This window comes from Delphinapterus leucas, chromosome 1, assembly GCF_059928025.1.
Source record: "Delphinapterus leucas isolate spDelLeu-1000000601 "Yukka" chromosome 1, BTC_Dleu_Yukka2, whole genome shotgun sequence".
Classification (NCBI taxonomy): Eukaryota; Metazoa; Chordata; class Mammalia; order Artiodactyla; family Monodontidae; genus Delphinapterus; species Delphinapterus leucas.
Window position 1 is genome coordinate 162745471 of NC_143129.1, and position 54419 is coordinate 162799889.

General features: G+C 47.0%; 2 protein-coding genes across 7 annotated transcripts; both read right to left on the reverse strand.

Moving 5' to 3' along the window:
- Positions 1-20593: 20593 nt before the first annotated feature.
- Positions 20594-23297, reverse strand: GJA4 (gap junction protein alpha 4). Of its 2 annotated transcripts, none has more exons than XM_022575172.3 (2): positions 23209-23297; positions 20594-22098 (listed from the first exon to the last, which is right to left on the reverse strand). In XM_022575172.3, exon 2 carries the CDS (start codon positions 22079-22081, stop codon positions 21080-21082), a length of 1002 nt encoding a protein of 333 aa, XP_022430880.1. In that variant the 5' UTR covers positions 22082-22098; positions 23209-23297; the 3' UTR covers positions 20594-21079. The 2 variants fall into 2 exon arrangements, with proteins under 2 accessions (XP_022430880.1, XP_089752616.1); XM_089896490.1 differs by lacking the exon at positions 23209-23297 and adding an exon at positions 22236-23089.
- A 6728-nt stretch (positions 23298-30025) lies between these two features.
- On the reverse strand, positions 30026-35251 carry GJB3 (gap junction protein beta 3). 5 transcript variants are annotated; one of them, XM_022575174.3, is made up of 2 exons: positions 34502-35251; positions 30026-31662 (listed from the first exon to the last, which is right to left on the reverse strand). In XM_022575174.3, the coding sequence occupies exon 2, from the start codon at positions 31626-31628 to the stop codon at positions 30816-30818; it is 813 nt and encodes a 270-aa protein (XP_022430882.1). In that variant the 5' UTR covers positions 31629-31662; positions 34502-35251; the 3' UTR covers positions 30026-30815. The 5 variants fall into 5 exon arrangements, with proteins under 5 accessions (XP_022430882.1, XP_089752582.1, XP_089752595.1 ...); XM_089896456.1 differs by having other exon boundaries at positions 30026-31684; XM_089896469.1 differs by lacking the exon at positions 34502-35251 and adding an exon at positions 34004-34155 and having other exon boundaries at positions 30026-31684.
- Between the last annotated feature and the right edge of the window lie 19168 nt (positions 35252-54419).

A 54419-nucleotide genomic window follows, 5' to 3' on the forward strand; every position in this document is an offset into this window, starting at 1 on the left:
AACATATGAATAGGTCAATTTCTAGCTTTGCTACCTGGTGGCTATGTGGCTTTCAGTAGGTTACTTATCCTCTTTGAACCTTACTTTCTTCATCCGTAGAATAAGTACCTCATAGGCTTGTTGTGAAAGTGAAGTGTGCTTCTAGCATCTTATTTTCTTCTGGGGACTGTGCAACACAATAAACCCAATAGGTTGTAACTAGCATTAGTACATGATTGGTGCTGTTGGTGTTATTGTCAATGTGTGATTTAAAGGAGGTTGCCACAATATTTACAGTAAGAGGTCTATGGTTTTGTCTCTATGGGTACAGGAAGGGGGCTGAGCAGATGCTATCCCTCCTGGGGCCAGGAGTACCTCCCCATGCATTCACAGCCCTCTGAAATGTAGAGTGGCTTCTGGGAGCCTGGCCAGCCTTGGTAGCCCTTGGGGATGAGGCAAGTAGTTTTGGGTCCACTGCAGGACTTACAGATATCAGGCTGTGTAAGCCCTGCCATCTATTACCTAGTTTAACCTTCACAACAATCATTTGAAGAAGATGTTGCTATCCCCATCTTACAGATGGGGACACTGAATCTCAGAGAGAGTCACACAGCCAAGGTCACATGCTGGTAATTTAATGGAGAGATTTGGATCTAGGTCTTAGAAATGCCAAGTTATGTTCGTTCTATTGTGCCTCACTGCCTAGAGATCAAGATGTGCTACTTAGAACCTTGAATTGTTGGTGGGATTCGGTCTATCAATGACTTTGGACTAAGGACTGTAAGAGGAAGTAAAGATGGAGGTTGAGCATAGAGCCAGGGACGGAAACTGAAGAGTGGGAAGCGGAGCCTAGCACTAACTAAGGCTTTGGGGAGTTGTGTTCAGAGTACAACGGATAAGGATGGGTACACATATATATGATTAGTCAGGCGGGCTAATGCTGTAACAATAACACCAACAATAAAAACTCACCTAACTCTCCATGGCTCAATACAGGAAAAGTTTATTTTTTGCTTATTTCACAGTCCAGTGCGGGAAGGAGGGAGCTCTGTTTCATGCAGTTATTCAGGGACCCAGGCTTCTTGCATATTGTGGCTTCATCATCTTCTAGCGTCTGAGTCCTCCACTGGATCCTCTCCATCCTCCAGCAAACAGAGAGATCTTGGAGAAAGCACCCCACTCCTAACTGCCTTGCCCAGAAGTAACTCATATCGCTTTCATCCACATTTTATGGGTGAGAACTAGTTGTGTGGTCCTACCTAAATGCAGGGAGGCTAGAAATGGGGTCATGCAGCATTTCCAGGAAGAAGAGGACAACATGATATGGGTGAATCCTAGCAGGCTCTGCCGCAAAAATATAAATGATTTAAAAAATACAGCTAACAATCTCTGAATTCTTTCCATGGGCAAGGTCTGTGCTAAGTTCCCTATAGAGGTTACCTCATTTAACTCTCACTTAATCCTTGCAACAACCCTATGAGGTAGGTACAAATAGGGAGGGCTCCCCACTTACAGCCCAGGAAACTGGCAACCATCAATCTGCTTTCTCGCATTGAAGTTTTGTCTTTTCTAGAATTTCATAAATGGAATTATATAACACATTGTCTTTTATGTTTGGATTTTTTACTTAGCATGTTTTTGAAATTCATCCATGTTGTTGGTATGCTTAGTCTTTTATCCTTTCTAGTGGGTTTTGTTGTGGTATTTCATTGTGGTTTTAATTTGTGTTTCCTTAATTACTTATATTATTGAGCATCTTTTCATGTATTTCAGTTTACTTTTGATGAAGTCCCGTTTATTAATTTTTTCTTGCTTGGTTTGTGCTTTTTGTGTTCTATCTAAGAAATCTGTACCTAATCCAAGTTCACAAATCTTTATCCAACCCAAGAATTTGTCTTCTTTTTACTTCTAGAAGTTTTTTTATTATTAGCTCTCATGTTTAGGTTTTTGACCTACTTAGGGTTAATTTTTATGTATGGTGTTAGGAAAGGGCTCATGTTCCTTTTTCCCCTCCATATCCAATTGTCCCAGGACCATTTAATGAAAAAAAACCATCCTTTACCCATTTATTTACCCTACGTCTTTGTCAAAAATCAACTGACACCATATGTGTGGGTCTATTTCTGGATTTTCTATCCTGTTCTGTTGATCTATTGTCTATTCCTATACCAATACCACATCTTTTTGATTATAGTAGTTTATAGTAAGTCCTTAAAACAGGTAGTGTATGTCCTCCAAACTACTTCTTTTTCGAGGAATATTGCATTTTTAACTAAGTTTCAGTCAGCTGGATAATTTCTACCCAAAAAGCCTGCTGGGATTTTAAAATTGTGATTGTATTTAAATCTATATATATTTAACTTATGTTGTATTTAATCTATAGAATCAACATCTTAAAAACAATGAGTCTTAATATCCATGAATCTGGTATATCTTTTATTTGTTTAGATCTTCTTTAATTTCTCTCCACAATGTGTTGTACTTTTCAGGGTACAGATCTTACACATGTTGTTCAATTGATCCCTAGTTTTTCATAGTTTTGATGCTATTACAAATGGTACTTTAGAAATTCCAATACCAATTATCCTTTGTGGTATATAAAAATAAAGTTGATTTTATACATTGACTTTGTAAGTTGAGATCTCATGAAATTCACTTATTAGTTCTAGTATCTCTTTATTTTGTAGATTCCTTAGAATTTTCTAAACGATCATGGAATCTGAGAATAAAGACCATTTGACTTCTTTCTTTACAAAGATGTATACCTTTTTTTTTCTTGCCTCATTGCATTGTCCAGTAAAATGCTGAATAGAAGACATCCTTGCCTAATTCACCTTAAGTATAATGTTAGCGGTAGGATTTTTGTAGACATGCTTTATCAGATTGAAGAAGTTCTCATCTATTCTTAGATTACTGAGAATTTTTAGTCATGACTACATGTTGAATTTTATTAAATGCTTTTCTTGTATCTATTGAAATAATCATGTGGTTTTGATTTTCTAGTTACACCAAACTTGCACTTCTGGAATTATGCCCACTTAGTCATAATGTTCACTTCTGATAGAGGGGTATTGAAGTTTCCTACTGTAATAGTGGATACATCTTTCTCTCCTTGCAGTTTTATCAGTTTTTGCCTTACATATTTTGATGTTTTGTTAGATGCTTACACATTGATGATTGTTACATCTTCTTGGAGAATTGTTCCTTTAATTGTTATGTAATGCCCCTCTTTATCACCTGTAACTTTTCTTGCCCTGAAGTCTGCCCTGTCTGAAATTAATACAGCTGGTCCTACTTTCTTTTGATTAGTGTTAGCATGATACCTTTTTCTCCATCAACTTACTCTTAATCTATACTTAAAGTGGATTTCTTATAGACAACATATAGTTGGGTCTTATTTTGTGATCCATTCAGACAATAACTGTCTGTCTTTTTTCTTTTTGGCTGTGCCACATGGCTTGCAGGATATTAGTTCCCTGACTAGGGATTGAACCCGGGCCCTGGCAGTGAAGAAACTGGGTCCTAATCACTGGATCACCAGGGAATTCCCAATAACTGTCTTCTAATTGCTGTACTTACACCATTGATGTTTAAAGAGATTATTGTTATAGTTAGGTTATTATCTTCCATATTTGTTACTCTTTTCTATTTGTTGCCCTTGTTCTTTGTTATTTTTGTCTTCCACTCTTTTTCTGACTTTTGTGGTTTTAACTGAACAGTTTTTTTTGATTTTAATTACATTTTATTTAACCCCAAATATCACCATTCCAATATGTAAAGATTATGAAAAAAGTAGCAAGATATTTTACATTCCTTTTTTATACTGTCTTTGAAATCCTAACTGAACATTTTTTTTTTTTTTTTTTTTGGCAGTATGCGGGCCTCTCACTATTGTGGCCTCTCCCAGCACAGGCTCTGGAGCACAGGCTCCGGACGTGCAGGCTCAGCGGCCATGGCTCATGGACCCAGCCGCTCTGTGGCATGTGGGATCTTCCCAGACCGGGGCACGCACCTGTGTCCCCTGCATTGGCAGGCGGACTCTCAACCACTGCGCCACCAGGGAAACCCCTAACTGAACATTTTTATATGATTCCATCTTCTTTGTTTTCTTAGCATATCAGTTATATTTCTTTTAACTTTTTTTAGTAGTTGCTCTAGAGCTTGCAATATATATTTACAACTAATCCAAATCTACTTTTGGATAATACTATACAACTTCATGGGTAGTATGAATACCTTATAATAACAAAATAATCCTAATTCCTCCCTACTGTTCATTGTATCGTCACTTTCATTTATTTTTCTTATGCATAAATGCACATACACTCAAATACATATTTGCTATTATTTTTGAACAAACTGTTATCTGCTAGAGCAACAAGTGTAAAAGTAAGTTTTTATTTTAGCTTCACTTATTCTTTCTCTGATGCTGTTCCTTTCTTTATGTAGGTCTGAGTTTCTGGTCTATATAATTTTCCTTCTCTCTAAAGAACTTCTTTTAACATTTCTTGAAAGGCAGATCTACAGGCAACAAGTTTCCTCAATTTTTGTTTGTCTGGGAAGTCTTTATTTCTCCTTCATTTTGAAGAATAGTTTTGCTAGGTACAGAATTCTAGGTTGGTGACTTTTTTCTCTCAATACTTTATTTCACTTTACTTTCTTCTTGCTTGCATATTTTCTGAGGAGAGGTAGATGTAATTCTTATCTTTACTCCTCTACAGGTAAGGTGTTTTTTCCCTCTGAATTCTTTCAGGATTTTTTCTTTGTTTTTGATTTTCTGCAATTTGAATATGATATGCCTGGGTTTAGTATTTCTGGCATTTATCCTGCTTGTTGTTTCCTGAGCTTCTTAGGTCTGTGATTTGGTATCAGACATTAATTTTGGGGAAATTCTGAGTCATTATTGCTTCAAATATTTCTTCTGTTCCTTTCTCTTTTTCTTCTTCTTGTATTCCCATTTTGTGTATATTATACTTTTTGTAGTTATCCCATAGCTCTTGGATATTCTGTTCCACTTTCTTCTGTTTTTTCTTTGTTTTGTTTTTTTAGTTTAGGTTTTTTGTCCTTTTTTTCATTTTTGGAATTTTCTATTGAGACATCTTCAAGCTCAGAGATTCTTTCCTCAGCTGTGTCCACTCTACTTATAAGCCCCTCAAAGGCATTCTTCAATTCTACACTTTTTTTTTTAATCTCTAGTATTTCTTTTTGATTCTTTCTTAGAATTTCTGTCTCTCTGCTTACATTGACCATCTGTTCTTGCATCTTGTTTCTTTTATCCATTACAGCCCTTATCATATTAATCATAGTTGTTTTAAATTCCCTGGCTGATAAATCCAACATCCCTTTCATATCTGTGTCTAGTTCTGATGTTTGCTCTGTCTCCTCAAACTGTATTTTTGCCTTTTAGTATGCCTTGTAATTTTTTTTTTGCTAGCTGGTCATAATGTACTGGGTGAAAGGTACTGCTGTAAATAGGACCTTAGTAATGTGGTGGTAAGGTGTGGGGATGGGGAAGTGTTCTCTACTCCTATGATTAGTCTCAGTCTTTTAATGAGCCTGTGTTTCTGGACTGTGAGCTTCATAAGTTCTTCTTAGATATTTCCTCCCTCCCTCCCTTTGGTGAGACAAGTTGGCAGTAGGGGGCCAGAGTTGAGTATTTCCCTTCCTCCCAGGTCACTTAGGCTCTGATAAAACTCCAGCAGGTTAGGCTCTGGTTAAATCGTTTCTCCTGAGGACAGTCCTTGATAAGAAGAATAGAATGCTGTGATGTATTTCGAAATGGCTACTTTCCCCCTCCCTCTGCCAGAAGCGGGACTTTTTCTTCTGATATTCATTGTGAGAACCTAGGTGAGATCCTGAATGTAAAACTCACAGAAGTGTGAGGACCCTCCTTCCCCATGATGGGTTCCCCTGGTTTTTGACTCTCAGATCTGTCTACATGGAGACTCCAGGATTCATCAATTGCAGTTTAGGTTTCCTACCCCAGCACTGGTTCCCTCAGAGGTTTCAGCTCATGGGTCTGGAATGTTGTGAGTTTTCTATACTTGCCTGTTGGTCTCTCCTTTTGTGGGGACAGTGGTTTACTTCTCTTACAGATCCAGGAAGAGTTGTTGATTTTTCAGTTTGTTCAGCTTTTTACTTGTTGTTAGGAAGGAGTGGAGCTCTAAGCTCCTTACATACTGAGTAAGAAACCCGATGAGTGGAATCCAGAAGTCTCACTTATTTAATTAATTAATTTATTTATTTTGTGGTATGTGGGCCTCTCACTGTTGTGGCCTCTCCCATTGCGGAGCATAGGCTCCGGACGTGCAGGCTCAGCGGCCATGGCTCATGGGCCCAGCCGCTCCGCGGCATGTGGGATCTTCCCAGATCGGGGCACAAACCCGTGTCCCCTGCATCGGCAGGCGGACTCTCAACCACTGCGCCACCAGGGAAGCCCTCACTTATTTTTGAAATATATTTTCCCTGGGATTAGAGTTCTAGATTGATCTTTTTAAAAATACTTAAAAAAACTATTGCTCCATCTTGTTTTGGCTTGCTCAGTTTTTTTTTTTAACTTATTGATTTTATTTTTTATTTATTTTTGGCTGCATTGGGTCTTTGTTGCTGGTGCGAGCTTTTCTCTAGTTGCGGCGAGTGGGGGCTACTCTTTGTTGCAGTGCGTGGGCTTCTCATTGCAGTAGCTTCTCTTGTTGTGGAGCACAGGCTCTAGGCGCACGGGCTTCAGTAGTTGTGGCACGCAGGCTCAGTAGTTGTGGCTCACGGGCTCTAGAGCACAGGCTCAGTATTTGTGGCGCATAGGCTTAGTTGCTCCAGGGCACGTGGGATCTTCCCAGACCAGGGGTCGAACACGTGTCCTCTGCATTGGCAGGTAGATGCTTAACCACTGTGCCGCCAGGGAAGTCCAAATGTCTTCCATTGTTGTCTTCAGTATGTTCATGTTGTTCTTTTCTTTATATGCTTGAGCATAATTTATATATATATACATAGTAACTCTTTTAACTTGCTTTTTGCTAATTTCATCACCTCTGTCATTCTTGGGTCTGTTTCCTTTGGTTAAATTTCCTCCTGGTTCTGAGTTACATTCTCCTGCTTCTTTGCATTTCTGGTAATGTTTATTGAGTGTTGGACATTGTGAGTTGTACATTTTGGATGCTGGATCTTATTGTATTTATTTTTAAAATGTTAAAATGCCCTAGCATGCAACTAACTTACTTGGGATTAGTTAGAACCTCTTGAGGCTTGTTTTTAAGTTTTGTTAGGGGAAGTCCAGAGGATCCTTTAGTTTGTGGCTAATTTAGCCCCACTACTACATGATACTCATGTCAGGACTGTTCAACACCCCATATATTATGTGGTCTCTCACTCTGGCAGGTGGGAACACAAACTATTCCCAGACCTTTGGAGCTCCAGGATTTGTTCAGCTCATAGTTTTCCAGTGATTCTTGCTCTGTCTTCATGGAGTTTCACCATGGACTCAAGGGGAATTTTCTAAACATCTCTGGAGCTCTCTGTGAAGTTCCATCTTCTGTGGCACTCTACCCCAGAAAGTCTAATTGTCTTGGCTTTCTTGAACTCTGATCTCTTTCTCTTCAATTCAGCAAGACTGTTGGTCTCTGTTTGGGTTCCCCTTCCCTGCTTTGCAGCCAGGAAACTGTTCCCACGTAGTAAACTGGGGTAATTGCAGTGCTCACCTTGTTTATTTCCCTTCAGAGACCATAGCCCTTCACTGCCTATTGCCCAATGTCCAAAGGAGTTATTTCATATATTTTGTCTGTATTTTCTAGTTGTTTATGATGGGAGGAAAATTTTCATAGCAGTTAATCCTTTGTGAGTAGAAGCACAATTCTCCATTAGTTTTAAACTTCAATAACTTCTAAAAATTTTCTGTAAGTTTGATTTAGTTCTTTTTCTAAAATGCATGGACCTTTATTTCTTAAAAATGTCTTTCCTTCTCACTTTTTTATTCCTTCTTTTTTCTTAGTCATTTAAAACATACTTGTTTGTATAACTTAGCTATTTCCATAATAATATTGGATAACACATCATCCAAAAAAACTCAGTGGCCTACAACAAAAATCACTTATTCTTATGCATCTGTTTATTGGCGTGGGCAGCTCTGCAGAACTAGGCTAGGTTCAGTTGGGAGCCTCTGGCAGCTGGCATGGCCCTACTTCTCACTGCAGGTCTGTGGTCAGCTCTGCTTTTAGAGTGTTAGTTCAGGGGCAACCGCCCCTCAGGGGAAAATCTTCTCGTAATGATCGCAGAGGCACAAAAGAACAAACAGAAACACTTGAGGCTTCTTAAGGCTTAGTCTGGGGACTGATCTATGGTCACTTCCTCCCCATGCCTCTGGTCAAAACAAGGCATCTAGGCAAGCTCTAAGTTAAGGGGTGTATAAACACACTGCCTACAATGAAACCATAGCAAGGGTATGGATGTAAGGAAGGATAAGTACTGGGTCAGTAATTCAATCTATCACAATTCGATCTACTGAATCTATCCCATGGTTCAATGATTCGAAGTTTTTGGAGGTCAAATTCTTCTGTATGTTGTTTTGCTCACCCTTATTCATAGTGCATTACTTTCTTGTGTGTTTTGTAATTTTGTGTTGTGTGTTCGTATATGGTGGTGCTATTTTTATGGGACTTCCATGTGGCTTTGCTTGAGGAAACATTCCTCAAGCATGACTTTCTTTCAATTTCTACCAGGTGCCCTAAGTTTCATTAGCTAAGGACTACTTATTATGTTAATTTCTGAGCTTAGGGGTACCTGGATATTGCAAGGAGAAGAGATTCGAACTCCATACTCATGAGAACAGGTTTGTGGTTACTAAATCTCAAGGGAGGCATTTTTTTTTCTACTAGCACTAGGGCTGAGAGAAAGAAAGTACTGGCTTTATGCAGGAGTCTCAATTCCAGCTCTGCCACAGGTGGGCCCAAAGCCTTGTCTCCAATTCCCACATTGTTGTTAAGAGCCAATCCCCTGTTACCAAAAGCAGGACAACAAAAGCATTGGTACCCACATACTCACTTTGATTTTAAGTTTTCCTCCTTAGTTTTGATGTCTCTTTTCAGCTCAGCTCTCCACTTGAAAAGTTGTTTGTAAAATTTTATCCAGCATTTCTGTTTTATATTGTATCGCATCAGCTATATTGTCATTTTGTACAAGCTTTTCTCTTCCCCTGGATTTCTTCTTTCCTGTTCCCCAATCCTTTGGCTGATACCCTCTTATCCTTCAGGCCTCATTTCCTCTGAAACCTCCAGTAAATAAGATATCCCTGTTATTCCCCCTTATAGGGAAGTTATTTTCCTTTATAGCATTTATTCACAATTTGTAATCTTATATTTATATGCTTTACTTAACTTCTGTCTCCCCCATTAGACTATTAAGTTCCTTGTAGACAGAGACTAGATCTATTTCATTTTCTACTGATCCCCAGAGCTTAGTTCAATGTTTGGAATATGGCAGGCTATTTATTGAGGATAAATATTTGTTGAATGAACAGTCATGATATTTGCAAATACCATATTAAAGTCGTGTATGTGATATTATGTTAGTCAAAATAACTTCCAAAGTGTTCATCAAGTGTGGTTTCCCAAAGCTGGGGAAATATGAATGAGGGAGGGGCTCTAGTGGCCTGCTGTAGAGCTGTATCCTAGACTCTGTTCTGGTCAACATTTTAACCAATGATGGGATGATGACGTCTATGGAGTATGTCAGAGCATTATATAGGCTCTGTCAAGCTCTTGGTTGAAATCAGTATTTGATTAATTATTAATTATTAAATCATTTATGATTAATCTAAACAGAAAAGGAATTTAATTGGGAAGGTATTAAGTAGCTCATAGAATTGACCCAGAAGGCTGAGAACTGCGCTTGAACAAGCTCTAGCGAAGACAAAGCCCAGCTAAGATCCAAGCATGGAAATGGTTTGCTTAGGACTCCTCAGCTAGGGCTGATGTGTCACTGGACACATCCTACTGTTGTTCTTGGATTCAGTAGTCCCTGGGCACTTACCATCTGCTATGGACTGAAAGTTTGTGTCCCCCCCCCCCAAATTTATATGTTGAAACCTTACTCCCAAAGATGATAGCATTTGGAGATTGGGCCTTTCAGAGGTGATTAGGTCATGAGTGTGGAACCCTTGTGCTGGGGTTAGTGAACTTATAAGAAGAGACAGGAGGAGCTTGCTCCACACCCACTCCCTGCTCCCTGCTCCCCTCTCTCTGCCATGTGAAGAAACCAGGAAGAGGATTCCCACCAGAAACCGACTGTGCTGGCACTCTGACCTCTGACTTCCAGTCTCTTGAACTGTGAGAAACAAATTGTTGTTTAAGCTACCCAGTTTTTTAGTACTTTCATTATAATATAGCAGCGTGAACTAAGACATCATCACACCAGTGGGCTCATCTGTAAGTGCCCTGTGTCTTGGCAGCCCTTCCTGAAGAGTCTTGGGTAGAAACATCTGATTGGCTGAACTTAAGTCACGGGCTCAAGCTCTGCTTGCTAGGTTCCAGGAGCGAGGTCCTATCTCCTCACTTCAGCTTCCATGTTGGGAGGTAGACCCTGCCCTCAATTTATCTTAGGACTCCTTCCCCATTGGGAAGAGGTTCAGATGCTTGTTCAGACCCAGCTGCTGACCCCCAGAGAAGATACTTCCCTTATCTGCCTAGGTCTCTGTTTGCCACATTACCTCAACCCCTGCTCCAGGCTCCAGGGATATAGCTTCCTTTCCTTTTGTGACACTTACCTGCCTTCCAGGTAGCATTTTGGAGCTTTCTTCTCCTAAATTGTCTGTGGATTGGGTAGGTCTCCCCTGCTCTCTACTTCTTCATATCCTATAAATAAGCTCATGGACTTTACTCTTTTGAAAGTGTCCTCTGCTGAGCCCTACCAGAATCTCTGAGTTCGGTTCAATTAAATTCTATAAACCTGAATGAACCCATTCTCCTGGTTCAAAACGTGGTTACTCTGTGTGAGAGTTTCCTGATTCTGGGTATTGAGGATGCACACTCCAGGCCCTTAGGGAACTCATGGGCCAGTGGAGGAGGCCTAGAAAACCAGACTATCAAAATATTTAGTCCAGGTTTCTCTTTTCAAAGCCTTTCAGGTGTTGAAATGCTTGGGCCACTTTCATTTTTTGAGGCTCTCACTATATTAAATAGCTAAGAATTGTATAGAGAGAGTTAGAAAAATTGTGGTATGTTTCAAATATGTCAATATTGAATGCTTTTTAACATACACACTGAAACGCAATTGTGTGTGTAACCTCATTTGGAAGTAATGTCAAAACTCCCATTGATGTCGCTGCTGGGTCGGTAGAGTTCTCCGTCTTGGTTGTCCCTCGTTATCTCTACTCCAGGCATGTCTGGCTCTGACACAGCTTGCTGTCATCGCCTCAGTCCTGGAGGCCTCTCTAGAGCCAATCTTGGGAAGCCATCCTGGGCTCCCTACCTTACTGAGTTCTGTTCTCTGCAGGGACCAACTACCGTAAGGCTGAGAATGGGTCTTCCAGTGGCTAAAACTTGGCTTGTGCACCTGTGGTCCTAACCTAACACCTGCACGTCTCGTCTTGGGAAGCTTTGGGGCCCTGTGCTGGACTTGGCTTCCTGTGTCTGCCCCTCATTCCCCCTTGTAGAATCCACCCTCTGTCCACCCTCGAGTTTCTGTTTCTGGTTTTAGAGCTCCTCTGGGTCACAGCCAAGCTGGACTGACTGCCGTTCTTTGAGCTCAGGGCATGACCTGGGTAATCAGGTCCCCCCCCACACACTCAGGTTCTCTGTGATACTTTGCTCTGCTGCCTCCCCACCTGTGGAGTGGGGTGGAGCAAGGAATATGCGTTTTAGAAATAGCATTTTGCACTTAACAAAGACCCCAGACATACAGATGCAGGAATAAACATAGTCTTCACCAGGAAGGGCCACTTAATTGCATTAAACTCTCAGATTTGCCAGATGAAAAATAAATCCAATTTATGGAAGCTAGAAGTGGCTAATATTCCGGATGACAAGAGTCCAGATTTAAGAGGATGGTTCTTGTCAGTTGGAGCAATGGGCTGAAGTGGACATGATGGAATTTCGCTGGTACAGATATAAGTCAGGCGTGTTATTTTTAATTCCCGAATTCCCAGTTACATAAGCTCATGCTTAGTAATAGTTTACTGGCAGGCCACATGTAAATGGCTTGGGGGTTTTATCTGGAAAGCTTTCCAGTTATATTTTACCAAACTAGCATGACCCTGATTATGAAACGTCTCCACATGGCACACAAAGAAGCCAAGGAACAATTTTACTAAGGCTTTTAGTTGAAGTGTAAGCAAAGTGAGAATATATGGTCTGATGACAAAAGTCTGCTCAAACAATCAAATAGGCAAAAAAATTTTTTGTGGGAAAGTATAAATTACTAAGATTCATGGAGAAGAAAATCTGAGTAGACAAATAGTCACTGAGTGACAGGGAAAAAATTTTTAAAGAATGACATAGAGAAGGCATTCAGTCCAACTGGCTTTACAGGCAAGTTTGCTCAAACCTTCAGGGAATCATGCTGTTAAAACAACTGCAGAGCATATGGTCTGCTTTAGTTGATCATTGTCCTGGGTATAGAATTTCTGTTGCAAATCACTTTACTCAGAGTTTTGAAGGCTTTGATCCATTTCCTTGTAGCCTCCAGTATTGCTGCAAAGCGTGATGCCATTCTGATTCTGGAGACTGTGTTCTCTCTCTCTGGAAACTTGTAGGCTCATCTCTTTGTCTCAAGTATTTTGAAAAATTTCAGCGGTGTGGACCTATATTGTCCATTGAGCTGGGCACTTAGTAGCCCTCTCAATCTAAGATTTTCTATGATTACTTCCACTCCTTTTTTTTTTTCCTGTTCCCCTTTCTAGAACTCCTGTTAATTGGACCTCCTGTACTGGTCCTCTAACTTAAAAAAAATTTTTTTGTAATGTCTATATCTTTGTCTTTTACTCTATTTTCTGGGGTGATTGCCTAGCTATCTTCCAAAATGTTTATTGAAGTTTTCAATTCTGCTATCATGTTTTTCATTTTCCAAGAACTTGATTTTGTTGTTATTCTCTGCCTATTTCTTCTTCTTCTTTTTTTTAAAGACTCATTTTTAAAACAATTTATTTATTTTTTGGGTGCGTTGGGTCTTTGTTGCTGCACGCGGACTTTCTCTAGTTGCGGGGAGCGGGGGCTACTCTTCGTTGCGGTGCGCCGGCTTCTCATTGCAGTGGCTTCTCTTGTTGTGGAGCACGGGCTCTAGGGTGCGCAGGCTTCAGTAGTTGTGGCACACAGGCCCAGTAGTTTTGGCTCGCGGGCTCTGGAGCGCAGGCTCAGTAGTTGTGGCGCACGGGCTTAGTTGCTCCACGGCATGTGGGATCCTCCCGGACCAGGGCTCGAACCTGTGTCCCCCTCATTGGCAGGTGGATTCTTAACCACTGTGCCCAGGGAAGTCCCATATTTCTTCTTTAGATCATCATCTTCTTTTTTCATGGATGCAATATACTCTTTTATCTTTCTGAAGAAAGCAGTGATAGTTAAAGTTTTATTCTCCATACATAATCTCTATTTCCTCTAGAAAACTTTATTCTGTTTGTTTCAGACTCTTTCACATAAGGCGCTTCCCTTGAATACCTGACATCCTTGGCTGCGCACTCATATCTGAGAGTGGGTCACTAAAAAGCTGCTCTGAGTGAATGGGTGGGGCTTGGCCATCTAGCTGTCTGTTTTCTTGGGGAACATCTAGTGCCATATCTTTAGCTCTTTTCTTTTGGGTCTGTCAGATTCCACTTAGAAGATTCTTTCAAACACCTGCCTCGAGAATATATACCTGGCTTCCAAGATTCTCAAGAAAAGTAAAAACAATAAAGGGAGAATGTATTCTACCAGACATTAAAATGTGTTACAGAGGCACACTCATGAAAAGGGTGGTAGTATCATATAATTTGATAGGTTGATGGAATATAATTTTAGGTAGTCCAGAAATAGACTGTTTTATGTATAAAAAGGTAGTATACAGTCAAGCTGATATCACAAATTAGTGTAGGAAGGATTATTCAATAAGTGCTGATGGAATCATTAATTATTGGGGGAAAAATTAGCACCTCAGCTTACATTATATGCTAAAATTAATTTATTTGTTCATGCTTTATTTCATTCAATAATTATTTATTTGTCTCATTATTTTCAAGACAGGTTACAGTATTAAATATCAAAGAGGAAAAATAGTCTTAGAAAGTGGGAAACAGTATAAGTATAAAAATATTGTAAAGGAAAAAATTGTCAAATTTGACTACATAGAAATTTAAAAGGACAAAATCACACACTGAGAAATTTTAAAGATAACAAATATGCCAGATAAAGAGTTGAAATCTCTCTGTAAAGAGGTTGCCCAAGTTAATCAGAAAGCACCAAAACATGAGCGAAAAATGGGCAAAAAACATTCACAGAAGAGGGGCTTCCCTGGTGGCGCAGTGGTTGAGAGTCCGCCTGCCAATGCAGGGGACGCGGGTTCGTGCCCCGGTCCGGGAAGATCCCACATGCCGCGGAGCGGCTGGGCCCGTGAGCCATGACCGCTGGGCCTGCGCATCCGGAGCCTGTGCTCCGCAGTGGGAGAGGCCACAGAAGTGAGAGGCCCGCAAAATGCAAAAAAAAAAAAAAAAAAAAAAAAAAAATTTCACAGAAGAAACGTGTTAAAGACGCATGTGTTAAAATGTTTGGGCTCACTAGTAATCAAGGCTTATGCATTGAAAGGTGATATATATTTTTTTCTGATTAATAATTAATAAACATGGGAATTGAAATTTTTAATAGTGCTAGCATGGGTGCTTTGAAACGGGCACTTTCATATGATGCTATTGAATATACAAGACATTTTTACTGGAAAGAAGCTTGTTTCATATCTAAAATAATCCTGAACAATGAATATGTCAATCTCCTTTGTTCGTCAGCTCCTTTCTTCTTCAGCTGTTCCCTCTACCTGTTCCCCATTCCCCATCTCTTCCCTGGAGCCTTCCTCCTCACCTTTCAGGTGCTGAAGCTCACCTCCTCAAGGAGCCTTCCCTGCCTGCAGTCTTATAGTCTTATCTATCATCCAGCGCTCTGGGAGCCAGCTCGGGGGAGATGGCTGAGCGTCTCGCTATTCAGTATGTAAATTTCCACTTCATTCCTCCATGATCTTCATGGCGCTGCCACCCTCTACTCAGCATGGCGTTTCCCCGTCCATCTCTGTTCTATCCTCTCCAGAGAACGAGCTCCCATCACTCCACAGGGTAGGGGAAGGGTGGTCACCTAGCTGCTCAGAATGGAGGAGGGGACCCACGAGCCCACTGCCTTCAGTCAGCTCTCCTGTTTTCAGCTCCACCTTCTCTCTACCCTCAGAGGTAGCTGATGCCTTCACTTATGATTTGCTTGTGCTTTTCTGCATTTCTGAATCGTTCACAATAGACTACTTTCATAATCAGTAATACATTAAAAACATTTTTTTAATTAAAAGAAATTAAATTAAAAAAAATTTTGGGCTTCCCTGGTGGCGCAGTGGTTGAGAATCTGCCTGCTAATTCAGGGGACACGGGTTCGAGCCCTGGTCTGGGAGGATCCCACATGCCGCGGAGCACCTAGGCCCATGAGCCACAACTACTGAGCCTGCGCGTCTGGAGCCTGTGCTCCGCAACAAGAGGGGCCGCGATAGTGAGAGGCCCACGAACCGCGATGAAGAGTGGCCCCCGCTTGCCACAACTAGAGAAAGCCCTCGCACAGAAACAAAGACCCAACACAGCAAAAATAAATTAATTAATTAATAAACTCCTACTCCCAACATCTTCTTTTAAAAAAAAAATTTGTTTTTAAATTTTAAAAATTTTTAAAATTTTAAATTTCATACCTTTTGACCCAGTAAGTTCACTTCTTGGAATGTCTTTCTTTTAAGGAAATAGGCAATTTGGAAAACTTTTAAGTACATTCACATCACAGTATAATTTTTTTTTTTTTTTTTGCGGTACGCGGGCCTCTCACTGCTGCGGCCCCTCCCGTTGTGGAGCACAGGCTCTGGACGCGCAGGCTCAGCGGCCATGGCTCACGGGCCCAGCCGCTCTGCGGCATGTGGGATCTTCCCGGACCGGGGCACGAACCTGTGTCCCCTGCATCGGCAGGCGGACTCTCAACCACTGCGCCACCAGGGAAGCCCCACAGTACAATTTATAATAGAGGATAATTAGTTGCAAACACTCTAAAAATCCAATATCAGGGTCATGGTTAAGTAGATAATGATAAAGCCATATGATAAAGCCATTAAATGGTGTTTCCTAGGATACTTGATAACATGGTGAAAAGCCTTATGATTTAATGTAAAATTTAAAAAGCAGAATACAAAATTATAGGTACACCTTTACTCCGATTTTATTTAAATATATGCATGGAAGAGTCTGGAAGGAATTACTTCTGAATATTAACAGTTGTTACCCCAAGATGGTGGGATCTCATTGTCTATAATGATCATGCCTTACCTTTGTTATCCCCCCCCAAATTCTATATATGAAAAAGAGAAGAAAAGAGAAAAGCTAATGTAACCCTAGGTTGCATTAATAGAGGTAGAAGTTTTGAGACGAGACGTGATAATCTGGATTCTGACCACGTGGAGTATCATGTCTAGCACCCAGGGGAGTGTGGCACATGTTAAGAGGAAAGTAGACAAACTGCAGGTTGGCCAGAGACTTCTGGAATCAGAGTCAGCTGGAGGAATAGGAGAAAAGCAGGCTCAGGACCAGCCTGGTGGCTATATCTGTATGTGGCTTGGATGGGAAGGGCAGAACTGTTGAGCCTCATGTGACCCTTGAAGTCTGAGCCAGGACTGGTGGGAGAAGCTGTAAGGTAGAAAAAGAAGTTCCAACAATCCTGAGATGAATTCCTCTTCCTGCAAACATCAGTAGTCATGCCGACGTTAGTGTGAAAAGGAAATGAAGGACCTCCAGTCAAGGCACTGGAGGTCAGTGGTAAATTCATGAGGTCAGCAACCCAGTGGTCAGTGAGCCAGCATGTTAGATGGGGAAGAAGTTTTGACATCACCCAGCCCACGAGCTCTCTGTCTTGTTTATGTGTGGCCCATGACGTTCACTGCTCCCATGGGCTGCAGATAAGATGACCTTGGGTTATGAAAAATTCCCAGTGCCCTCCACATAACCCCATCCCTTTCTTTTCTACTCAGTAAGGCAATGTGGATTCAAGTGACTGGAATTGACCTTATAGAAATAACCTTGAATCTGTTCTGATGCCTGAAAAATAGCACATTGCTTGTGAGCTGCAGATCAATGATCAGTGGCAAGTTATTCCTTGCGATGCTCCTCATGCCTAGTTGCCACATGCCTGTTTCTCATCTAATCCTTTCATTTCACAATGGTGACAGTGAGGCCCATAGAGGGGAAAGGACCACAGTCAAGTGAGGGGGTGGGGGCGGGGAGGCAGGAGTCAAGCCTCCTACGGCTTTTTCTGTGACCAAGAGTTGCCTGTTACCAACTTGAATTTTGGTGGTGACGAGGGATAGGCTGGTGGGAGGAAGAAGAATGCGATGGAAGACGTGAGATGTGAATCTGCTGTGTTCCATCCAGGCCACATCAGAAAGGAGATGCCTGAGTACAATATATATTAGCCTTCTCCTTGACCTCCCTCCACCAGTGCTTGGAGGTGAAGTGGGGCCCATGGGGTGGTGGTATGGGTTGAATTGTGTGCCCCCAAAAGGTATTGCTAACCCCCAGCCACTCAGAATGTGACCTCATATGGAAACAGGATCTTTACAGAGGTGAGCAAGTTAAAACGAAGCCATTAGGGTGACACTAATCCAATAGGAATGGTATCTTTATAAAAAGAAGAAATTTGGACCTAGAGACAGACAGGCACACAGGGAGAATGCTATATGAAGATAAAGGCAGAGATGGGGGTGATGCTTCTGTAAGCTGAGGAATGCCAGGTATTGCCAGCAACCCATCGTAAATCAGGAGAGAGGCATGTAACAGATTCTCCCTCACAGCCCTCAGAAGGAAATAACCCTGTGGACACCTTGATCTTGGACTTCTGGCCTCCAGAACTGTGAGACAATACATTTCTGTCATTGGAGCCAGTCTGTGGTACTTTGTTATGACAGCTTTAGGAAGTGAATAGGGGTGGGCTGGGGCTTAGAGCCACTCTTCATTTCGTAAGTCTTCACCGCACTGCCCCTGCCCTAATCTGTGTGGTCCCGTCCCCACTACACTATCCTCATCCTTAAACCCCCAGCCCATTTGCCCTTGTGTTTGAGTGGCCACCAGCTAGGACCCAAACCCAGCCTTACCAAAGGCCCAAGTCCCAGCACCAAGCTCAGAGTGGGTAAGCTTTGAGGGAGGGGATGGATGCCCTCCTCACTCACCTAAACCTGCCTTCTCCCACCTTTCCAAGCGAGGACAGGTAGGGGATACCAGAAACACAGGCTCCCAGGGCCCCCAGGTTGGGTTGGCTCTAAGAGACCAACCTCTGACCCCACAGATCTGGCCTCTCAGCCTGGCTTGGGGAGAATCCCTTGGAAGGGGACCTCAGCCTCCTGGAGTTATGCCCTTCCAACGTATGAACAGTCTACTTTCTGCCCAGTCTAACTTAATCCCTCACTTTATAGTCAAAGTGAATGCAGGGGGCTTCCCTGGTGGTGCAGTGGGTTGAGAGTCCGCCTGCCGATGCAGGGGACACAGGTTTGTGCCCCGGTCCAGGAGGATCCCACATGCTGCGGAGCGGCTGGGCCCGTGAGCCATGGCCGCTGAGCCTGCGTGTCCGGAGCCTGTGCTCCACAACGGGAGAGGCCACAACGGTGAGAGGCCTGCGTACCGCAAAAAACAACAACAACTGAATGCAGGGCTAGGCCCATGGTAAATGAAGAACGTCTCCCCGGCGGTCCTTAGAGACTCACTGGGGAGATGAAATAGGCTCGTACCAAGCAGTGATCCAGGTTGCCGAAAGGTAGAGATCATCACTGGAGACTGGCTGGAGAAGTGGGGGAGGGCTTCCTAGAGGAGGAAGAACCTATGATAGCCTTGCTGGAGAGGGTGAGCTGAATTTTGTTGCATGGCATTAGGAGCCAGGTGCACTCATATACTTTCTCTTGTTTTTATTTCTTGCACCTGTGAGGCAGGCAATATTATCTGCATTTTATAGCTGAGAAAACTCCGACTTGGAGAAGTGAAATGATTGCCTTAAGACCACATGGCTTTATACGTATTACAGGCAGCATTTAATTTGAGGACCCTCTAACATCAAAACTCATCTTACCCTTTCTTCTGCTTCAGGCTCTGCCTTTTCCAGGGTACGGAAGTGTATAAAGGACTGGTGGGGTTTGGAAGTGTGGGGAAGAGGCACTCCAGGCTGGCAAAAGGAGCAGGGTGAGAACATACCCAGTGAGTCTGGGGAGCTGTGAGGAGGCTGGTCTGGTTGGATCTCAGGGATTCAGAGGGAACAATGGGAACCAAAGCTGGAAGAGTGAGGGCTGTAACTTATCAGGCCGAGCATTCAGACTTGATGGGTAAACAGTGAGTGAGTGAATTCTGGGGTGAAGGATACAGAGCTGGTGTCTTGAAGACCTATCTTGATGGGACAGGGGAAGGTTGTTCACCCGCTATAATGGTTCTCAAGGAGAAGCATGTGGCCACGTGAGATGGACCCCATCCCCTCCTCCAGCCCCAGATCTCCCTGGGTAGGGGAGGACAACCAGCAGGCAACAGCTTGCCTCCGAGGGCCACTGAGTGTTGCCTCCATCCGGGTCACCTTCCACATCAACTCTGCCAACACTGGGCTTACCCTCAGCTGTACTTCCCACATCCTAGATGGCTCATCAGGCCCTAAGCACCCCCTCAGTCCCCAACGGTTCCCCGTCTCCATGCCTTTGCACAGTTTTCTGTCCAAATAAGGTGTCCTCTTCCCTCCCCAGCAGACTCCTATTTATCTGTCAAGATCTAGTTCAATTGCTTTTTTTTTTTTTCCTGCCACCTTTGTGACTCAGAGGCAAGATTCGATTCCTCCACTGGACCCTGGCCGTCCCTTCCACCTCTCTACACTGCCATTGTCTGTTCTCACTGTGTGAGTTTTAGGTGCATGGGGAGGATTTACGATGCAGGTCCTTGAGTTGCTCCTTCTGGTGGGCAGACTAGACAGGGCCAAGGTAGGAGGGGGCAAGTGATCTAAACCTGCCTCCCCAAATACCGAGGGGTGCAGGCCCATTTGAGCTGGACTCTGAAGGGCTTGGCTGGCATGCAGGCAGGGTGGGGAGCAGTGTCCAGTAAGGAAGCACACTGCAGTTGGGAGCGTGGCCGGGGCACTGGATGGCCATGGGGCAGGATGGGGACAGTCTCTGCTTTGGCCACTGATTAAGGGGCAGGTTGAGGGGGCTGGTGCTGGGGCATTTCACAAGGCAGTGTTTAGGACTCAGCGCTGCTGAGAGGCAGTATGTAGGGGTTTGAGGGTTGAAGGTGCTGCCTGGTGTTGGGATCGCTAAGGCCAAAGACAGATTATGCAGGACCAAAAAGGAAGCCTGGGTAAAGCAGCTGTCCCCCCACCTCAGGCACATCATGACAGTATCAATACACACCTCGCTTGTGGTCAAGTCCTGTTTATTTCAGAAGGACAAACAGCAGAACTAGGAAGGAGTGATGAGAACAAGACCCCAGTCCCCTTGACAGGGCCAGACCCAGCACAGGCCCCGTCTGTGTGTGGGATCAAGGCTGACCCAGCAGCCTCGACCAGCCTTTTTCTGTGAGGACAGGGTGTGTGGACAACCTGGGCAGAGGTGAATCTTCCAGGGGGTGGGGGTGGGGGTGGAGGAAGTTGTCTCCGAGTCCCTTTGAACACGGTGAAAAAGACCACAGGGCCCAAACACATTTGGCCAAGAGCACCCCAAGCTGCCTCTGTCTGTGCCTGGGACAAAGCCACATTCTGGAGGGGAAACTATGGTGCCCTCCGGTCACCAGGAAGGCCCCAGGTGTTCAAGAACAACACGCAGTGAGGCTTTCTGGCCAGCAAGCACCTGCTTCCCCAGCCCCAGTCATCTCTGCAGTCTTGCACTAAAGGCAGCAAGACTTCCCGGGCTCTTATACATACTGTTTCTTGGAAGCAGAGCTGCTGGGGCGACTGGGGGATTTCCGGCCACTCTGGGGGGTCGGGTCCAGGAAGAGGGGGGGTCTGGAAGAAGCCAGCCTCTCCTCCGTAGTCAGGTTGGCCCAGTTCTGCTCACTGGACGAGAGCCCATTGTAGGTGGGGCAGGGCGGGGATGAGGGCCCCTCACCCATGGGGAGGTAGAAGAAGACCTGGTCAGCATAAGGCTCCGAGGAGGTGCCCTGGGCTGGGGGCGTGTCCTGGCTCTGCCGGGCCCTCATCCCCCGGTTGAGGCAGCGGCACAGCAGGTACGCCAGCTCCAGCAGGTTGAGCACCAGGGAGATGAGTCCAACCACCAGCATGAAGATGATGAAGATAGTCTTCTCCGTGGGGCGTGAGACAAAGCAGTCCACGAGGTAGGGGCAGGGTGAGCGCTGGCACACGAACACAGGCTCCATGGTCCAGCCATAGAGACGCCACTGGCCGTACAGGAAGCCTGCTTCTAGCACACTCTTGCAGAGCACGCTGGCCACATAGGTGCCCATCAGCGCCCCACGGATCCGGAGGTGACCGTCCTCCGCCACCGAGATCTTGGCCATCTGTCGCTCTATGGCTGCCAGTGCCCGCTCCACGCGTGGGTCCTTGGCCGGCAGTGCCCGCAGCTCCCCCTCTTTCTGCCGCAGCCGCTCCTCGCGCCGAGACAGGTAAATGACATGGCCCAGGTAGACCAGGGTGGGCGTGCTGACGAAGAGGAACTGCAGCACCCAGTAGCGGATGTGGGAGATGGGGAAGGCCTGGTCGTAGCAGACGTTGGTGCAGCCTGGCTGGGCCGTGTTACACTCGAAATCCGACTGCTCGTCGCCCCACACTGACTCGCCAGCCAGGCCCAGGATGAGGATGCGGAAGATGAAAAGGACCGTCAGCCAGATCTTGCCCACCACGGTCGAGTGCTCCTGGACCTGGTCCAGCAGCTTCTCAAGGAAGCCCCAGTCGCCCATGGCTCCTGGGCCTCCGTCTGCAGGGAGACAGAGGACACTGTCAGCATCCTTCTCAGCTGTCCTAGCAACAAGCCTGCAGGGAGGCCGGCCACACCCATTTTACCTACAGGGAAACTGAGCTCCAGGAGGGGAAGGGACTGGCCTGGGGACTCACACCCAGATCTTTGGATGATGACTGCTAAGCTCTGGCAAGGGTACAGCTAGGGTCCCTGTCTAGTCACATCTGTGTCCCTCTTGTTCCCAGCTGCAGTCCCAGGGTGACCACAGCCGAAGGAGGTCTGGATCAAGGTGAGGCTCCTGAGCCTAAGGGAATAGAGAATTTGAGGAACTTATCCAAGGTCACAAAGCTGTACCGTGCCCCTCCTCCCTTTTGCCCAGGACAGGCTGCCGCCCCCCTCCCCGCCGCCGCCAGTGGGGGAGTGGGTGGTGGTGGTGATATCTTCAGCTTCTCAGGGGCCCGAAAGCCTCAGGCCCCCACTCCCCACCCCACCAGCTCTCACCCATCTGGCCTCACTCTAACCTCTGCGTTTATGGTGGGGTGGGTGAAGGCATGCTAGACACTCAAGGCAGCATCCTGCATTAGCTCCACCTGTCAGCGATACTGACCACCTGCCGCTCAAGTACAGACACTTGCTCCTGTCCCCTTTCTCCATCCCCTCCCCCTGCCAAAGCTGTTGCTGCCAAATTCTAGACTCTTGAAAGGAACTGTCATGGCAGGGTGGAGGCACAGGCCACAAAGTTCCCAGAACATCACGGGGAGAGTGGGGGGAGGAAGGTAGGGGAAAGGGGCAGGGGTGGTGCTTCTCCCCAGCAGCAAAGCTGTTTAGAGCCAGGCTCTGGAACCAGGCCTGGGTTCAAATCCTGACTCTTCTACAAACTGGGACCTTGGATAAGTGACGACCTCTGAGCACTCCTCTCCTGTAAAATGGAAATGATACTATTCCTAACAAGGGTTCTAAGGATGCGACCGAAGGAGGCAGGAGCCTGGCTTAGCGCAGAGGCTGGCCCAGCAGGCTGGGTGAGCGCGGCCGCGGCGGGTCCCCCAGCAGCCACCCTCAGCCCCTGGCACGTGGCAACCTGTCCCTGCCCGCTCGTCAGCTGGCAGGTGGCGCCCCAGCCCGACTCACCGCCTGCCTGCCGGCGGCCCAGGTGGCAGTGGGGACGCGCGTCGGCCGGAGCGGCGCCCGTGGGAGCCCTGCCTGCTGGACGGCGCCTGGCGGCGGGGGCGCCTTAAATAGCACGCGGGGCGGGGTGGGGTCAGGAAGCGGCGGGAGGGCGGCGGGCGCTGTTCCGAGCCGAGCGGGGGCGGGACGGGAGGTGCAGGCTCCCTGAAACCACACTCAAGGAAGGGGCCCGGGAGGTGGCGCTGGGGGGTCGAAAGGGAAGAGAATGAGAAACCGCTGCTTTCCATGTCTGCCCTCCGAGGTCTTCAGGCCGACAGACTCTCCCAGCCTCAGCTTCCTTGGCTGTGGAACAGGTTCTCGCGGAGGGGGTTTCGGGGTTGTGAGTTTCCCAGGGTGGCTACATTTGAAAGGATTGCAGCCAGAACTTTCTGATCTCAGGCAACTGGCCTGAGAGGCTGTGAGAGATAGGCGGGTGGGGATGAGGGTGAGGGGGCCTCTAGGGAAGGACATCTCCTTGACCCCTTGGTGAGAAGGGAGAAGACCCCTCATTTGTGGGGTGGCCACGGGGTGCCCCCCGCAATGCCCCCCCCGGGACAAAGCCACATTCTGGAGGGGAAACTATGGTGCCCTGCGGTCACCAGAAAAGCCACACTGGGTAATCAAGACTCGTTAGGGCATGGGGAACCACACTGGGAGAGAGGGGTTATAATCTGCCCTCCCTGGCGTCTGTGGTGGAGCTGGGGTCTCTACCCAGCCCCTGTTCTTGCAGAATTCTCAAACATCCCCACTCCTGGGCAGGCTACACAATCAGAGGGCACTAAGAAGTGCCCGTGGACCACGTGAGACTGGGGAGGGGATGGCTGGGGGGGACTCTCCCGACCTTTAGCTTGGATCCCATTCTCATGCCTCTAAATATGGGGTGGGGGGAGACATCCCAAGGAACTAGGGGTGGGCGGAGCCTGCCATTGCTCATTCAGGCATCATCCTGTGTGTGAACACCCGTGTGCTGCAGGCACTGTATGTGGAGCTGGGGACTTCACCACAAACCAGCCAGATGTGGTCTCTGGCCTGGGGCTCCCACTGGCTGGAGCAGAAGGCAGGAACTGAGCATATCAGCCCTTGGGTTAGAGTAGATGCACAAAGTTCTCCTGAGAACTACCAGACTCAGAGGGACTTGGTTAGGAGCGTTTCCTGGAGGAGACTGCGCTAGCCACGTCGATGGACACAATCAACAATCTATAGTAGGAATAGAAAAGAGTTCTATTTGAGCCAAACTGAGGATTCTTGTCCAGGAGATAGCCTCTCAGATAACTCTGAGGAACTGCTCTGGAGAAGCATGGTTTTCAGCACAGTTTATATCTTGTCAGAACAAAGAACATCAAACAAGTCAGAGATACATTCCTTCAAGGTTTCAAGAAAAACAAAACCCAGAAAACCCCAAACCCCCAAAAAGCACAGCTCAGCAGCACACAGCGAGTCAGTACGGCCTTGGCACCTGGGAAGGGAGTCGTCGTCGGAGGAGTAGCGGCACGGGCGTCCCAGGAAGGGAGGCATGTTGTGATCTTTATTTTTAACATGAACGTTCTTTACTGCTGGTCAATGCACCCTTTTCTTTAATAATTAAAGCAGTGAACAACGTAGGTTTGATAGGTCACAAACAGGCTGTTTTAGTTAGCATAAAATTCGAATTAACTCATGTACAAGCCAGAATGACTTTCCCATACTGCAATATGTGAAACTTGCTTTCGTCAGCCAGATGGGGGCTGGGGGGAGAGCATTCTAGGCAGAAGAACAGCGTGAGCAAAGGCCCAAGGACTGGGGGCCGCGACGTCCCGAGGCTTCACCGGCCTTGGTGGGAGAGGCAGTAGGGCGTAGAAGTTGAGACTTTTCTGTTTATCTCTGTGCCCTTAGGCACGTTGCTTAAACCCCTGTGCCTCGGTGTTTTCCTCTGTAGATTGGGGAGGTAATAGTTCCTACGGTATCGGGCTGATGGGAGATCCAATCAAAGCACATAGCATAATATTAGTACCCAGGAAGTTTTCCAATGGATGGTGGCTAAAAACGTAACAAAACATTTTTGTGACAAAAAGGGTCAGTGGGTTGGTCTTGGTGGGAGCAGAAAGGGCTGAAAGGGAGGAGCTGGGGTCAGAATGTTGGTGAAGGATAGGGCAGCTAAGGAAAGGGAATGTGGCAGGTGGGGTCCAAGGCTTGGGGCCGGTGTCAGAAAGGTCCTGTGTTCCTCCACAACAGGATTCAATCTTTGGATTCCTGGTGCCCCAGGTGGGTGCCCCAGGCTCCTGCCTTCAGCCCTCGCAGGAGGACCTCTGGGGCAGCAAGTGTGGTGGGCTCAGCCCAGACCTCAACTTCAGGAGGCTGAGCTAGCTTCCCCTTCCAGGACTGTCCCTCAGGGCCATGATGAGCTGAGCCTCCTGGATTTCCAAAGCTGACGAGGAGCCCACGAAATTCTGACCCCTGAGGGCATGAGAACCGAGGTCCCTGGAGGCGGGCTCTCACCACGCCCCCACTACAGCCTCTGCTCCCAGAGTTCCTCTCCTGTGGCTGGGCCCAGGCCCTCCCAAAGCCTTTGTGATCCCAGCTACTGGGAAGGAGGGAGGAGCTGCCCTCACCCTCACCCCTTCCTTAGGGGCTCTGGAGGTTAGAGTTTGAATGATCCCTCCCCTTCCTGGAAAGGATGAGCCAGGGTCGGCCAAGACAATCCCACAGCCTGGCCATTCCACCCGGGAAACATCCTTAGACCCCCACACCTCCCTCTGTTCCCACTGCCCTGACCCAGTTTAGGCCACCATCTCAGTGGCCTCCCAACTGGTCTCCTGGCTTCCAGCCCAGCCCCACCCTTCCCCAGAAATCAGACCACACGCTGCCCTGCTTAGAACCCTTCTGTGGCTCTCCTTTGCCTCCTGGCCTCAAGCACCTCTCCAGCCTCCTCCCTCTTCCCCTTTCACTCAGTGATCCAGCCATACTTGATTCTGGCCTTTGTCCGTGCTGTCCCCTCTGGCTGGGGCACCCTCACATGCTCAGCCCTACAGTCGTTCAGGACTTTGCTCCACGTCCCTTCCCCCAGAAGTCCCCTTGCTGGCCTCCTCTGGATTAGATGAGCCTTTACGTTCTCAGCGGCTCACCTACTGCCCCGGGTGCGCTGTTTAGTCGTGTTACATACATTCACATTGCTGTGCGACAGATCTCCAGAGCATTTTCATCTTGCAAAACTGAAACTCTATACACATGAAACCATCCCCATTTCCCTTCTCCCCATCCAGGGTGCATTGTTTACTTGTCTTTGTCTTTACCCCCTCCCCTATTAGTCTGTGAGCCCCTTGAGGGCAGGCAGCTGAGTCCTGTTTACATGCCCAGCACCTAGCAGGGCCCCAGGCTCATATACGAATTTATGAATTCAACAAATTATTTACTGAGCGCTGAGCACTGCCTGGTGCTGCTGTCCTAGACACTGGAGATCAACCAGGAACCAGCGATAACGAAACTCCCTGTCTTGTGGGCTTTACATTCTAGCCAGAGGGAGACAGACAAAATATAGAATGTGTTAGCTGGTGATACCTGTTAGGTGGAGAGTAAAGCAGGAAAGGAGGATGAGGGCGCAGGAGGTGGTGGTTTCATTTTTGAACAGAAGAAGGGAGAAATTCTCATGAAGCAGCTGACCTTTGATGCAGGCCCTGGAGGAAGGGAGGGACCCCTGTGGCTCTCAGGAGGAAAGCACATTCCAGGCAGAGGGAAAGAGAGTGCAAAGGCCCTGAGGCAGAAATACGCCTGGTGTTTCCTGCCTGAGGGAGAGCAAGGAGGTCAGCGTGACTGAGTGAGGTCAGCAAGGAGAAGAGATGAGGGTTCAGAAAGGGAACAGGTGGGGCAGGTCTTGGAGGCCCCTAAAGGCCAGTGTGAGATGCCTTTGGAGGTTTGGGGCAGAGGAGTGACATGGCCTGATTTAGGTTTTATGGCATCACCCTGGCTGCTGTGCTGGGAATAGACTGTGGGAGTGGGTGGTGGATGCAGATCTCCCCCTTCAACGGAGGACTCGCTGCCCAGCTGTGCGGAGTGTGGCCAGCTGACAGCCTCCGGGTCTGCTTCAGCTATGCAGGTGGCCAGGCTCTGCTTGGGGTGGCCCCAGGCAATGGCTGAGCCAAGCGTGGTCAAGGGCCCAGCCATTTCCATCCAATGTGACCATCTTTGTCTAACGGACACAGAGCTCCCACGAACGGGTCTTGTCGCTCGGTCCAGCTTCCTCCCCTTTCCTTTCGCAGGTGTTCCTCCCCAGCATGCCCTTTGCACCCCTCTCTTTTGCAGCATCTGCTTCCCAGAGTTGGAGCAGGAAGCAGGGAGATTATTGCAGTGAGCCAGGTGATAGACGATGCAGGCGTCTCAGCTCAGACTGCTGTAAAAATACTACAGACTGGGTGGCTTAAACAACAGAACTTTATTTCTCATAGTCCTGGAGGCTGGAAGTCCAAGATCAGGGTGCCAGCCTGGTTGCGTTCTTGGTGAAGGCCCTTTTCCTGGTTTATATCGGGCTGTCTTCTGAGTATGTTTTCACATGGCAGAGAGAGAAAGACCATCCCCCTCGTGTCTCTTCTCATAAGAGCACAAATCCATCCTCATGAGCCCACTTCCCAAAGGCCCCACCTCTTAATAACATCACACTGGAAGTTAGCATTTCAACATATGAATTTTGGGGGAGACACAAACATTTAGTCCCTACCAAGGGGCTTGGATCAGGGTGATGAATACAAAATAATCTATTTGCCTTGGGCTGCAGGGTGGCTGTCACATCATGAAGTAGATGTGGACTCGAAAGTGTGTATATGAAATCTAAATCAAGCACTATCGAAGGAAGCTTGCAGTGACTCCTCACGTGGTTGGGGGAAGAGGAGGTAGAGGTGTGTACCCTCTTAAGAGAAGACCAGGGGACGTGAGATGTGTGCTGGGGACTCTGCATGGTGAACGGTAGCTCAATACGTGCTGGATGGAAAGCGTGAGCGGCACTGCTGGGGACAGCTCTCAGGCCAAATGTGGGATGCTTAGGGCTGGAATATTCCCTCATCTGTGGTCCTGGCCCGCAGCTTGGAGAAGCGGGACCAGGACTGGAGGCTCAGTCCCTGCTGGGATAGCTGATGTTGTTCTCTGGTTGCTCTGACCTCAAAGCCATCCTTATCCAGGCAGTGGGAACCGTCCTGGAAGATGCTGGAATGCAAGACAGCAAATAGGTAGAGATCAGCCCTCCCTGGGACCTTGGCAACCATCCACTCCAAGCTGGGACTGACACACCAGATGGCCTGGGCAGCAGGCAGAGACTTTCCTAAGCATGGTTGTGCATGGATATTTACTGGATATGTTAGCGCTGAATTAACATGTTATGACACTGTCTCCTTTTATCTCTGCAACAATCCTAGGAGTGGATACTGTCCTGAGTCCTGGGCTGAATGTGTTCCTTTTGCCCCTCAGATCTGCTCTGTGCCCTGGGAGGCTGACCCGTACTGACCGTCTCAATAGGCTTCTGTGCCCTCTGGTTTCTGGTTGTGTTGGGTCAGTGGGAGCCACTGGCAGGTGAGTAGGAGGTGGTAGAGTGAAGTCATGGTATTTATTTGATTGCTGCGGTTGGATGCATCCTTGCAGCCTTTGTGTGGCAACCCGTCCATTGCTACCCTGGTACTAGCCCCAGGGCACCTTTTTTGGGTTTCCTTCAGCATGCCTGTACCTTCAAAAACGGTCCCTCAAGGAAACTCTTTGAAGTTCCATGGTTTGAATGTGCCATCTGTTTCCTGTTGAGACCCTGACTGATAAAATTCCCATTGTATTGATGACAAGACTGAGGTTCTGAAAGCCTGTCCAAGGTGCAGCATGGTGAAGCTGTGGTCATGAAGTGGTTAAGCTATGATTTAGCCTGGGAGGTGAGTGTCAGCCCGGCCCGGGCCCTTTAAACTTGGCTGGCTTATCCACCACAGTAACGACCACACGTGAGAGCAAAGGTGAACCCCAGCCTGTCCTGTTGACACAATGACCCGTCCTTTCCCTGCCTGCACTGGCTCTTGGCTCACTGCCTCCTGGATTTCTGGCTCCCGGCCTTGGCTTTGATAGTTACTAAATGTTCCTCTGCGTGAGTATAGTCTTGCACCCCCTTTTGCTTTCCATCCTGTCCTGGCTTGGATGTTGGTGTTCCTGAAATTTCAGGTCATCACACAGTGCTGGGAGTGGGGCTGGGATCCACCTGGGGTTGGTTAGTGCAGGAGATGAGTGTGTCTCTGTCTCCCCCAGGCTCTGAGCTCCTTGGGCTCAGGTCCTATTCCCCTGTGCAGTCCTCATGTCTGCCAGGGGCCTGGGGTGGAGAAAATGCTCAGGGAAAATGGAAGGAGCTGGATAGTGCTTGGGTGAGGCTGGGGCTTCATGCCTTTAGAGGAGCCTGTTGTGAGCATACAGGAGTGGGAGTATGAATAACAGGGATTTTGTGTACACAGGGTGGGGATGCACGTTGTGGATGGCAGTGACTGGGTTACAAAGGAGGAAGGAGTGTGGTTTGTCTGCAACCAAAGGGCTGTGACTGTGTGCGCTCAGGGCAGGGCCTCACTATGAAGGGCCAGCGCTGCTGTTGTAGAGGGAGCACAGCGCCCTCTTGTGACCACATCTACAATCACAGCATGTATATCTGTAGGTTCCGCCCCAGATCCCTCCTGGGTCAACCCCAGCCCCAGCCTAAATTCAGCTCGAGCCACGGAGCTCTCTCCCCTTCTGAGGGGCTACCTTCTCTGCCCTCAGGGTCTTGTGGGTGTGAGTGTGGGAGAAAAGAAGAGAGTCAACCTGTATAAAAGACAGCCTTTATTGATTTCAAAGAAATTGCCTCGGGGATGTTCCTATCAGCACATCCACCTCAAGTCCCTGAGAGTAGGGTCTGAAAGGCTGGCAACAGACTGAGTACATTTGTGGGAGGAAGATGGGAGCAAAGCTGCCTGAGGGTGGAGGAATAAGATGGGGGGCGGGTTCCCAAAGGGCAGTGGTGACCCAGAGGATCTCTGGGTGTCTCAAGCCGGGGTTGGTGTCACCAGAGCTTACCCCTCCTCTTCCCAGGCTTACTCTCAGCCTCCAGACCTCCACTGCTGGGAGGATACTTCCTTTCCATCCCAGGAATCTGGGTGCTTCTCCCGAAGGAATGAAGATTCCCTTTGGTCTGGTACATCTCACCAGACCCAGGGCAAGCATCTTTCCTTTTGCGGCCTCCAGGCCTCTGCACCTGCTTTTGTCTGCTAGGAAGCACTTCTCGCCTCTCTTAAGCATTCCTCCTTCAGGGAAGCCTCTCCCCATCATCCCCTCCTGGCTTCGGTGAAGCCCAGCGGAGTCCTCTAAGTGGCCCCTTGCAGGCAGTAGTTAATTTGCTTGTCTTTCTCCCAGGAGGCCTGCCAGTGGGCCTGTGGTGAGACCTATACCAGACAGACAGCACAGTGCCCAGCGCTCAAAACAATCTACTAAAGGTGAAATTGAATAGTGTAGTGAATTCAGAGTGGGGCCCCCCAGCCCCGGGAGGACCCCTCCACCGGCACAATACCTCCCTGCCTCTCCCCACGGGCAGCCCAGGATCGCTCCCCAGCCCGTGGTCAGATGGGGGTCATGTTGGGTGCCGAAGCACATAGCTTGTCGTCGCTGGAATCCGGGCCCAACTCCCCGGCCTCCACCAGCTTGTGGTGGCAGCGGCAGGTGGAGGCCTGGCTGGCGGAGGACGGGGGGCCGCGGCCCCGGAGGCCGCTCTTTCTGGGAAGGCTTCGCACGACCCTGTGGAAGATGAGGTAGCAGATCTCGCAGAAGGTGAGCACGATGCAGACGGCGGAGGCGCCCACCATGAAGTAGGTGAAGAGCTTCTTCTCGGTGGGCCGGGCGATGTAGCAGTCCACGATGTTGGGGCAGGGGGCCACGTTGGCGCACTGGACCAGGCGGGGCATGCTGAAGCCGTACCAGAGAGTGTGCAGCAAGTAGAGGAAGAGGAATTCGATGAGGAGCTTGAAGATGAGGCTGAACAGGTAGGTCCACCAGAGGCCACCGTGCTTCTTGCCCGCGTTGTCGTACAGCTTGGCGCACTGGTCGCCGTGTTTCTGGCGGTGCCGCCGCTCCCGCTCCTCGCGGTAGGCCACGTGCAGGATGACCAGCAGTGACGGGCACGTGACGAAGATGAGCTGCAGGGCCCAGAGGCGGATGTTGGAGATGGGGAAGAACTCGTCGTAGCAGACGTTGGTGCAGCCTGGCTGCTTAGTGTTGCAGTCAAAGTCCTTCTGCTCGTCCCCCCACACGCGCTCCGCGGCCACCACGTACACCAGCACGCGGAAGACGAACACCACCGACAGCCAGATGCGTCCGAAGGCTGTGGAGTACTTGTTCACCCCGCTCAGGAGGGCCTGGAGCGTCTTCCAGTCCATGGTGGCTGGTGGGGGCGCTGTGGGCCGTGCCCGCCTGACAGGATGGGAAAACCGGTCTGAGAATGAGTAGATGACATTTATAGAGCATTTACTGTGTGCCAGGCGCTGTTCTGAGTTCTCTATGTGGATGGATTCGTTTGATCATCCCAACGACCCTATGAGATCAGGACTGTTATTCTTCCTAAGCTACAGAGAGGAAATGGGCACAGAGAGGCTAAGTAACCTGCCCAAAGTCACAGAGCTATATGCCGGAAGGAAGGGAATGGGCATTTGCTGATAATAACAGTTATTATTCATTGAGCATTTACAACGAGCCAGGCAAGGAGCTAAATACTTTATGTGCTGGATCTCATTTAATCCTTGTAAGGACCTTGGGAGGTAGACACTATTATGCTTCTCATTGACATATGAAGAAACTGATAATCAAATGAGAAAAGGATTGCAAAGACTCAGTACACAGTAAGTGCTCAATAAATGCTGGCTATCCATTGTGAAATCTAGAGCGGTCAAGTCACTCATTTAAAACTAGAATTGGGGCTTCCCTGGCGGCACAGTGGTTGAGAGTCCACCTGCCGATGCAGGGGACACGGGTTCGTGCCCCGGTCCGGGAAGATCCCACATGCTGCAGAGCGGCTGGGCCTGTGAGCCATGGCCGCTGAGCCTGCGTGTCCGGAGCCTGTGCTCCGCAACAGGAGAGGCCACAACAGTAAGAGGCCCGTGTACCGCAAAAAAAAAAAAATTAAAACTAGAGTTGAATTCAAGGCTGGGCTGTCCACCGCCTGCTCTCCATTTCTCTGCTGGATGCTTGCCCCAGACCAGCTTCTCAAAACTTACCTCGTTGATGCCTCGCTATCACCCTGTGAAGTTGGGGTGATGAACCCCAGATAGGAAACTGGGGCTTGGAGAGGGGAAATAATCTCCCCAAGGTCCCACAGGCAGTGGGTGGTGAAGTTGGGAGACCAGTTCAGGTTGCGGGGGGAGGCACATGGAGAGGGTAATGGTCTGGTTCCTGGGGACACCAGATCCAGGAAAAATCTAGGGACACCCTCCTTCCCTGTGCCAGAACCTGAGGGAGCCCCAGACACACCAGCACTCCGGGATGCCGGAGCTTTGTGGTGGGGAGTCATGCTTTGTTCAGGTCCCCAGATCACACATCTTCCTCCTAGTCCTGGAATGACTCAGAGGGTGTGGACAGGTGGGTCTGCCTGAGTGCACCTAGTGTCTACATGCTGCAAAGGGTGTTGGGAGCATGTGCCTCTCCGTGTGTACGTGTGGGCTTGTGTGCACACGTGAGTGCTCCTGGAGCCGCTCTGTGACTCTGAGCATGCATGCTGACTGAGGGTCCACCCCTGCATCACCACTTCTCACCCCTCCACCACCACCCCCCTGCTCCAAACCACCATCACCGTTGCTGGTATTATTACCAGAGCCTCCTGGCTGGCCTTCAAGTGTCTGCTCCTATGCCCGCAGAGTCCATTAAATTGAATCATGTCACGCCCTTGTTTAAAACTTTCTACTAGCTTCCATTACACTGAGAACCCGTTTCTACATTCTTACCCTACTCTCCTCCACTCTCCACCTGCCTCTCTGCTCGGGCCGCAATGGGGGCCTCTGGGGCTTTGTAATTATTCCTGCTGCCTAGAATGCTCTTCCTCCAGAAACTTGCATGGCTGCATCCTTCTCATTACTGAGGCCTCTGCTAAAACATCCTCTTCTTAGAGGCCACCCTAGATTACCCTGGACCTGGAAGCCCCTGCCCTCCCAGTCACTCTGCTCCTGTCCCCTTTATTTTCTTCCCGGAATTTAATTACCAGTGGGAATTAAAGTGTTTGTTTAATCCTCTACCTCTCTGAATTTCCATGAACTTCTGTTTCACAAGGGCGCTTATTTTATATGCACTGGCAGCAACATACAGTAACATACTTAGAATAAAAAAAAAGTGTCTGCCTCAACTCAGCTCCTTCTAAGACCTGTCGTTTGGGGAGTGGGATGTGTATTGAGCGTGGAGTCACATCTGGATTCAAGCCTCAGCTCTACCCCTTCTACCTGGGTGACTTCCAAGTTCTCCTAATCTCTTTGACCTTCCTTCCTTATCTCTAAAGAGAAATAATTCCTACTTTCTTGAGCTGTGGTAAGAGTAGTAAAAGGCCATTCCCTCCCCAGCCTGCCACTCACCTGGCGAGAGTTCAAGAAGACTGGAGTGGAGGTTGGAACCCTGTCTGCCAGCCCCGGAGGAGAAGGGCCCTGACAGGTGCTTCCACCTGAGCCTTCTCAGGGCGGCCCACCTGGGGGCTGCCCCCTCCTGGGCCCCCACCTTCCACCTTCCAGTCCTGTCTGCCCAGTCCTGTCAAACACACCCTAGGGACGCGACTCACCGGCAAAGAATTTCCCTCCAAGCCCAGGCCCGGGACTGGTGGAGCCGGATCTGGCCCCCCATGTGGCCCCCCCAGCAGCAGCTCCCAGCTATCCGCTTTTCCCCTGCCCCGGGACCAAGGCGCGCCCAGCTTTCACCGCCACTCCACAGTGCCGGCCGGCCCCCTCCTCGGGGCAGAACTCCCCTCCCCTCTCCACCCCCCACCCCAGCCGTCACCAGCACCAAGTTTCCGTCCATTCCAGGCAGCTTGGGAGCCTGCCGACGGGGGAGGGGGCTGTCCGGGAATCTTCAGCAGCTGGAGCCCCCTCCCCGCCGAGAACCGAGGGGTGAGAAGGCAGGTGGGGAGTGGGGTGAGTCTAGTTCCCTCGACCTCCTCCCATCCCCTCACCTGCCAGTCTCAGCCTGGCCCGAAGGCAGGATCAAGCCCCCGCCCCGCCCGGGGTCGCCGGGGAGCGCTCAGCGGCCGTGGGCGCGGGGTGGGGAGGCGCCCCGCACTCACCAGCAGCGGCGCGGCCAGCGGGGGGGCCGGGACCCCGCGTCTTCGAGGCCCGCAGCGGAGGCGAGCGGGACCGGAGCCGCGTCTCTGCAGTGGCGGCGAGGCGCGTGGCGGCAGGCACAGCCGGGGGCGGCGTGGAGGAGGGAGGGTCAGGGGAGGAGCTCGGGAGCCGCCCGCCGCAGAGGGTCGGGTTTTAGTCCAGACACTGTCACTCGTTCCCCCGGCAACCTTCTCCCGGGCTTGACGCCCGTCTGAGCCTGGGCTTCTTCTTCATGTGTGAAACGGGGGCATCTGTGGCCCTGGGCAGGGCTGTGGCAAAGGGTCCGATGAGATTCGGAGCGTGAAGCGCTCTAAACTGGTTAAGTGTCAAGTGGTCCCCGGACGGACTGCAATCAGGACTGGCCCACGTGCGTTACCAAGGGTACTGTGTCCGCGCCCTGCGGGTCACTGTCCCCGCCTGGCGCTTGGTCTCGACCACTCCCGGAGGCTGCCCTCCCCGCGTAGGTGCGTGGCTCAGGCTCCGCGTCCTGGAATGGGCATGGGCACTTTGGAGAAGTGGGGGGCAGGTTGGGGGGCAGACCCTGTGCCCGCAGCAGGAAGGGGCACTGCGCCTGGAAAGGAGATGGGGGGGATCCTTCGTCCAGGGGTGAGGGCCGGATGGGGAGAGGCCGTTGCCTGGAGTTACTGCAGGGGGCAAATCCCATGTGCGGTGTGGGGCGGGAGTAAGAGAGAAGTGAAGGAGCGGAGCCTGCGCTTTAGACCTCCTGCGGAGGGAGGCGGGGCCTGCGGTTGGGCCGGGCTGGGCTGGGCTCTGAAGGCAAGGACGCTTTGTCTTATTTACTAGTGTGCCACGACTAGGAACGTAATGAGAGAGCCCCGGGGCCTCAGCCTGGTCGGGGAACCCCCAGGGTTTCCGGCCTCCCGGGGAGTCCTGGTATCTTAGTCACCAAAGGGCCTGAGCACTCCCTGTCTGGACAGAGATTATGTTGCTAGCTGAAGGGTGATTTTACATGGCATCTTCCCAGGACTGTACTGGTTTATGCCTGTGGCCCTGGTGTAATTAACAGCATCCCCGTTTACTCTCAAAAGTAACTCCAAACTTGGAAAGATCAATTACACCATCACCCTACCTACTACTCCTGGTAGAAAACTAACACTGCACTGGGGGCTCAGAGACATCTTTGGTCCCTGCACTGTCCCGCAGGCTTTATTTCATCATCACAGTGCCAGATGAGGAAGGTACAATCCTTCTCACTCTTATGAGTGGGAAGCCAGAGAGGTTGTGTGACTTGCCCTGGGTCACACAGATAATAAGGAGCAGAGCCGGCTCTGGAGGCCTCAGCCATGTTGAGTTTCTGGATAGGGCAAAGCCACAGGGCAGAGGCCATCTTTTACTTTGAAAATCATTGCTGAGACTGACCAATGCTGGGGTGGGCCAGGTGCTTCTGTGCATGTGTCAGTGTGGGACTATGTGTGAGTATGATGGTGTCCTGTGGGGGGTCCATGACTGCCACCTGCACCTTACCTTCTCCGGCTCTGCTGCATTTCAGAGCAAAACCCGTTCCCCACTTCCTCACCTCCTAGTCAGCCTTCAACCCGTTGAACAATGTTTTCACCCAACCATGTAACTAAAGACAGCCCTATCAAGGGTGCTAAAAACGACAGTAATGTCTCTGTCCTCCTCCTGCACCTTCAGAAGTACCTGACACAGCTGACTGCTCCTTCCCTCTCAAAACACTTTCTTCCCTCGGCTTCCTTGACGCCCCACTCCTGGTTTCCTTGTACCTCGGAGGCCTCACCTCCTGGTCTCAGCCTCTTCTCTCCTGGGTGAGCTCATCCAGTCCTCGGGCTTCCAGTACTATCCATTGGCTGCTGAGTCCCACATTTCTAGTGCTTCTCCCTGAACACCAGACTATGTATCAGGGCTGCCCACCTGACCACTCGGTTTCCAGTTACTGGTTTTTCCTTCCTGAGATCAACTGCGTATTCGACTCTGTAGGTATTTATTTTTCCATTTACCCTATGGAGGTGTGCTGTGTACATGGTTCTGTACTTGGCTATTTTCATGTCCTTTCACGTAACAAAATATAGGACATTTCCTCTATCAGTAGATATAGAGTTATCTCATTTTTTTTTATGCTTGAATAGTATTTCATTTTCCCCTTAGTAGATGGGGAGCTGTCTCTTAAAACAAACAAACAAACAGCTGAATAGCATAAGTACTATAATAATCACTATTTAATCACTCCCATATTGATGAAAATTAAGGGTGTTTTCAATCTTGTATTTCTTTCTGTTGTAAACATCATTGCAAGAAATACACTTGGATAAGTATCACTGAACACATTTTTTTTAATTGTATCTATAAGATATATTCTTAGAAGTGGAATTTTGGGGTTAAAGTATGCTCATTTAAAGTTTTGATAGATATTGCCAAATCCCCTCCATAGATGTATCAGTTTATGCTACCATCAGACATAAAGTGTGTGTTTCCCCATATTCTTGCCAATATAGAGCATTAGCAAACCTTATCTTTGCCAGTGGTATCTCATTATATTTTATTTTGCATTTCTTTTATTACAAGCGAGAATCAGCATATTTTCATACGCTTAAGGGCCACTTGTGTTTCTTTTTCTGTGAACTGTCTTTTGCTTTTGCCCATTTTTCTGTTGGGTGGTTGCCTTTTTAAAATTATTGATTTCTTAGGGGCTCTTTACATATTAAAGAAATATATCCTGTGTCTATGATGCAAATAACAAGGATTTCACCCTCCCCTCCAAGTTTGACACTTGTATTTTGACTTTGCTTATGGGGTTTTTGCTTTGCAGAATTAAACATTTTTTTACGTAGTCAAGTGTATCAATCTTATCTTTTATGGCCTCTGGGATTGGTCATAATTAGAAATGTCTTCCCCCCCTCTGACAACTGGAAAAAGTTTTCCTCCCATGGTTCCTTCTAGCTAAACTAGTGCTTTAATGATGTAAATCAGATCATGTCCCTCGCCTATTAAAAGTTTACAGTGACTTACCTTTACTTTTATCCTGGCACCCACTCTCCTGACATTGCCCTACAGAACCCCAAGTGACCTAGTCCTGCCTCACCTCCCATCACACGTCCCCTTGATCACTGCTCCCCAGTCACACTGGCCTGCTTTCTGTTCCCCAAACAGCATGTTCAGTCCATGTTGAGTCCCGCCTTCTGGGCTTTGCATTTGCTGTTCCCTTTGCCTGGACTGCGCTTCAGCTGGCAGGTTCTTCGTCCTTATTCACGTCTCACCTTCTCACAGGGGTATGCCCTGGTCACCCCACCTGAAGAGACCTCACCCACTTCCTCAGCAGTCACTCTTCAGAACAGTCTTTGAAATTATTTCCAGGAGAGTAGGGAGCTCACTGGTTGTAGACATCAGTTCCTATTTGTAAAGTAAAAGTTGGGCGCGCATAAGGTTGTGTGTGAGGACTGTCTGTTACCGTGTGGGGTGGGGTAGCTGGGGGTCGAGGGGGTAGCATGAGGCGTAGGTGTGTATGGTTGGTGTGTGTGGCTGTGAATGTGCATGCTCGTGGAAGTGGCTGCTAGGGTTTTGTGAGGTTGTGTGCATGTCAGGCTGTGTGCGTGGTTGGGTGAATGTGCTCTGGTTACCAGGTGATTTGATTGCCCAGGTCCTAGTGAAACAGGAGGGGAGGGGGCAGGGCACAACATGTGAAAGAATGACATAGCCTGAGGCCATGACATAAACTGATTAGAACCAAATGGGTCCAAGATGGCGGACAAGTCTACTTCCACTAGACCTCGAGCCTCAGTATACGCTCACTGTAACACGTCAGCACACTAAATGACACACCCACAGGCGCCATGACAGCTCCAAGGCCGACCATAAGGATCAAAAAGTAGGCGGTGGCCCAATTCCTGGAGATCCCCGCCCCTTCCTGTAATAGCTGGAATACTCCTCCCACTCATTAGCCTATGAAATCACCCACCCCTATAAAAACTGACACCCGCATACCCTGAGGCCTTTCTCCCTTTCTGAGATGGCCCACACTCTGTGGAGTGTGTTTCTCTCTAAATAAATCCACTTCTTACCGATCACTTTGTCTCTCACTGAATTCTTTCTGCCATGAGACATCAAAAACCTGAGCTTCATTAAGTCCTGAAACCAGGTGTGTGATCTCAGTTGGAAGACTGTGGGTTTTGTCCGGGTTCGAGTCCCGGCACGTGGGTTCACAAGTCCCAATCTGAGGTACACGGTTTCCCTATCACTCCGACCTTGCCAGATGCCACCACTCATTCCTGACATCAGGCAGCGCCCCCAACAACCGGCCTTTGCTTTTTCTGGAGTGAGCTGGAAGAGTCCCCATTCCAGGAAAAGGCTCTGAGGACCCCCAGGCCCTGTTGGCCCACTCCGAGTTTCTGCTTCCTGAGCAGGCGAGTATGTGGGAGGCCATCTAGGCCATCCTCCCGCCTCAGGGCAGGACTGTGTTGCACCAGGGCTTAGCAGATGCCCCGGCCATCCCACTCCCTTCAGGGCCTGCACCTGCTCTCTGGGGCTGCAGGCCTGAAGCCTGCCACTGTGTTCTTCCTGCTCAGACCTTGGCCCAGCTGGTCTTGCTCCCAAGCAAGAGCCCCTGTGTCTGAAACTCTGCCCAGGCCTCGGGCAAGGGCTTCCCTCTCCTGCTGGGATTTTCTTGTGTTTGTGTGTGTGTGTGTGTGTGCACACACGGCAGGGACCTGGGCCCTCTCCTGGGCCTGAAGGCCCTTTCTACCTTTGAGCACAGAGATGGGGCAGGCAGAATCCTCTGGAAAGCAGGTTGGCGGAAGCATGGGGCCTTTCCAGTCCTGCTGCAGTGTGTCTGGGGCTGTGGGTAGGAAGAGATGCCCCAGGATCTGGGCTAGAATGTTGCTTTCCTTCCAAGACATCCCAAGGGACCTGGAACTTCTGCCCAGCTGTATCCTCAGATAGAGGTAATCCAGGACTTTTCTGAGTTGAAGTCAGGATTCAGTCATTCTACATGTGTCCTGGGATCCCACCCCTTCTCACCACCCCCAGACCTCACGCCATGTCATCACCCTTTTGCTCTTTTAAAAAATTGTTTTTTTATTTTTAAAATTTATTTATTTATTTTTTGGCTGCATTGGGTCTTCGTTGCGGTGCGTGGGCTTTCTCTAGTTGCGGCGAGTGGGGGCTACTCTTTGTTGCGGTGCGCGGGCTTCTCAGCGGTGTCTTCTCTTTGTTGCGGAGCACAGGCTCTAGGCGCGCGGGCTCAGTAGTTGTGGCACACGGGCTTAGTTGTTCCGCGGTATGTGGGATCTTCTCGGACCAGGGCTCGAACCCGTGTCCCCTGCATTGGCAGGTGGACTCCCAACCACTGGACCACCAGGGAAGTCCCACCCTTTTGCTCTTTACCGGGTCTTTCCCATGACAATAGATACTCTGGTATTTCTCTATCTTAACAAACAAAAGCCCCTTGACCCCACATCTTCCAGCATCTGCCTCGTTTCTTTCCATTCCTTTATAGCAAAACTTCTCGGATGAGTTGTCTTGATTCCTCGCTTCCTTTTACTTTCTCTCTGGAACTCTAATCAGGCTTTTGCTCCATATAGTCCACCTACACCTCTCTTGCCAAGGTTCCCGCAGCTAAATCCCACAGTCAAGTTTCAACCCTTATCTTTCCCTGCACTCCCAGCAGCGTTTGGCGGCCAACACATCACATCCCCTGACTTTTCACCTTCTTTTCTGGTCTTTCTTTCTAGGTCTCCTTTGCTGGTTCCCCCTGATCTCCCTGACCTCTAAATATTGGGGTGCCCGGGGGCTTAGTCCTAGGACTCCTTCTCTGTCCTCACTCACTCCCTTGGTAATGCCATCCCTCTCAGGGTTCAAAATATCAAAGTTAGGCTGACAACTCCTAAATACTTATCTCCAGCCCAGACCTTTTACCTGAACTCCAGACCCCTGTATGCAGCTGCCACTCAACCTATCCCTCAGGACGTCTAGCAGGTATCGCAAACTTCTCACGTCCCAAATTCATCTTCTTAATAGGATTGCCAGATTTAGAAATGAAGCAAAACAAAAGCAAAAACGAAAAACCAAACCCAGGACACTCAGTTAAATTTAAGTTTCACATAGTCCATGAGACATACTTAAAACTAAAAAAAAAAATTTGTTGTTTTTTATCTGAAATTGGAATTTCACTGGGTGTCCTGTATTCTATCTAGCAACCTACTCCTTAGATTCCTCTCCACCTTCTCTACTCGTGTACTCCCGGAGTAAACAGCAGTGTTACTCATCTACCTGTTCAGGCCCCATACAGAGTCATGTTGACTCATTTTTCTCATACCTCACATTCAATGGCAGTGAATCATTTTTCTTTTCTCTTCTCTTCTTTTCTTTCCCTTTCTTTTCTATTTCCTCCCTTCCTTCCTTCCACTCTTTCTTCCTTCCTTCCTTTCTCTTTCTTTCTTTCTTTCTTTCTTCCTTCCTTCCGTTCTTTCTTTTTCACTCTCTCTTTCTTTCTTTCTTTTTCTTTCTCTCTGTCTCTCCTTTCTTCTTTCCTCCCTCCCTCCCTTCCTTCCTTCCTTTCTCTCTCTCTCTCTTTCTTTCTCTCTCTATTTCTTCCTTTCTCCCTCCCTCTCTCTCTCTCTCTCTCTCTCTCTCTCTCTCTCTCCTCTCTTTCTTTCTTGACTTTGGAGCAGAGAAAGGTTTATTGCAAGGTCTGAGCAAGGAGAACGGGCGGCTTGGGCTCAAAGAGCCCATACTTTCAATGTCACTGAATTATTTTGTCTCTACTTTCAGATTATTTTCAGAATCCGGACACTACTCACTGACTCCATTAGTGTTATTCTGGTAACATTAAAGTCACGAATCATTTCTTTCCTGCATCACTGCAATAGCCTTACAGCTGGTCACCCTGCTTTATTCCTTGCCCTATCTATCTATTGCTAGAAATGCTCCACAGGCTTCCTGCTCACTCATAGTGACAGCCAAAGGCATCAGGATGGCTTTTAGGACCCTATGTGAGCTGGTCCTTCTCAGCCTCACCAGTGTGCTCTGGCCTCATATTCCACACCTCTTGACTCTCCCCCTACTCTGCCTCATTGACTTCCTTGCTGTCCTGGGTCCACACTGGGTCTTCCGTAGCCTCAGCACCTGTGAACTTGCCCTTCCTTCTAGCCGACACACTTTCCCCCAAACCTCTGCCTGGCTTGCCCCCTCACCTTGCCTGGCCTCCCCATTCAAATTGCAGTTCCCGTCCCCGGGCTCCTTCCACCCCTTCCTGCTTTATCTTTCTCCTTAGCACTAGAATCATGTAGCGTATTTTATATTTTGCTTATGCTTCTTGTTAATTGTCTCCCCATCACTAGAATCTACAGTCATCTTTGTCTGTTGCGTCCACTAGTGTATTCCCAATGCCTGAAACAGTGCCTGGCGCTTTGTGGACAAAAGTACTCACCAAATGAGCGAATGGCACCCTCAAGCACAGTAAGCTCCTGTCCCAGGCCAGCACATAGCAGCTGTTTAATCAGCCCCTTCCAGCTTAGCCTCCCACCCTCCAACCCTCCAGAAGTCTCTCCCTGACTGCCTGCCCTCCTCCAGGAAGCCTTTACTGACCGAGCCTTGTCTGTCTCCCTTTCTTCGTGCCACCAGGCCCAAATCCCTGGAATTCAAGGGTCAGGTGGGCTGTGTGTCTGGCTGAGTCTGTCTGTCCTCATCCAGCCACTGCTGTCCTTCTGGATGGGAGGAAGCTCTTTGCTTGGGCATCAGGGTGGCCAGAGAAGCCAGCCTGGGGTGCGGCGTGTGCAATATGCCTGAAGCCAACCAGCCACCTGCGGTGTGGGAGGTTCTGGAGCCTTGGTCCTGGGCCAACTAGGTGATGGGCACTGGGCACCGGGGACTAGAGCCTGGACTGGGTCTGGGCTGCAGGACTGTGTTTCCTGAACTCACTGTTCCTGCGAACTGGGGAGGTCATGATCTTGGCACCTGTGTAGGTGGTTCGCCATTAGCTGAGCTGGGAGCACAAGAGGAACAGACAGGATGGGGAAGAAGAAAATGGTGGTGGGGGGGCTTGTGCCTGGAGTTTGCTAAATGATACTTGTGTTTGTAAATGATATTCCCTTGCAGCCACTTTGACAGGGGCCATCGGGATGTTCTGACATGGCTGTAAAAACCCTTTCTTGCAATGCAAGCATGTAGAAGACAGTTTTGCCCCGTTTGCCTCTCCATCCCTGAGCCTCACCGGAAGCCCAACACATGGCCTCTCCCAGGTCCTCAGGGCTGGGGCGTGGCTCAGGAATGGTTGTTTCTGTACAGCCAAACTGTCCTCTGCATCCAAATGCCCTGCCAGGTGGTCTGAGCTCCCTGTGGGACAACACGCATGTGGATGTCCGGAGGCAGTTGTCTGGGCCTCGGGAAAGAGAAGAACACTGGGAACTCTCGTGCTTTGCTAGTGCAAATGCAAAACGGTGCAGCCGCTGAAGAAAACAGCTTGGTGGTTACTCAGAAAGTTAAGCATAGAATTACCACTTGACCCAGCAAGTTCCCGCCTAGGTGTATACCTGAAATATCTGGGAACAGGGACTCAAATACCTGTGCATGAATGTTCATAGCAGCACTGTTCACAATAGCCAGCGTTTGAAAACAACCTGAATGTCCATCAAAGGAAGAATGGATGAACAAAATGTAGTCTATCCATACAATAGAATATTATTTAGCCATAAAAAGGAATCAAGTTCTGATACATGCTACAACATGGATGAATCTTGAAAACATTATGCTAAGTGAAATACACCAGACACAAAGGACAAATATCGTATAATTTCACTTATATGAAATATCTAGAATAGGTGAATTCATAGAGACAGTAAGTTGTCAGAGGTTACCAGGGGCTAGGTGGAAGGGTGGGTGGGGGTTAGTGTTTAATGGGTATAGACTTTTTTTCAGAAGTGATGAAAAAGTTCTGGAAATAGTAGTGACGGTTGTACACCTTGTGAATGTAATTAACACTATTCAGTTTTACACTTAAAATGATTAAAATGGTAATTTCATTTTGTATATATTTTATCACAATTAAAAAAATGAAGGAAAAAGAAAAAGGGGATGGAAATATGGGTTTGGGAGTCAGTGGTGTCCAGATGGTAATGAAGGCCATGGGGGAGGACGAGTTCACCCAGGGAGGGCTGAGGATTGCGGATGGATGGCCTGGGACAGAGCCCTGAGGACCTCCCCAACCAAGTGGGCAGGTGAAGGAGATTGAGGGGGAGTGGCTGGAATAGCAGGAAAGCTGGAAGAGTGGTGTCCTAGAAGCCTGGGTGTATTAGTCGGCACCCTGGATTGCAAATGACAGAAACCCACCTTGAGTTAGTTTGGGCACAAAGGGGAATTGATTGGTTTGCAGAAACGTGGGAAGGGCAGGGGTACCTTGGGACCCCACCAGCACCTGGCCCAAGTCAGGTCTGCTTTCTAGGATGTCTCTCCTGCTTGCCTCCCTCTGCTCCTCCGGGACTGCTGGCTTCCTCTCTCCTCGTACGGACGGGCTTCTGCAACAAGGATTTTTTTTTTAATTTTTAAAATTTATTTATTATTTATTTTTGGTTGCATTGCGTCTTTGTTGTTGTGCGTGGGCTTTCTCTAGTTGTGGCGAGCGGGGGCTGCTCTTTGTTGCAGTGCGTGGGCTTCTCACTGCGGTGGCTTCTCTTGTTGCGGAGCACAGGCTCTAGGTGTGTGGGCTTCAGTAGTTGTGGCATGCAGCCTCAGTAGTTGTGGCTCGTGAGCTCTAGAGCGCAGGCTCAGTAGTTGCGGCGCACGGGCTTACTTGCTCCGCGGCATGTGGGATCTTCCCAGACCAGGGCTAGAACCCGTGTCCCCAGCACTGGCAGGCGGATTCTTAACCACTGCGCCACCAGGGAAGCCCCTGCACAAGGCTTTTGCTCATGGCCTGCAGCAACCTGAGCACACACCTCCCCAGGTTTTGCTGCTACATGCTTCCTTTAGGAAGGATTCAAGTAACCCGGAGAAGACACCTGAATGGCCCCACTTGGAGCACTCTGAGGTCAGGGGGCCAGGATGCATATGTTGATAGTCGCTTTTGTTACCGAGTCTAAGCTCATACTGCTCGCTCCACGCAGGCCAATAATTGAGAGTTGTTGGGGCAAGGGATAACGACTTTTTTCAGAAAGCCAGCAAACTGAGGAAGATGGTGGGCTCATGCCCCAAAGAACCATCTTGCTTGAGTTAGAGCTCAGGCTTCTTTTATACCAGAAGGGGAAGGAGAAAAGTCAAACACTTCCTGGTTCCCATCAGCCACCGTAGGGGATGTGTTAATTTCTTCCTCCCTGCAGTCATTCACAGGTGGGCCTGGCCAGGATGTTTCCTGTGAGCTAAACAAAGGTATTTTAGCTTAATGCTCATTACTTGGGTAACAGGGTTCCCAGAGATGGGCCATTATGTATAATTTAAGCTTATAGGCAACATCCCTTTAGTGATTAACTTGTAATAGAATACAAAATGTTCTTCCCTATTATACCTTTAGCACCCCAGTTTAGAGGGAGGGGAGAATCCTGGGTGCACAAGACACATAGGGGAAGAGGCTCAAGAAGGAAGGCTGTTTAACCTGTAAGATGACTCATGGTTTAAGATGAGGACTGTGAACCCCTGCTGGGCTTTAGCAGCAAAAGACTCTTAGGTGTGCTTGGCAAGGACAAGTCTGAGTGCTGGGGCAGAGACTGGCTCACAGCTGGTGGGAGTGAGTGGGAGGTGAGGACATCGAGTCAGTACATGAAGACCAAGACCTCTGACTCAGGAGGCACAGTTGTGAGAGCCAGGAGAGAGATGAGGAGGTAGCTGCGGGAGACGGGGGTCAAGGAAGGATTTTGTTTTTGTTTTTTGGATGGAGAGAGGTGAGCATGTTTGGATGCTGGGAGAGCCTGGAGAGAAGCAGAGGTTGAAGAAACGGGAGAGAGTAAGGGGGTGGCGAGGGAGGGCATCTGAGCATGGGGTGAGGGGCAGATTAGAGCCTTGGCTGGAGCAGGCTCACGCCTTTTTCTGTGCTGGGGGAAAGGAGGAGGACCCGTGTGGATACGGTTGGTCTATAGGTCTGGTGGCTGTAGACGGGAGAGCGTTCTTCTCAGGCAGCCTTTATTTCTTGGAGAGGTAGAATGAAAACAAGATGGAACTGGCTAGAAGGAGAGTAGAGAAAGTTGAGAAGCCTACCAGCATGAACAACAGCAGAGAGACCGAAGCAGGGAAGAATGAGGACAGTCAGATTGGACTGGAGAACATGAATTTGCAGTGGCCTCATGCTGCTGGCTTGATTCACACCAGCAGAGCCCATCACAGGGTGTAGAGGTGGGAAAACAAACAGGAGGGGCAGAGGGACAATGGGGGTATTAGTACGATGGCACTTCATTCCAGTTTTATCTCAGCAAATATTTCTTACCCCTTGACGGTATATCAGGTGTGGTGTAGGGCCTGAGGATACATTGGCAAGCCAGGCATATTCTGTTCCTGCCCTCGGAGAGCTTGCCCTCTAGTAGGGAGGGCAGACATCAATTTATTTTATTTAAAAAATTTGGGGGGGGGTATAATTGATTTACAATGTTGTGTTAGTTTCAGGTGTACAACAAAGTGAATCTGTTATACAAATACATATATCCACTCTTTTTAAGATTCTTTTCCCATATAGGCCATTATAGAGTATTGAGTAGAGTTCCCTGTGCTATAGAGTAGGTCCGTATTAGTTATCTATTTCAGCGGTCCCCAACATTTTTGGCACCAGGGACTGGTTTCGTGGAAGACAATTTCTCCATGGACCAGGGTGGGGGTGGGGGTGCTTTCGGGATGATTCAAGCACATTACATTTATTGTGCACTTTATTTCTATTATTACTACATTGTAATATATAATGAAATAATTATACAACTCACCATAATGCAGAATCAGTGGGAGCTCTGAGCTTGTTTTCCTGCAACTAGATGGTCCCGTCTGGGGGCGATGGGAGACAGTGACACCCAAAGTGTGTTGCTTATGTCCAGTCTACTCCATAAGATGCAGCTTAATTGTCACTTGCCACCAACTGATAGGGTTTTGATATGAGTCTGCAAGCAATTGATTTATTATGGTCTCTGTGCAGTCAAACCTCTCTGCTAATGATAATCTGTATTTGCAGCCGCTCCCCAGTGCTAGCATCACTGCCTCAGCTCCACCTCAGATCATCAAGCATTAGATTCTCATAAGGAGTGCGCAACCTAGATCCCACGCCTGCGCAGTTCACAGTAGGGTTTGCATTCCTATGAGAATCTAATGCTACCGATGATCTGACAGGAGGTGGAGCTCAGGCAGTAATGCGAGCAATGGGGAGCGGCTGTAAGTACAGATGAAGCTTCACCTCCTGCTGTGCGGCCCGTTTCCTAACAGGCCACAGACTGGTAGTGTGAGGGTTGGGGACACCTGGTCTATTTTATATATAGTAGTGTGTATGTGTCAATCCCAATCTTCCAATGTATCCCTCTCCTCCCCGTGCCCCCCAGTTAACCATAAGTTTATTTTCTTTATTTTTTTTAGAATTTTATTTATTTTTTTATACAGCAGGTTCTTATTAGTTATCCATTTTATACATATTCGTGTATATATATCAATCCCAATCTCCCAGTTCATCACACCACACCCCTTCACCACTTTCCCCCCTTTGTGTCCATACATTTGTTTTCTACATCTGTGTCACTATTTCTGCCCTGCAAACCAGTTCATCTGTACCAGTTTTCTAGGTTCCACATATATGCGTTAATATAGGATCTGTGTTTTTCTCTTTCTGACATTTCACTCTGTATGACAGTCTCTAGATCCATCCATGTCTCTACAAATGACCCAATTTCATTCCTTTTTATCACTGAGTAGTATTCCATTGTATATATGTACCACATCTTTATCCATTCGTCTGTCGATGGGCATTTAGGTTGCTTCCATGACCTGGCTGTTGTAAATAGTGCTGCAATGAACACTGGGGAGTATGTGTCTTTTTGAATTATGGTTTTCTCTGGGTATATGCCCAGTAGTGAGATTGCTGGGTCATATGGCAATTCTATTTTTAGTTTTTTAAGGAACCTCCATACTGTTCTCCATAGTGGCTGTATCAACTTACATTCCCACCAACAGTGCTAGAGGGTTCCCTTTTCTCCACACCCTCTCCAGCATTTATCGTTTGTAGATTTTCTGATGCTGCCCATTCTAACTGGTGTGAGGTGATCCCTCATTGTAGTTTTGATTTGCATTTCTCTAATAATTAGTGATGTTGAGCAGCTTTTCATGTGCTTCTTGGCCATCTGTATGTCTTCTTTGGAGAAATGTCTGTTTAGGTCTTCTGCCCATTTTTTGATTGGGTTGTTTGTTTTTTTAATATTGAACTGCATGAGTGTTTTATATATTTTGGAGATTAATCCTTTGTCTGTTGATTTGTTTGCAAATATTTTCTACCATTCTGAGGGTTGTCTTCTCATTTTGTTTGTAGTCTCCTTTGCTGTGCAAAAGCTTTTAAGTTTCATTAGGTCCCATTTGTTTATTTTTGTTTTCATTTCCATTACTCTAGGAGGTGGATCAAAAAAGATCTTGCTGTGATTTATGTCAAAGAGTGTTCTTCCTATGTTTTCCTCTAAGAGTTTCATAGTATCCTTTCTTACATTTAGGTCTCTAATCAATGCTGAGTTTATTTTTGTGTATGGTGTTTGGGAGTGTTCTAATTTCATTCTTTTACATGTAGCTGTCCAGTTTTCCCAGCACCACTTATTGAAGAGACTGTCTTTTCTCCATTATATATCCTTGCCTCCTTTGTCATAGATTAGTTGACCATAGGTGCGTGGGTTTATCTCTGGGCTTTCTATCCTGTTCCATTGATCTATATTTCTATTTTTGTGCCAGTACCATACTGTCTTGATTACTGTAGCTTTGTAGTATAGTCTGAAGTCAGGGAGTCTGATTCCTCCAGCTCCATTTTTTTCCCCTCAAAACTGCTTTGGCTATTCGGGGTCTTTTGTGTCTCCATACAAATTTTAAGATTTTTTTGTTCTAGTTCTGTAAAAAATGCCATTGGTAATTTGATAGGGATTGCATTGAATCTGTAGATTGCTCTGGGTAGTATAGTCATTCTCACAATATTCATTCTTCCAATCCAAGAACATGGTATATCTCTCCATCTGTTTGTATCAACTTTAATTTCTTTCATCAGTGTCTTATAGTTTTCTGCATACAGGTCTTTTGTCTCCCTAGGTAGGTTTATTCCTAGGTAGTTTATTCTTTTTGTTGCAATTGTAAATGGGAGTGCTTCCTTAATATTTCTTTCAGATTTTTCATCATTAGTGTATAGGAATGCAAGGGATTTCTGTGCATTAATTTTGTATCATGCAACTTTGCCAAATTCATTGATTAGCTCTAGTAGTTTTCTGGTGGCATCTTTAGGATTCTCTATATACAGTATCATGTCATCTGCAAACAGTGACAGTTTTACTTCTTCTTTTCCAGTTTGTATTCCTTTTATTTCTTTTTCTTTTCTGATTGCTGTGGCCAGGACTTCCAAAACTATGTTGAATAATAGTGGTGAGAGTGGACATCCTTGTATTGTTCCTGATCTTAGAGGAAATGCTTTCAGTTTTTCACCATTGAGAATGATGTTTGCTGTGGGTTTGTTGTACATGGCCTTTACTACGTTGAGGTAGCTTCCCTCTATGCCCGCTTTCTGGAGAGTTTTTATCATAAATGGGTGTTGAATTTTGTCAAAAGCTTTTTCTGCATCTATTGAGATGATCATATGGTTTTTCTTCTTCAGTTTGTTAATATGGTGTGTCGCATTGATTGATTTGCATATATTGAAGAATCCTTGCATCCCTGGGATAAATCCCACTTGATCATGGTGTATGATTCTTTTAATGTGTTGTTGGATTCTGTTTGCTAGTATTTTGTTGATGATTTTTGTATCTATGTTCATCAGTTTTATTGGTCTGGAATTTTCCTTTTTTGTAGTACCTTTGTCTGGTTTTGGTATCAGGGTGATGGTGGCCTCATAGAATGAGTTTGAGAGTGTTCTTTCCTCTGTAATTTTTTGGAAGAGTTTGAGGAGGATGGGTGTTAGCTCTTCTCTAATTGTTTGATAGAATTCACCTGTGAAGCCATCTGGTCCTGGACTTTTGTTTGCTGGAAGATTTTTAATCACAGTATCAATTTCATTACTTGTGATCGGTCTGTTCATATTTTCTATTTCTTCCTGGTTCAGTCTTGGAAGGTTATACGTTTCTAAGAATTTGTTCATTTCTTCCAGGTTGTCCATTTTATTGGCATAGAGTTGCTTGTAGTAGTCTCTTGGGATGCTTTGTATTTCTGCGGTGTCTGTTGTAACTTCTCCTTTTTCATTTCTAATTTTATTGATTTGAGTCGTCTCCCTCTTTTTCTTGATGAGTCTGGCTAATGGTTTATCAATTTTGTTTATCTTCTCGAAGAACCAGCCTGTAGTTTTATTGATCTTTGTTATTGTTTTCTTTGTTTCTATTTCATTTACTTCTGCTCTGATTTTTATGATTTCTTTCCTTCTACTAACTTTGGGTTTTGTTTGTTCTTCTTTCTCTAGTTCCTTTAGGTGTAAGGTTAGATTGTTTATTTAAGATTTTTCTTGTTTCTTGAGATAGGCTTGTATAGCTATAAACTTCCCTCTTAGAACTGCTTTTGCTGCATCCCATAGGTTTTGGATCATTGTGTTTTCTTTATAATTTGTCTCTAGGTATTTTTGATTTCCTCTTTGATTTCTTCAGTGATCTCTTGGTTATTTAGTAACATATTGTTTAGCCTCCATGTGTTTGTGTTTTTTACATTTTTTCCCTGTAATTGATTTCTAATCTCATAGCATTGTGGTCAGAAAAGATGCTTGATATGATTTCAACTTCCTTAAGTTTACTGAGGCTTGATCTGTGACCCAAGATGTGTTCTATCCTGGAGAATGTTCCATGTACATTTGAGAAGAAAGTGTAACCTGCTGTTTTTGGATGGAATGTCATAAATATCAATTAAATCTATCTGGTCTATTGTGTCATTTAAAGCTTGCATTTCCTTACTAATTTTCTGTTTGTATGATCTGTCCATTGGTGTAAGTGAGGTGTTAAAGTCCCCCACTATTATTGTGTTACTGTCGATTTCCTGTTTTATAGCTGTTAGCAGTTGCCTTATGTATTGAGGTGCTCCTATGTTGGGTGCATATATATTTATAATTGTTATATTTTCTTCTTGGATTGATCCCTTGATCATTATATAGTGTCCTTCCTTGTCTCTTGTAACATTCTTTATTTTAAAGTCTATTTTATCTGGTATGAGTATTGCTACTCCAGCTTTCTTTTGATTTCCGTTTGCATGGAATATCTTTTTCCATCCCCTTACTTTCAGTCTGTATGTGTCCCTAGGTCTGAATTGTGTCTCTTGTAGACAGCATATATATGGGTCTTGTTTTTGATCCATTCAGTGAGCCTGTGTCTTTTGGTTGGAGCATTTAATCCATTGACATTTAAGGTAATTATCGATAGGTATGTTCCTATTACCATTTTCTTAATTGTTATGGGTTTGTTTTTGTAGGTCCTTTTCTTCTCTTGTGTTTCCCACTTAGAGAAGTTCCTTTAGCATTTGCTGTAGAGCTGGTTTGGTGGTGCTGAATTCTCTTAGCTTTTACTTGTCTGTAAAGCTTTTGATTTCTCCATCAAATCTGAATGAGATCCTTGCCGGGTAGAGTAATCTTGGTTGTAGGTTCTTCCCTTTCATCGCTTTAAATATATCATGCCATTCCCTTCTGGTTTGTAAAATTTCTGCTGAGAAATCAGCTGTTAACCTTATGAGAGTTCCCTTTTATGTTATTTGCCATTTTTTCCTTGTTGCTTTCAAAAATTTTTCTTTGTCTGTAATTTTTGTCAGTTTGATTACTCTGTGTCTCAGTGTGTTTCCCCTTGGGTTTATCCTGCTTGGGCCTCTCTGTACTTCCTGTACTTGGGTGACTATTTCCTTTCCCATGTTAGCGACGTTTTCGACTATAATCTCTTCAAATATTTTCTCGGGTCCTTTCTCTCTCTCTTCTCCTTCTGGGACCTCTATAATGCAAATGTTGTTGTGTTTAGTGTTGTCCCAGAGGTCTCTTAGGCTGTCTTCATTTCCTTTCATTGTTTTTTCTTTATTCTGCTCTGTGGCAGTGAATTCCACCATTCTGTCTTCCAGGTCTCTAATCCGTTCTTCTGCCTCAGTTATTCTGCTAGTGTATTCCTTTTAGTGTATTTTTCATTTTAGTTATTGTATTGTTCATCTCTGTTCATTTCTTCTTTAATTCTTTTTCTTTTGTTTGTTTAACATCTTTATTGGGGTATTATTGCTTTACAATGGTGTGTTAGTTTCTACTTTATAACAAAGTGAATCAGTTATACATATACATATGTTCCCATATCTCTTCCCTCTTGCGTCTCCCTCCCTCCCACCCTCCCTATCCCACCCCCCCAGGCGGTCACAAAGCACCGAGCTGATATCCCTGTGCCATGCGGTTGCTTCCCACTAGCTATCTACCTTACGTCTGTTAGTGTATATATGTCCATGCCTCTCTCTCGCCCTGTCACAGTTCACCCTTCCCCCTCCCCATATCCTCAAGTCTGTTCTCCAGTAGGTCTGTGTCTTTATTCCTGTCTTACCCCTAGGTTCTTCATGACATTTTTTTTTCTTAAATTCCATATATATGTGTTAGCATACAGTATTTGTCTTTTACTTTCTGACTTACTTCACTCTGTATGACAGACTGTAGGTCTATCCACCTCATTACAAATAGCTCAATTTCGTTTCTTTTTATGGCTGAGTAATATTCCATTGTATATATGTGCCACATCTTCTTTATCCATTCATCCGATGATGGGCACTTAGGTTGTTTCCATCTCCGGGCTATTGTAAATAGAGCTGCAATGAACATTTTGGTACATGACTCTTTTTGAATTTTGGTTTTCTCAGGGTGTATGCCCAGTAGTGGGATTGCTGGGTCATATGGTAGTTCTATTTGTAGTTTTTCAAGGAACCTCCATACTGTTCTCCATAGTGGCTGTATCAATTTACATTCCCACCAACAGTGCAAGAGGGTTCCTTTTTCTCCACACCCTCTCCAGGATTTATTGTTTCTAGATTTTTTGATGATGGCCATTCTGACTGGTGTGAGATGATATCTCATTGTAGTTTTGATTTGCATTTCTCTAATGATTAATGATGTTGAGCATTCTTTCATGTGTTTGTTGGCAGTCTGTATATCTTCTTTGGAGAAATGTCTATTTAGGTCTCCTGCCCATTCTTGGATTGGGTTGTTTGATTTTTGTTATTGAGCTGCATGAGCTGCTTGTAAATTTTGGAGATTAATCCTTTGTCAGTTGCTTTATTTGCAAATATTTTCTCCCATTCTGAGGGTTGTCTTTTGGTCTTGTTTATGGTTTCCTTTGCTGTGCAAAAGATTTGAAGTTTCATTAGGTCCCATTTGTTTATTTTTGTTTTTATTTCCATTTCTCTAGGAGGAGGGTCAGAAAGGATCTTGCTGTGATTTATGTCATAGAGTGTTCTGCCTATGTTTTCCTCTAAGAGTTTGATAGTTTCTGGCCTTACATTTAGGTCTCTAATCCATTTTGAGCTTATTTTTTTGTATGGTGTTAGGGAGTGATCTAATCTCATACTTTTACATGTACCTGTCCAGTTTTCCCAGCACCACTTATTGAAGAGGGTGTCCTTTCTCCACTGTACATTCCTGCCACCTTTATCAAAGATAAGGTGTCCATATGTGCGTGGGTGTATCTCTGGGCTTTCTATCCTGTTCCATTGATCTATCTTTCTGTTTTTGTGCCAGTACCATACTGTCTTGATTACTGTAGCTTTGTAGTATAGTCTGAAGTCAGGGAGCCTGATTCCTCCAGCTCCGTTTTTCGTTCTCAAGATTGCTTTGGCTATTCGGGGTCTTTTGTGTTTCCATACAAATTGTGAAATTTTTTGTTCTAGTCCTGTGAAAAATGCCAGTGGTAGGTTGATAGGGATTGCATTGAATCTATAGATTGCTTTGGGTAGTAGAGTCATTTTCACAATGTTGATTCTTCCAATCCAAAAACATGGTATATCTCTCCATCTATTTGTATCATCTTTAATTTCTTTCATCAGTGTCTTATAATTTTCTGCATACAGGTCTTTTGTCTCCTTAGGTAGGTTTATTCCTAGATATTTTATTCTTTTTGTTGCAATGGTAAATGGGAGTGTTTTCTTGATTTCACTTTCAGATTTTTCATCATTAGTATATAGGAATGCCAGAGATTTCTGTGCATTAATTTGTTCTTTAATTCTTCTAGATCTTTGTTAAACATTTCTTGCATCTTCCAGATCTTTGCCTCCATTCTTTTTCCGAGGTCCTGGATCATCTTCACTATCATTATTCTGAATTCTTTTTCTGGAAGGTTTCCTATCTCCACTTCATTTAGTTGTTTTTCTGGGCTTTTATCTTGTTCCTTCATGTGGTACATAGCCCTCTGCCTTTTCATCTTGTCTATCTTTCTATGAATGTGGTTTTTGTTCCACAGGCTGCAGGATTATAGTTCTTCTTGCTTCTGCTGTCTGCCCTCTGGTGGATGAGGCTATCTAAAAGGCTTCTATTTTCTTTTTTAAAAAATTATTTATTTATTTTAAAAACTATTTATTTAGCTGCATTGGTTCTTGTTTGCGGCAGGTGGGATCTTTCATTGCAGTGTGCAGACTCTCTAGTTGTGGTGCGTGGGCTCTAGAGTGCCTGGGCTTAGTTGCCCCATGGCATGTGGGATCTTAGTTCCCTGATCAGGGATTTACGTGTCCCCTGAATCAGAAGGCAGATTCTTAACCATTGGACCACCAGGGAAGTCCCCATAAGTTTATTTTCTACATCTG

What these genes read in the sequence shown, in the direction of transcription:
- GJA4 (XM_022575172.3), bottom strand. Translation starts at nt 22,081, where the DNA reads ATGGGCGACTGGGGCTTCCTTGAGAAGCTGCTGGACCAGGTCCAGGAG.
- GJB3 (XM_022575174.3), bottom strand. Translation starts at nt 31,628, where the DNA reads ATGGACTGGAAGACGCTCCAGGCCCTCCTGAGCGGGGTGAACAAGTAC.